At 35.2% G+C, this 72,089-nt stretch overlaps 3 protein-coding genes and 1 non-coding gene across 4 annotated transcripts; all 4 read left to right on the top strand.

Moving 5' to 3' along the window:
• Positions 1 to 22,878: 22,878 nt before the first annotated feature.
• LOC105804444 (uncharacterized) lies at positions 22,879 to 28,074 on the top strand. Its single transcript, XR_008190831.1, has 4 exons — positions 22,879 to 23,209; positions 23,359 to 23,465; positions 23,824 to 27,007; positions 27,283 to 28,074. It is a non-coding gene; the product is annotated as an uncharacterized LOC105804444 (transcript).
• An 8,479-nt stretch (positions 28,075 to 36,553) lies between these two features.
• On the top strand, positions 36,554 to 37,618 carry LOC128034753 (uncharacterized). Its single transcript, XM_052623591.1, has one exon. It carries the CDS (start codon positions 36,554 to 36,556, stop codon positions 37,616 to 37,618), a length of 1,065 nt encoding a protein of 354 aa, XP_052479551.1.
• A 1,229-nt stretch (positions 37,619 to 38,847) lies between these two features.
• On the top strand, positions 38,848 to 45,234 carry LOC105800867 (uncharacterized). The gene is given in 5 exon segments (XM_052623590.1): positions 38,848 to 39,212; positions 39,390 to 39,975; positions 40,080 to 42,436; positions 42,703 to 44,627; positions 44,630 to 45,234. Coding segments are annotated over 5 exon segments (5,838 nt in total).
• Positions 45,235 to 57,296: 12,062 nt separating this feature from the next.
• Positions 57,297 to 60,707, top strand: LOC128031848 (FT-interacting protein 7). Its single transcript, XM_012637070.2, has one exon. The coding sequence runs from the start codon at positions 57,451 to 57,453 to the stop codon at positions 60,544 to 60,546; it is 3,096 nt and encodes a 1,031-aa protein (XP_012492524.1). The 5' UTR covers positions 57,297 to 57,450; the 3' UTR covers positions 60,547 to 60,707.
• Positions 60,708 to 72,089: the final 11,382 nt, after the last annotated feature.

The raw sequence follows: 72,089 nt of genomic DNA, 5'->3' as shown, positions 1-72,089 counted from the left end.
TTATCATTCTATGATATGCATAGGCTTATTTAATTTTAATTTTTGATACCCTAACTTTTTATTTTATTCAATTTAGCCCTAAAATCAAAATAACTATATCTTTCAATTTTGAGTTTCGATTTTAAAATCGATCTCAATCAAATCCTTTAGGACCCTCTACTATCTATTATTATAGAATTTTCACATCAATTATACAATTTATACACTTTAGTCCTTTTGTACAAAACTAACAATTAAACTTTACAATCTAGTCCTTTTCATATATTAAAATTTCTCAATTTAACTCTAATTTATTCAATAAATAAGGTCATTTCAGACTTCAGCTCTTGAATTACACATTCATCTTCATTTAGACTTTTGAAACTTCGATTAACATTCCTCAGTTCACCGTTCTCTTTGTTTCATAAATAAGATATTTTTCCATTTTTGTTAGTTGCTCGTCGTGCCATCTAAAAAATATTGTAGTCGACTACTTTATAATTTGAGCAACTATAAAACCTTCTCCCAATATTCAATTTCTTTCATGTTGTCCACAATGGACAGTTCATTCCACATCTACATCATATTTTCAAGAAACACAATAGCAAACATTACTTTGGTTTGGTTTAGATGATAGGGAAGATGAACTCATTTCTCAGACCTAAACATTAAAACAAAAACAAAAACATAATTTTAGAACTTCTAAACAAATTTCAAATAATATAAGTTGTACACAATTTTAACGCAAAAGCAAAATCTAAAATCCCACTAAGAATACGGGATTCTAGTGAAATGAGTAAGATTTCTATTGAAAATCAAACATAATAATATTCAAACCAAATTAAAATATCTTAAAACTCAAAATAACAAAAATAAAAAAATTATGTAAATTTTATTTTTTGAATTTTTATACCTTTTTCAATCAACATTATTCCACGCACTACACCAAATCTGGTTTTTAGTGGCGGTTGTAGCGGCGTTTATACAAAAAACATCGGTAAAAGTTGAGCATCAGCGGCACTTAAAGGAAATCACCGATAAAGACTGAGCATTAGTGGCGTTTTTTAAAAAACACCGCAAAAAATAAGCATTGGCGGCGTTTCCAAGAAAAATGCCGCAAAAAATAAAACACAACGGCATCGTTTAGTGGCCTTTGGTGGCCTTACTGGCGTTTTTGGTCTAGCGCCGCTAATGGTCTGCGTTTTTAGCAAAATACAATGGCGTCGTTTAGTGGCCTTCGGTGGCCTTAGTGGCGTTTTTTGTCTAGCGCCGCTAATGGTCTATGTTTTTAGCAAAATACAACGGCGTCGTTTAGTGGCCTTCGGTGGCCTTAGTGGCGTTTTTGGTCTAGCACCGCTAATGGTCTGTGTTTTTAGCAAAATACAACGGCGTCGTTTAGTGGCCTTTGGTGGCCTTAGTGGCGTTTTTTGTCTAGCGCGGCTAATGGTCTGTGTTTTTAGCAAAATACAACGGCGTCGTTTAGTGGCCTCCGGTGGCCTTAGTGGCATTTTTAGTCTAGCGTCGCTAATGGTCTGTGTTTTTAGCAAAATACAACGGCGTCGTTTAGTGGCCTTCAGTAGCCTTAGGGGCATATTTGGTCGAGCGCCGCTAATGGTATGTGTTTTTAGCAGCATTTTTAAAAAAACGCCGCAAAAAATAAAATACAACGGCATTGTTTAGTGGCCTTCGGTGGCCTTAGTGGCGTTTTTGGTCTAGCGCCGCTAATGGTCTATGTTTTTAGCAAAATACAACGGCTTCGTTTAGTGGCCTTCGGTGGCCTTAGTGGCATTTTTGGTCTAGCGCCACTAATGGTCTGTGTTTTTAACGGCGTTTTCATAAAAAACGCCGCAAAAAATAAAATACAACGGCGTCGTTTAGTGGCCTTCGGTGCCCTTAGTGGCGTTTTTGGTCTAACGCCGCTAATGGTCTGTGTTTTTAGCAAAATACAACGGCGTCGTTTAGTGGCCTTCGGTGGCCTTAGTGGCGTTTTTGGTCTAGCGCCGCTAATGGTCTGTATTTTTAGCGGCGTTTTCAGAAAAAACGCTGCAAAAAATAAAATACAACGTCGTCGTTTAGTGGCCTTCGGTGGCCTTAGTGGCGTTTTTGGTCTAGCGCCGCTAATGGTCTGTGTTTTTAGCGGCGTTTTTAGGAATAACGCCGCAAAAAATAAAATACAACGTCGTCGTTTAGTGGCTACGGTGGCGTTAGTGGCATTTTTGGTCTGGCGCCGCTAATTGTCTGTGTTTTTAGTGCGTTTTCAGGATAAACGCCGCGAAAAATAAAATACAACAGCGTCGTTTAGTGGCCTTCGGTGGCCCTAGTGGCGTTTTCTGGAAAAACATCGCAAAAAATAAAATACGTCGTTTAGTGGCCTTCGATGGCCTTTTACCTTAATTGGGTTATTATTTATAATAATTATTTAAAATTGAACTTATTTCTAATTGATTATTTAAATTCTTCCAAAAAAATAACACGTACAAATAATTTGAAATAAAACACTTGGAAAAATGAAAAGACTATTATTTAAAATAATTTTAAAATTATTTGGGTACATGATTAGTAAGTGTTTTTTAATTTATATTTAAAAATTTTATTATATATTCGTAAAAGAGATATTCTTAATTTTAAAATGTTGAATTAATTATCACTATAGTTTAGGGTTTTCAGTTTAGGGTATATGAGTTAGGGGTTATATATGAGTTAGGGATTTAAATGAGTTTACGAATTGTGGGTCGGGTTAGGGTAGTTTTGGGTTTAGATTATTAATTTTTATTTATATTTTAAATATGTTATTATGTAGTTGTAAAAGATAATAATAAAATTGTTTACAGTTTTTAATTACTTTATGATATATGAGAAATTTAAGAATTAAGGTCGGTTTAGGAGTTCATATAATTTTAAGGTTTAGGGAGTACTATATATATATAGATTTATATATGGATTATAGATTAGGGGTTTTGCTTAATTAAGGGTTGGTCGAGATTTAAGGTTTAGGGGTTAGGGGTTAAGGGTTAGATGTTAGTGGTTAAGACTTAGGGATTTTGTGTTTAGGGTTTCAAGGGTCGGGTTACGATTTTGGTTTAGATTAATTTTTTTATTTATATTTTAAATATGTTCTTATGTAATTGTAAAATATGTATAATTTAGGGTTTAATTAATTATGCCTTGAGAGAGATATATATAATAGATAGAGTACTTAAATATTTATATCCCTTCAATGGTTAATTTAGGTGGGTTTAATAAGATTAAGGTTTAACTGAGCTTTTGAATTTTATACAATTAATTAATGCTTTTTAATGTTTAGGGAGTACTCTATATATAAATGGATTTAGGGATTATAGATTATGGATTATGCTTAACTAAGGGTTGGCCGGGATTTAAGGTTTAGGGGTTAGATGTTAGTTGTTAAGACTTAGGGATTTAAGGTTTAGGGTTTCAGAGGTCTGGTTACAATTTTGGATTTAGATTAATTTTTTTATTTATATTTTAAATATGTTCTTATGTAATTGTAAAAGATGTATAAATTAGGGTTTAAATTATGCCTTGAGAGAGATATATATAATAGATAGAATACTTAAATATTTATATCCCTTCAATGGTTAATTTAGGCAGGTTTAATAAGATTAAGGTTTAAGCGAGATTTTGAATTTTATACAATTAATTAATGTTTTTTAATGTTTAGGGAGTGCTATATATATATGGATTTAGGGATTATAGATTATGGATTATGCTTAATTAAGGGTTGGCTGAGATTTAAGATTTAGGGGTTAGGGGTTTAGGGGTTAGATGTTAGTGGTTAAGACTTAGGAATTTAGGGTTTAGGAGAGGACCAAATTAATAAAAGGAATTAAATTAAAATAAAAAATAAAAATGAAATAAAAACGCTAAAATTTATAATTTTATGTAAAATTTATAAATTATAGTTAAAACACTAAAAATTATAAGTTTTAGTACTATATTATAAGTATTACTTAACGAAACCATGGAATAGAAAAACGGAGCCGTTTCAGTAGAAAATTTGATGTAATAGTGGCGTTTTCACTAAAAACGCCGCAATAAACGAGTCATTGGTGGCGTTTTTGTTCCAAACGTCGGAAAAAATTCTTAAATTTTTGACAAAACGGCGTAGCTTTGTGCGATTTTAATGGCTTTAGCGGCGCTAGATGAAAACGCCGCTAAAGGTGGGTGCGCATTAGCGGCGCATTGAACCAACCGACAAACACACAAAGAAATAAAAGATCAAATGATGAAGCTGATGATGACTCCGATGAAGAGGATGATCCATATGAGGCGGACTTGTGGAAACAAAGAAGTATTTTTTTTGAGTTGCCTTATTGGGAGCACCACCTATTACGACACATTCTTGATGTTATGCATATTGAGAAAAATGTCAGCGAGAACATTGTCGGTACAATTTTGAATGTAGACGGAAAATTAAAAGACAATCTTCAGAGTCGACTTGATTTAGTTCAGATGGGAATTCGACCTGATCTTCATCCGAATCCACTTCCGAATGGGAAATATCGATTGCCGCCTTCTATTTTTTCAATGTCCAAGACGGAGAAAGAACTGTTTTGCATGGTGTTGAAGGATATAAAGGTTCCAGATGCGTATGCATTAAACATATCTCGATGTGTTAGTGTTAAAGATTGAAGATTATATTCGCTAAAATCACATGACTATCACATCTTGATGCAAGATTTACTGCCGGTCGCTCTACGATGTTGTATGTCTAAGAAGGTGACGTCTTGTATAATTGAACTATCCAATATAATGAAAGCCATTTGTGGCAAAGTTTTGGATGTTCAAGAACTTCAGAAGGTACAGGATCGAGCCGCTTTGACTTTATGCAACATGGAGAAAATCTTCCCACCTTCCTTCTTCACCATTATGGTTCACTTGATAATCCATCTCCCGCACGAAGCAATTCTTGGCGGACCCATTTTCTATCGATGGATGTATCCCATAGAAAGGTGTTAATTAAAATTTTTAAAATTTTCCTTCATTCACCTCTATGCCCTTTAGGTACAACTTTTGATAATGTTGTATAACGTGTTTAGGTTCCTATCCAAATTAAAGTCTTACTGTCGCAACAAGCGATATCCAGAAGGATCGATTGCTGAAGGCTACTTGGCAGAGGAATGTATGACCTTCTACTCAAGATATTTGGAAGATGTTGAAACAAGGTTGAACAGACCAAATAGGAATGCTGGACTCACGGACCATAACTTAGCCGATACTTATTTGTTCTAAAGTTTTGGAGAACCAATCGGCAAAGTTGAAATTACAGAATTAGATCATTTATCATGGGTACAAGCACATCGATATGTTCTGTTTCACCACGAATCAATGGAACCTTTACGGAAGTAAGTTCTACAAATTTGATAAATATTTATCAAACTAAAAATTGTTTATCTTCTAACAAAGTGAACATTTTTTTAACATAGTAAGTATAAACAAATATTGAGATCTCGTTCAGCTCCCAAGAACACAACATCGAGATATCAATAAGTTGTTTACGTAATTTTTATGAATGGTTAAGCCAAGCGGTATGCGCTTGGAGCTTCCGCTACAAATAATAATGTTTTCTCATAACATTTTTAATTACTCAGTTTACTTTCCATTCAATAGGTTTGGAGTGGGAAGAACGTAAACGACGAAGTTAAATGGCTCTCCCAAGGTCCAAATCGAGTGGTTAAAAGATATAGTGCGTTCCTCATCAACAGATTCAGATTTCATACAAAATATCGCGAGAGGTTGAGGAGAACGCAAAATTGTGGAATAGTTGTTAATTCTGCAATTACAAGTTATGCTAGTGCTAGGGACAATAATCCTGTCGAGGGAAATGTGGAATATTTCGGACATCTTACTGACATAATTGAGTTGGATTACTACGGAAAATGGAAAGTTGTCTTATTTCGAGGTGATTGGGCCGATGTTAATATAGCTCGTGGAATTAAGCAAGATCAATTTGGTTTTACAATGGTGAACTTTGACCGATTGATTCACACAGGATAACAACTGATAGATGAGCCGTATGTATTCTCATCTCAAGTCAAACAAGTTTTTTACTCAAAAGATCCAACTGATGAGGGTTGGTACGTTGTACTCCGTAACATCCCTAGAGACTTGTTTGACATGGGCAGTGGAAGTAGAGATAACATCGACAACAGATCAGAAACTTCGCCCTTTCCAGAACAAAACTTAAACGATAATATCCCTAGTACTAGTGCACAATTTCAATGGGTTCGTCAGGATACAGATAAAGATATTTACGAATAATGATGTAGTAAGATTTTACGATTGTTTAATTATATGTAATATCATAATTTAAATCTTGGTCTTATTATATATTTCAACTATTTTATACGTGTTGTTGTTGTTGTTGTTGTAATTAGTTATTAAGTTTTCAACTATTTTGTGTGTATTGCAGCTAAAATGCCTAGAAGAAAAATTCTAAGGGGAAGCATTGTTCAAAATGATCCAAACTCGATGAAACAAATAATCTTGAACAATGACATGACAATTGGATCTTGAATGTTCGATTACAACCGAGGATCCTCTGAAGTTCAAAGTAATTTTACATTTAATTTACATGCGTGTTGACTTATAATTGATTTATTTTTCAAATTCTTATATTATAATATACCATTTGTAGCTGAAAATGGTGGGACGCGCAGAGGTCGAGGACGTACGCTACTTAGAGAGTTATACGAGTTAGATCCGGTCGAGCGTGTTAAAGTTGGACGAAACAGTTTTGGTCAGCCTGTTGGATCAGAAGCTCGACTTTTAGTAGGATACATGGGCATTTTAGCACGAAATGCGAATATGTTGCCTATCAACTATGAGTCATGGCATCAAATGCCCGATAGCAACAAAAACCAAGCCCTCGATAATATTAAGGTAACGCGCTACTTAATATCATCTGTAATGCTTGGGAAATAGTTTCATTTATATTTACTTTATTAACTTGTGTTGTTTGTAGGCGAGGTTTGTTTTAGAGGTCTCAGATGCTTATGTAAAGAAGGCATTGGGAAAAAGATGGAGAGACAATAAAAGTACTTTGAAGAAAATTTATTATAAGACAAAAACAACCCTTGATGAGAAATTGCAAAATGTCCCGCCAGGTATGCTGAGGTACTAATGGGAAGATGCGGTTAGATTTTGGCATTAGAAGAAAGGCGATGTATGACGTACTTCCAAACTATTGTAATTATTTTGGTTTATAGTATTTACTATTTACGTACTAAAATTTTCATAACATAGGATCGTGAACAAGTTGGAAAAAACAGCAGGTAGAAACAAAAATTCACTCACACAGCCGGGTCGAGAAGTTTTGCATATGTAGCTGAGGCGGAGGTATTTTTAATTTTTTTAATATTGTCAAACATGTATAACTTTCCATTAAATAATATTTTTACTACTATATTGTAGGAACTGTCATCCGGTCAAAAAGTTGGACGCCTTCAACTTTTTGAAATTACACATAGGAAGAAAGATGGATCTCCCATGACTCCTGAAGCTGATGAAATAATGGTACGTTTACTTAATACGATTTGACTTGTTTTAGTTATTTATAGTGTTTATTTTCTAATGGTTTAATTCATTGCTTGTAATGCGACTATTGTTATGTTGCATATGTTTTTAATATATATTATGCTCCTAACTATGTGATTTATTTATTAGGAAAAACTAAAGGATAAAAAGCGAGTCTGAAGCGATTGCTTCTAGTGATAGTTCTGTTCATCTTGAAGACATTGATAACCGGATTATTCTGAAGTTCGGGTCCTGAAAGGTATGGTCGGGTTCGATTTCAAGGATCTTTGTTAGCCCAACCCAATATTTTGGATCCATTTCAACAATACATGGCTTGGGAGTCGACTCAAGTCAAGTTCGAAGTTAAAAGACCAGATGGCTCAGATGCAAGCGACCACAGTTGAAGTTCAAAGGAAATATGAAGAACTCCAGCTACAACTTAAAGCAGAGGCGGCAGCGAGGGAAGCAGCGGCTACAGTGAGGGAAGCAGAGGCTGCAACGAGAGAAGCAGAGCAGAGCAAAAAGTACGACGAACTCCAGCAGCAGCTTCAGACTATGATGAAGATGTTTCAGTCGCAACTTCCGCCGTCATAGTGTATTGCATAAATATTTATATCATTTTAACATTTAACATTTTTGCAAAAATAATATGAATTCACTTTTATTTATTGATATTAATATTATTTTATTCGTTTAATTTGAAATATTATATAAATTTATTGCTTTTGGTTGGTTTAGATCTGGTTGCTTTTGATTTGTTGCTACAGGAGGGCTGAAAAAATGAAAAATTTAATATAAAAAAATCTCAAAAATAGTGGCATTTTTGTATAAAAGCGCCGCTAAAGAACATGGTCTTTAGCGGCGTTTTTGTTTGTAAACGCTGCAAACGTTTGCGACGTTTTCGTTAGCGGCCTTTTTTGCGGCGCTTGTGGAAGCGCCGCAAATACCTTTAGTGGAGTTAAAAAGCGCCGCTAAAAGCCTAAAAGAACGCCGCTAAAGACCTGTTTTGGTGTAGTGACGTGACATAATCACATAGCTTCTATTGATCACATCAGTTGAGTTTAACGATTAATTTAGTATTTTTATTGTGGGAGACATATTTTTCTTAATTTTTCTTAAAGTAATTTTAAATTTATAAGCCAAAATATTATATAAATAAAAAATTTAAATTCTTTTTATCTCTTTACATTGTCAGTCACACGCAAAAACATAAATATAAAAAATGATTTACTAATTACCAAGGAAATGAGTGGAGGTATCATGCGTTCCCTTTTTCTTGCTATCGAGAGAGATACCTTCTTTGTTTATTTAATATATAATAATACCTTTCTTTTGCCTTGCAAGGCACCTCTACTTTACCATATTCTTTTATCATTTATTTTCCTCCTCCGTAAATGTTTGCATCAATTAATTAATTATTATTTTATATAAATATCAATAAAAGTACTCTCATTTTCCTTTTTTCTTTTTTCAAAATAAAAAAAGTAAGGTTGAATCCTGTTCCCATATACACAATATATATTACAATAAACCATAAAATTTGATGCCTGAGGGTTAATATATGGAATTCCAATTGTAATGGAGGCCCACTATTTGTGTCACCTCTGAGTTTCCCATGGCCTTTGATCTCCCATAAAGAGAAGCCTTAGAAGAAGACAACACCATACTTCCAACAACCAGCAGCCTTTTTCATTATTTTAAGCTTATAGTGACCTGTCTATCATGTGCCTTTTCCACATTTATGTTTTTTTTTTCTTTCTCTTTTCAAATTGCTTTTAACTTCTTCTCTTCCTTTCCTTGTCTCTCCCCATCTTGGCTATAACTATCATTCATTCATTTACTTCATTTGTTTCTTTGAGCAAGAGGGAAAGAAAAAGAAAGAGAGAGATCATCATCACATATAGGCAAAGAACTTGAGTGTTTTTGCAGCCTTGTTGTGATTGCTTGAATCATGAGAAATCAAAAAGAGAGAGAGAGAGAGCTAGTTAGGGTCATTGAAAGAAGGAACAAAAGAAAAAGGGTGTTTAGAATGAAGTTCAAAATCCAAGATACTTCTCTCTATGTCTCTCCTTTATGTTCCTTCTGTCATGTGATATATTTAGTGACGCTTATCTCGTCGCTAATTAATTCATATATGTTGGAAGGAAAAAACTGAGAAAGTAGTGTTTTGTTGAAGAAGAAAAGAGGGTGTATGGAATGAAGTTTGATCCAAGATCCATCAATCATCTCTCTTTTTTAAGTCATGAATTATGATGATACTAATGGATCTCGGACCAGGCTTCATTCCTCACACCATGCTTTTCCATTGCTCCATCACTTAACCCAAACCCTCATCTCTAACCCAGGTTTGAATATATATACACACACATACACATAAGAACTTTATTCATATTTTTGTCATTTTCTCATAGAATTGATTTTGCATATTTAACTTCTTTGATGTTTTATAGAACTAATAATAACCATGTGTTTTTTTTTTTTTGGTGGTGTTGTTGATAAGGTAGTAGATTTTTAATTTCAATTATCAGGATGAGCAATACAAATGTTTCTATCTTATACATACATGTAATATATATGTATAATGTTTCCATTAAGACTAATTATTGGATTTCTTTCATACATATTTCAGTCTTCCATTTTCCTCCTTTAGAATATTCCAAGACAAATGATATAGGACAATTATCTATATCAAGACAAGAAAATGATGTTGCATATATATGTGCATATATGTTTATATCAGACACTGTCTTAATTCGCATTAATTTATGGATTCATGAATTATTTGTCTTCCTATATTCATTTATTTCAGGACATATATATTAGAAATAATGTTTCTTTTGTATTCTTATTGTAGACACTTGCACATGCATGTTAGATAGAGAAAATTATATAAACCCTAACGGTATTATTCAAGTTTTATAGTATAAGGTATAGAAGAATAGTTTAAGAGCATAAATACAATTATGCTAGTACATATAAGTACATGTCACGTAATACCATACTTTCACGTACGCAGTGTGTTAGCAATTAATATTTAGGATTAAACATAATCGAAAATAACATTTCTAAAAACACTTACAAGGAAAGAAAATTCTTGTTTAATTACCTATGGATTATCATTACTTGTTGTTACCAATATCACATAGTTTATTTGGCTTTCAAGTGAAGAAATTAGTTCACCTATAACCCCCATCCCCCACCTTTGTTTTTTCATCTTTAACTCACTAGGTAGCAAATCCATTGCAGTTGTACTCGTACTAAATTTCTACTGTCAAAAAATAAAAAAACTCTTTTAAATATTGTGTCCGACGATGGTTGTTTGAATTAAATTGGATTGGTTGGATCAAGAGTCACTTGGGATATTAGTACGAAGAAGGGCATTAAATTTTTTAATAATTTATTTAATCGAACTGGATGGACTGATGAACCGATGACTTTGGTTTTATGTTAATAAAGGTTAGTTTCGACCCATGATACCTAGCTGTTATATCTTGTGGAGAGGGCTTTATAATAATATGTACCAACAAAGATTTAAGCAAAGTCATTTTGCACTGCAGTAGTTGAATGTGATCACTTTTCTCCACGATGTTACTTTTGTTCTCTTATTAAGTATAGTGTTGACAAGGCTTTATCCAGGGCATTGCAATTTGCAATTACAGGTAATGGTTTCGCTGCAGTCAGACATGAGTCTGAAAGGTTCTCCTCCCCAACAACGTTACTTTCAGCCATTTAAAATCGAGTTTAAACCAGTTTTTGAACTACATTACAAATTATTCATATATATTATATAATTTAATCCTATAAATATTATATATTTATAATATTATAGTATAGCATTAAAATATACCAAAGTTGTCAATGTTTAAAATCGACTTATTGATTAGTTGAATTTTCTGTCCAAATCCAAATGCATGTCCTATGAAAGAATTTAGATATAAATATTAGGTTAAAATTTGAGTCTGGAAAAAATTAAACCCCTTATTCTATGATCGAGTTTGGGCTCCAATCATCATGGTTAAAGCTTAACCCAATTCATTTTTCAATTTTATAATGCGTTATTTTTATATATATTATGTAATATATATGATATAAAAATAAATATAATAATTTAATATAAATATTAAAAATATATTAATTATTTATGTTTAAAACTTTAATAAAATATATCATATTCGAATCTCATTATACATGGAATTTATCTAAATATGTTTCAAATTTTAATTTGATTGTGTTCCATATTATTTTCATTTTAGTTGTAATGATTCTGGCATGTATTATCTTGTGATTGTACCTATAGCAGTGCGGTTCACCTGAATAGGAATCTTATTCAGGTCTCATTCCATTCTGTACAGTAAAACTTAAGTTTGACTTTGTTATTTACAAATTTTAAGATTTATGTTTTGGATTGGACTAAACTTGGGTGATTATGTATAATATTAATAGCTTGTACGGGATTATATATACACACAATGTTTACTTCTACTCATAATCTTTATTCTTAAAATAAAGGAAGAAATATGCTTAAATACGCATCCTAATAACAACAATACTAATTGTGAACTAAAATTCTATCAACAATTAACTATAAACCTAAATTTATTAAAGATTAAATAAAAGCATGCTTTTATAATCTTCAAAAATTACTGAGTATTCAGACAAATTTTAATATCTATATTTTAATAGGAATGGATTTGATATATATATATATATATACACACTATATTTGTGGTCACCACATTTTTTTATATCTATTACAATCTTTTTTTTCACATCACCACCAAGTGATTATATTTTTAATTTTAAATTGTTGTAGTGAATTTAATAAAAGATTTTAGCGATATTACTATTTTAATTAAATTTTAAAATTTTAAAAATAAAAAAATTAAATTATAATATTCAAAGAATACATAAATTTAAAGAATTATAATCTTTAAAATTTTACTCTATATTTTATCCAAAACAACAATTAATCCGAGTTGAAGCATGGTAGGAAACCATGCAAGTGAAACATCGTAAGCACATGAAACAAATCAACTGATCCATGACATAGAGGAAGGTGATGAAATGTAAGTCGAGACAACTTTGCTTACTTCACGATGGAGGGACACTTTCATTTTAATAGAATTCAAATTTAGATATTTGAGTTTAATTTTAATATTCAATTTAGTACTTGAATTTTTTCAATTTAGTACTTAAGTTTTTTCTTTGTCTCATTTAAGCACTTGAGTTTAGCTTTAATATTTGTAAGAGTTGTGACCCAAATTCTTATTAAAATAAAATATAAGTGGCAAGATAGGAGGATCCACGAGGACGAAGGCCGAGAGCACAGGCTGTACAAGAAGAATCCGTATAGAATTTACTTCCTCTATTTGATATTGACTTGAATAAGGTGTTTCAACCTTACTGCATTACTTCCATTAGATATTGATTAGAATAATATTTTCTAAGCCTATAAATAGACGCAGTTTATACTCCTTGTAATCATTCGAATTCAACATAGTAAATTTCTTTTTCTCTGCCCTTGGTTTTTTTCCGAAAGGATTTTCACGTAAAATCTATGTGTTATATCTTTCTTTTCTTTTTCTTTACAATACATTGTCATTATTGACATTATATTTATATTCAATTTGATACATGAGTTTTTTTCCCAATCAAGTACCTATGTTTTCTTTACTAGAGCACATATGTCAAATTTTGTTAGGTAACATTATGTCATTTGATTTAGGTATCAAATTGAACATTGAGACCAAACTCAAATACCAAATGATTCCCAAAAATTATTGGCAACTTCAATTCAACAAAAAAAACATATGGAGCTAGTTTCAACTTTTAGCATATTTAAAGCTCAAGTAAAATAACAAAATTTATCCAAATGGTAAAAATATATAATTTAATATAAAATGCCCACTAGAATATTCTTTTATTTTTCTATACTAGAAATATTTATGAGTATGAAATGGCAAGATTTTGGATCACATTTTCTTACATTCTCCAGATTATGGTACAAACTGATTGTTTAATGCTCTCTATTTTTGGTGACTAGATTTGTCTAAGTTTGAAGTCTTAAATGATGATTGTGGATTTTCGAAATCTCAATTTCAGAATTTATCTTTCATTAAATTTGTTAAAGTATGAATAAAATGGATCATCAATTTTCGTGAGTAACCTTATTATATACAAACCCTCACATTTTGTTTCCTTAGTCCTTTAATGTTAGACTCTTTAATCAGTACAAAAAGGGTTTTAGGATAAGTGTTGGGTCGGATTTAAATTTTACTCCTTTCTTAATGACATTATGTCCTTTTGCTATTCTCTTCTCTTTTCATAAAATAAAACAAATAACACTGAAAATTTTATTTTCAAAATATGATTATTTTATAAATATTATCTTTTAAAAGTTTTTTATCACCCACGAAGTGAGTGTGATGAATACAAGTATAAATTTTCAGAGTTATTATTTTTCTTTATTTATAAACGATGAGATTAGAATCTTTAATTTTGTCTTATATTAAAATTCCACCATTAAATCAAACAGGTAAGTCGAATAATTTTTAGGGCCAAATAAAATTTTAATATTTTATAGTCTATATCTTTATATTTTTAAAGGATTAAATTAAATTTTTATAATTTTAGGGAGCCAAATGTAATTTTATCTTTACTAATTTAAAATTTTAAAATTTTAAAGGACTTAAATAACAATTTTTATTTTAAAGGGCCGGCTCCTAGATTCGCCTCTGAAATCAAAAGCATGTTTTATTGATCGAAATTAAACCAAAATTGAATAAAACATCATAGCTCAAATCAATTTCCAATCTTCGAAAAAAATATCTTAAACCTAGAAAGAAATAAAACCTTTCCACAGTAAATTACATAATTATTTTACTTTTATTGCCCAAAAGTTAACATGTCATCAGTAAAGGGAAAAAAAAGGGAATTCAAATGCTTAGACACCAAGGAAAAAAACTTGTGATTTATATAAAACCCCCCCATTTGAGTTACATTTCATGCTTTTCAGGTATGAATATTTTTCCATCTTTATCAACAACTCACTTTTTGTTTTTGAAGATGTATATGCCTAATAAAAATTATTTAGAAAATTTACCCTACATTTCAAATTATTTAAAAGATTAGATTATTGTTTTAGAAAGTGAACTCGTCACACCAGACAGTGAATTTACTGGAGTTATAATATGGGACAGTCCTTTTATAGTTAAAAATAATAGTGAAATTTTTTAAAACAAAATTCTAAACCTACCGCGTTAAATGGTGGATTCAGCAAGATGGCTTCACTTGATTTATTATTAGAAATCTCTATTTATGGAGGTAAAGATAGTTACATAAAAATTTAAATCATTAACTCAAAAATAAGATTGAAAAATAATTTAAAAATAATTTAAAATTAGGATAATGATAATAACTAATTTATTTGAATGTTTCAAATCTAAGACTACATTATTACCCTCACACAAGATTGATGGTTGGTAGAGAAACAATCTTGGATTGATGATGACAAAAAAATGCAAACAATTGACAGGAAAAAAGATGCATTTTTGTCACCCCCGGATATCTCTAAGGACCCAATTTGGAAGGAAATTTGGGACCTAATTGAAAGTATGGTAAGTTGACAGACTCTACTAGAAAATTAGGGAAAAATTGTGAACTAGCGAACAAATAGTTGAGTTTTAATTCTGGTTTGGTTAGGATCGAATCGATTGGTTCCATAGTGGGAGACATAATGATTGAAGGCGATTGGCTAGGAGGGTTTGGTAGACCATGTATAGAAGTTATATATATAGGTGAAAGAGGACGTTTCGGAAGAGGGGAAAAGTCCTCCTTAATTCAAGTTGTAAATCCCTTTCTTTTATTTGTTTTGTCTTCTTTGGTTGCTCTAGAGAATAAGAAAATTTAGTGGAGCTCTGCATGGAGCTGTAATCATGAGAATTGGAACTTGAAAGTAGAAAAATCAAGTAACAGGTAAGATTTTTTTTATCCTCCTGTACTCGAGGATTCAAGGAAGGGGAAAGTAAGGGCTCCTAATAAGTTTTTCTAAATTTGATTATGGGTTTTAAGGTTGAAAAACTTTGATTTAATCGATTTATGCGGTTGTCATGCTTAGCAGCCAGGATAAAAGAGGCTCTAGCGTTAGGACAAGCTAAGCTGACAAGGAGAAATGATCTAATGTGAGATTCTGCACTCTGACTTAGGAGGGTGGTTAATGAGGTTTAAATGTTAAATGAATTGTGTTGTGATTATCCTGGGTTAGTTGAGTATGTCATTGTGTGCAAAGGTGGTGATTGAGCATGATATGAATGTATGACCATTGAATGTTAAATGAATACTTGTGGTGTTAGAAATATGGCGTACTTTGTATTATGTATTAAGTACCTTATTTGCATGAAGTGTATGCATATCTTGTATGTGAAGTAAAGAGGTATTTATTTAGATGGGATAGGTGGAGTAGAAGTGGCGAAATGGAAGAATGGGCGGATGGATAGGGAAATGGAGTCCCGTTAGATTCAACAATCAGGTGTTGTTGGGTGCAACCCGTGATATGTGAAGTTCCGGACCTTGCGGAAGAGACACTGTGGTGTTCGAGCATCAATGTCAGATGTGTTATGGAATGATGTCGACTGGCTTACTAGAATGAAACTGTGATGACGATTATCGACTTGTCCTTCGGAGTGGCACCGTGATGACGATTTATAGGTTCCATAAAGCAACATTGTGACGATAGTCTGCAAGTTCTATAGGGCGACACCTCAAAAGAGGTCATAAGATGTAAGACCATAGCTTGGCTATGACAACTAATGGAGTCCTCTAGGACATTAAACATGGGGTTAAATATGTAAGACAATAGCTCAGCTATGGCAACATAGGTGGTTTGTCGGGACAGTAAACATGAGATAATCCGCAGGGACAATAAACATAGAGTAGTCTGCCAGGTCAATAAATAATATGTAGTCTGTCAGAACATCAAGCCAGGGCTACATGTATAAGACCATATCTTGAAAATGGTAGAATGTGAAGTCTGTAGATTAGTAAACTAGAAGATCCACCAAATTATAATGAAGAAGTTGTAGAAAAACTTGCATGACAAGTCATAGGACATAATGGAGCTTAGGAAATGTCTAACTTGGTTATGTGTAAAAGGAATGAGATATTTCTCGGTCTAGACGGTAAATGGTGGTGTTGCCAAGAAGAGTCCGTCGGAGGAGTTGCGGATCCCCTATAGTTAAGTAGATGCAAATTAGTTCATTATAGGATATAGTCTTAATTGGAAATCGACAAAAGGTTTAGCTGAATGGATGAGTAGACGCCAAGAATACTCATGTGAAGAAATGTAGCTCAATGATGAATGATCAATAAAGTTTCTCAGATAATAGTAAGAGGTGGAAATTCGTCAGGGTCATGAAGCATTGGTAAGATCAGGTAGGTCTACCAGGGGTGGAAATCGTCAAGAGATATCAGAATGAGAGATAGGTCATTGGGAACTACCTATCTATTGGAAGTATTTAATAGTAATGGACTGAAAAAATAGGTACCATGGGCACGAGTTTGAGACCTTATTCAAGTTAAGGAATTAGGTTATGAAACCACAATTAGGGTGATTAATTGTATAACCACCTTTAAACATCATTTGATTACACTGGTGAATAAGGGAGAGTGTTGAGATACATTAGAAAGGGTATAATGGAAGTGGGATCAATGAATAGCAGGGTAAGACCTCGAAGAGATTATGGTTGTAATCAGGCTGGGAATTATACCACCAACTTTTGGCTTAGAGGAATGGGAACAATGGCTTCGCCAATAAAGTCCTCAAAAAATTTCCCTACAAAATCTAAAGAGTTTAACTTCTTTGCACAACACCTCTTTTTCTTAGAGTCAAAATAATCTTTAAAAATTATGAATGAGCATATCTCACTAAGTTCTCCCGAACTTATAAAATGTCTACTTGAATGCAGGTTAGATAAAGACATGAAAATCAAGAGAGACCAAGCTAGACCCCACCTGAATTGGTGGTGCGAGGTAGTTGTTCCTGTACATATAGAGGGGCACCCACAAGGGCCATACCTCAGGGTTGAAGTTAATTGAGTTCGTAATTATGAGACCGAATTGTAAACTTTCAAACAATTGTTGGATCATTAAAGAAGTCTAGTTGTACGCGATTAGAACTAGCAACATGAATATTAATAGTAGCAAGGAAAATGAAGTTTAAGTTGTCTTAGAATAAAAATTAAATTAGAATAGAAAGCTTGATGAGTTATGTGGGTTGAAGTGACATCCAATACCCAAACTAGGTGATTGGGTTGGTTATAAGGTGTTAGAAATTTCTGATTAAGGACGTTGTAATGATGGGCTCTTGTTGTGATTGGCTAGTAATAAAGAAAATCAATTGGTTGGCTTTGGTGAATAAGAGTAGGCTTTGTTTCAACAAAAAAAGGTAAATAATTGGAGCTATACGAAGATCAAAGAATAGGCTCGTTTGAGCGAAAGGTAAAAAAAAATACAAGCCAAGATCGAAAGTTGTGTCATTAGACAAAAGGCTCTAATATCATATTGAAGTGATGGGAGGCTTATGAAATAGCTCCACTTGATTTATTGATAAAAACCTCTATTTATAGAGATAAAGACAATTACATAAAAAATTCAAATTACTAAATAAAAAATAAGATAAAATAATAATTCAAAACAATTTAAAATTAGGATAATGATAAAAACTTATTTATTTGAATATTTCAAATTTAAGACTACACTATTATGCCCCCACAAGATTAATGGTCGCTAGAGAAGTAACCTTAGATTGACGATGACGAAAAAAGAGCGAAAAGTTAATGGTAAAAAAAATTGGATTTTCCAACTAAGAACGTTGTAATGGTAACTCTTGTTGTGAATTACAGCAACATAAAACTAAATTTAAGAAGCAATTCGACATCCATTAGGCAAGGGTAAAAAAAGCCTAAGCGAAAGGGTAAAAAAAGCGTATAGACCAAAATAAAAAAAATCATGTCGTTAAACAAAAGGCTCTAATACCATATTGAAGTAAGGGATGCTTATGAAATAACTCCACTTTATTTATTGATAGAAATCTTTATTTATAGAGGTTAAGATAATTATATAAAAATTCAATTGACTAATTCAAAAATAAGTTAAATTAATAATTCAAAAACAATTTAAAACTGGGATAATAATAACTAATTTGTTTGAATATTTCAAATTTAAGAATACACTATTACTTCTTCTTTTTTTTACTTTAAAAGCATTTTGTTTAATTGTTTAAAAAAAATCTCTAAGCAAGTCACATCAAATGACGAATTCAACATGGTGGCGACACATGACATTTCGAGACTGGAAAGAAAAACATTAGAATATTTGGATAGAACATGCCCTAAAGTCCCAAGCGCCCTCCCTGCAAAAAAAGAAAGCTTAAAATTATCCAGACAATGGGAAAAAAATTCCAAAAAAAAAATATTTTCTCTCCAATTTTATTTACTTAAAATAAGTATTCATCCCTCAAATTTACTTTCAAACTCTTCATTCACTCTCTTATAGAAGTAAGGATTTTTATTTTGAAATTTATAGTTTAAATTTTATTTATGCAAGAAATAATATTTTGTTTGTAAAATTTTTCTTTTAATATAATTTATAATATAATAATTAAATTTAGTTGTTTTTATAAAATAATTTGTATTCAAGCTTAAAGATCAAGGAGGTTAGTATCAAATCTTTTATCATTCACATAATTTTGTATTTAGAGCTCAAAATTTTATAGGTGTAAGTACAAAATGAAGCAAAGCTTATGAGCATATCATAAATGCACATCAATTAAAAGATAAAAATAGGATGAAACTATTAATTTTAATTTCAATATCAATCTTATTAACTGTCTTCACAGTATCTTCATTTTCTCACTTTTGGTGGTGAGAAGAATTATTATGAGTACCCATTTTTACTATGTCTTTCGATTTATTATGTATTGTTGCATTCACTTTAGGGAATAAAATAAATCTAGTAGGATGTATTATACAGCTTTTCATTTAATAGCTCGCTATTTTATTCAACCACAAGTAAAATATGATATTAATTTAGAAGATATTTAAAAAAATTCACAATATTACTACTGCAGGAGCACATTTGAAGCATGATATGTTGAAAAATAGTTTCTTTAACAAGGTCTCATTAGTAATATTCTCCCAATAATTTTAATTGAGTACTTATCCTAAACATTGTAGAGTTATACTTACTCACAATTTTAAAGTTTTGCAATTTGTGCATTCGATCATAATGAGCTTTAGATAGGAGATCTTGCAACTTCATGTGCATCTAATCATAAAATTATCATATTTCGGTGCTATATTTTTCTTTTAAATTATTCCACAATTTAAGTGAATTTTTCACATCAAATATTCTGCTTTCAACGCTTCATGGGAATGATGGCGAAGGAAGACGATGGAGATAATCACAGTTAATTTAACAATCAATCAAATCTTTAAGAATAAGAATCAAGTCAATCAAGTCTTTTTAGGAAGAGCTGGATTTGAGGGACTCAAGTTTGACTCCCCCAGGAACAACATATTTTTTTTCCCTCCCAAATTTTAATGAAATTCATATTTTGATGAAAAACTTGACAAAATTTAGATTTTAACGAAAATCTCAAATGACAAATGCTTAAAGAAGTTGGAATTTTTTTTCTCGTGGGTGGGTTTTTAAATGGTATTTTTTGTAGGAAAAAAGGGTTTGGAAAATGCAACGAAAATTAAATTTAGGGAAAAATTAGAATTTAAAAAAAATTTCAAAACAATATCTTCGTTGTGATATCTAAAGTAATAAACACTTAATCAAAATTGTACCTTTTTTATTCATATAAGATGAGCGCTTCGAGTAGTCTTCTCCGCTATTCTCAAGCTCACGTTTGCCGAGTGTGGGCTCGCTTTGAATTAGAAATTTTTTCACAAAAATTACCAGTGGGGTAATTTTGCAATCTCTCTAAACTTTTGGGTCAAATTGTAAACTAGAAAAATATCTCTAGAAATTTTCTAGAATAATTTCTTCAGAGAATTTTCTCTCTACAACTTTCTCTTGAATTCAAGTATATGTAAATAATGACCTAATGCTCTTTTTATATAGGGAGAGTTTAGAGAATTCAATTATGATTAAACTTAATCACTTTAATATTAAATTAATGTAATATTTATCAAGATAAATATTATATTAAATTTAATATTAAATTATTAAAATATTATTATTTTTGGAATAATTAATCAGAAATCAAATTCTCTGGTAGAATCCTAGTAGGAGTGTAACTCTTCCACTAACAACCAACTGCCACCGGCCATTGGGACACCGCCGTTGTAACCACCGGCACTGTCGTGTTCGGTGATGCAGGTGCGACACCCTTACGACACCTTGAGCTAGTTCGGCTGTTGTCGATTTGGTCCGGGTCAATGACGACTTGATCAGTCTGATCTAGCCACCAGTTGGACTGTCGGCCTGGTTTTACATACTAGGCTTGGTTCGACCAGCTTTTTGGGTCTTGGTCTCAATTTTTGGTTGTTGGTCCCAATTTACGATCTTAGGTCCAATTTTCAAGTTCAATTACCGATTAGGCCAATTGTCTGACTTGAAAATTAGTTTTCAAAAATATCATATTAATTTTAGTTAATTTGATTAACTTAATTTTACTTGATAAAAATTAGTTTTTTCCAAAAATCACTTAGATTTTCCAAATTAATTTTTTAAGAAAATTATTTAATCAAATTCTCTAGTTGAACAATTCTCACGACTACCTAATTTAATTCCACATCAAATAAATCGACTCAATTAAATTTTCCAAAGTCATTGAATTTACTTTGGATTCAAATGTAGTCCGATCAAGCTTTTGTTGAGCTAGCGAAGGGACCAATCAGACATATACAATTAGGCTCTAGTGATTGCAGTTATGTCCAGAAGCACCGTTCCAATAATTCGCAATTACTTAATCATGGAGTCAATTCACAATAAGTACCATGATTGAAAACTCTTTATTGCATACTCTTTACGAAAGATATTCATCCAACTGCTTTGTCCAAAGACCCTGTCATGTGTATGTTACCCTCATATGATATCCTTGATTCTTTTGAGTTAAATTCGTTTACTCAATACAATCCTATTTTATCTCATTGTCACCATTGTGTATTCTTAATGATTAATATGATCAATGTCAACAAATGATTGTGATAAATTGCTCGTTTGAGAACAAGCAACCCGTTGCCACATTCCATATTTATCAATCCACACAATGTCAATGAGAGGATATAACTCTTTAATTGAGTTATGAATTCCACTGTTGCTAGTAAAGTCATGCTATACACAAATCATGTACTCAACATACTGGCTATGGGGTCGATCATCTTTAGAGCATAAGCCGCTACTTATATCAAAGCACATGAGTTGCATACCCATGGTCAGTGACTAACTCAGGATTTAGGTAAATCACACTATGAACATTACAAGTGAATTAATTCACAAACGAATTCAGAATTAATTCATCTTGGGTCCAGTCTGATGTATCATTCTACTAATGAACATCTATGTGTCTACTTGTAGAGTCAACTACTCCGATAACCAAGACTAGCCATCTCCCCAATTGGAATTGTAGACGACATAATAATCCTTCTCAGTATTTGAATCAAATGCTCATTTCGATTCTTTTACTGGATTACGGACTTATTTGATTATCTACTGAAGTAAGTTGTCTTTCTCGCAATGTATACATTCTTTACAATGACACTTATCTTCAGTTTGAACTTTAGACAATCAATGAGCTAATATTTTCTTGTTACAATTTCGCTATGCATGCAAAATATAAAAAACAGAAAATACAAAAGACATAATAGTGAAATGTGTAATTAACTTTATTTATTTATTCATCATTCAAATAAATAGAAAACAGTTATATATTTACTACAATATGGTCACATTTCCTACATTTTTTATAAAGTATCGTGTTGATAAAATGTTATGAAATAAAAATACATAAAGTAAAAAAAAAGTCAAATAGGAGAGCAAAAGAGAAGTGTGCATTTTATTGATCAATAGAATTGTATTACAATGCTTCTTTAAAGTCTATACTTATAGACATAAGAAGTATATATGATATAAAATCTACTTCTAATGAACATTAAAATCCTAATGTATATCAAATTTATCTTGATCTTGATGGACATCCATTTAAAGATAAAATATTCATAACATATTTTTTAAAAAAGAAATTAGTTAGCATTAAAATAAATAGGGGAAACAAAGTAAACTTGTCCCATCCACACCTACATCGGGATTCAACAACCATAATGACAAAGCATACCATAATAAATGTATAGCAACCAAAACAAGGAAAAGGAAAATAAAACAAAACAACAAAGAAAGCTGAACGTCAGAAACAAATGTCCCCCAAAAACATACCAAGAACCAGTTACAACCCTCCATTCTCCGAAAATCAGAAATTTAAGGAGCCATCAACAATACCCAGAGGAGAGCGAAGCTTTAGTGATAACATCGGAGCAAAAGAGTTAAAGATTTTTGATGAACTAAAGCCAAAGAAGACTAATGCAAAGAGAAGCAATTTGATCTGTCAATCGCCGCCACCTGTTCCACTTCCTCTAGTGCATCCTCAATCCAAAATTTTCCTTCAGAAAATTGGCCTCCCTTTTTAGCCAAGGTATGAGCTGCGTTGTTTGCTTCTCTCCTAATATGATGAAAAGTGATTTGTTTAAAGAACCCCAACTTATGTTTGATATCTGCTAAGTCAGGATGAGGACTGATCTATCATTTGTATTTGCATGCAAATTTTTTATCATCGTCAATAAGTTTCCCTAAATCTGGACGCGATAAAAGCCAATCTCCTGAGCAAACCAAATCGCCTACTTGCATGCTCGGGCTTCTGCAACAAAAGTGTCGACAATATTAAAATGAAGGTAAGTCCACACCCTCGTGATTAGTCTATTTTCATTTCTACTAATAACACCTAAGATACATTTATTTTCTTGTAAATTAAAAGCTGAGTCAAAATTAATTTTGATAAAGCCCGGATCTGGTGGACTCCATTTAGACTATGTAGGGGACCGTTTAGATGGTTCTTTGATTCTAAGCCTTCTATTTCAACCAAGTAGCCTAGAATAAACACCATTATTTCTTACATTGTTTGTCTCATACCCTCATGAAAGAACTTGTTCCTTGCAAACCAAATAGTCCAAACAAATATGGTCATGAGTTTTTTACTTCTTCCATCTTCTATTGGGAAAAACTCAACTAACCAAGTCTTGTATTATGAAGCTTCGACATAGGGGGCATAGAGAGTCATAAAGAAGTCCAAGTTTGGCTTATTACTCGGCAAAATCGCAGCAGTTGGTCAACAGATTCTAGATCTATATGGTACAACGGGCAAAGAGTATGAGAAAAAATATGGCTTTTATTTAGGTTAGAATACGCAAACATAAAGTTGTTGTAAAACTTCCACATTGTAATTTTGATCTTCTCTGAAAGTTGTAGTGCCCATAATTCTGAGAAGAAATCTTTTTCAGAGAGAGCCATAGGATTAGACAAAGCTTGTTGTAAATCTGACTTTCCTTGTACTAGTAGCTTATAGCACTCTTCATAATTTACATACCAGATCCTTCCAGTCTTCAGATCTTAGTATCAGGAGTTGGTGACTTGGCCAGAGGTATAGACAGAATGGCTTGCACTTGATTCTCCATTGCAATCTCCCAGATGACTGTATCATCCCAAGTACCATTTTCATGATAAATTAGTTGTGATATTGTCATATACTTTATATCAATTCCTTGACATCAAATCTATCCATCGCTAGGTCCTAGGATCCACATATCTTTCCAGATATTCACAGACTCTCCATCACCAATACGCCAAACCATGCCTTTCTCCAACAAGCCTCGTGCACTCATTATGTTTCTCTAGGTAACAGAAGGGTAAGAACCTAAACCCATAGATAAGAAATTTGTATGAGAAAAATATCGTGCTTTTAAAACTCTAGCTAACAAACAGTCTGGTTGGGACCAAATCCGCCAGCATTGTTTAGCTAATAAGGATAAATTAAACAAGGCTAAACCACAAAAACCTGTGCCCCCAACGGACTTAGGCAGGCATAAAAATTTCTAAAAACTCCAATGAATGCCTTTTAACGTTTTCAAATTTCTCCACTGAAAGTTATTAAGCACATTTTCTAATTTAGAATAAAAAATTTTCGGGAATAGAAAACACTACATTGCATAGAGTGGTAGAGCTTGCAAAACAACCTTAATAAAAATTTCTTTCCCACCCATAGATAGGAAACGCAGATTCCAATTGTCCAATCTACTACGAATTCTATCCACATAATACACGAAAGTCCTCTTTTTGCTCCTCCCCACCATCATAGGCAAGCCAAGATATTTTTCAGGGTTCAAAGACTCTCAAACTCTCAAAGTACTACTTACGATGCTTCTATCCCCTTCTGCCACATTAGCCTCGAAGTATATCAACGACTTATCATAGTTAACCAGTTGACCAAAAGCTCTCTCATATTTTGATATCACCTGATAAATATTATTTGCTCCTCTCGTAGCTTCCCTAAAAAGGATGCTATCATCAGCAAAAAAAAAAAGTGATTAATGGTCATATGCCCTCTCCCTATTTCAACCCTCTGTATCAAATTGTTCTCTTGAGCATCTATCAGAATTGCTAATAATCCTTCAACACATAGCAGAAAGAGATAAGGACTAAGTGGGTCTCCCTCTTGTAATCCTTTTGATGGCACAAAAATATCACTACAGCCACCATTGATGCCCACTGTGTATGTTACAAAAGTAACACATCTTATGATCAAAGTCATCTAGTTTGCATGAAAGCCCAGCTTTAACATCATCCCTATTGACACCATTTTTTTGACAAAACGGGGTCGACTTGGATTTTGAAAACGAAAACGAATATGGGAGTCGCCACCAATCTTTTTTGATAAGGTGTGATCGGATCACCTTAAAAAGTGGTTATTTTTAATAAATGATTTAATTTTATTAAAACAACGACTTTGGTCCACGGAATTCAAAAAAATGGGTTCGGGAGTCGGTTACGTACGGGGAAAGATTAGCACCCTCATAACGCCCAAAAATTGGTACCTAGTTGATTAGTTAATGTCTTAATGTCAAAAATTGAAAATTTTGAAGAATTTTAAAAATACGATCCTAAAAACTTTCGAACAATATGGGTTGGAATTTAAGGTTCTCTTGTTCCAAAAGAATATCACATCCAGCACATTAGGATACGATATTTTAAATTCTCAAAACCAATATCACCTTATGGTTTCCAAAACCCATACTTTGAAACTTTACGAGGGTATTTGGCTATTTGGCTAAACGAGAAATCAAAACCCATCACATTAGGGCACGCTTTTTTGAATTTCCAAATGTAAAATACTGCCTTTATTATTTTTTAGAAAAATTCTTATCTCGAGAAATCAACGTGTCATATCCAATGCATTAGGACACAACATATTGAATTCCCGATAATGAGCTTTTTATTTATGTTTTGATTAAAGAGTATTCTCGATTATTTAGATTCAACGAAGAAAATTAGAATCCAATACGTTAGGGCTCAATCCTCTCGAAGATCCTAAATACCGAGCATTACCTTTATTTTCAAAATTTTCTTTTTTTGAATTTGGGTAAAAATTGATGACGGAATAACAATTATGATAATGCAAGTGAAAATATAATAATAATAATAATAATAATAATAATAAGGTAAGTAATAATAATAAATGCAATAATAATAATAAAACTAATTAGTTTACTAATAATAATAATAACAAGAACGGGACTAAGTTGAAAATAAAACAAAATCCCAGGGGAGAAATCACAAATAAAATAAGGCAAAGGATTAATTTGTGATGCGCGCGAAAGGAGGGGGACCAAAAAGGAAATATCCCACCCTTCAAAAAGCATCACTTTACGTGGGACTAAAATGAAACAAAAATAAAATTATGCAGCTAAATTGAAATAAAAGGAAAGAAATAAAAATGGGCAAATTGCAACGCGTTGCAAAGGCAAAGGGACCGCATGCGCAAATATCCCTTATTAAGAAAACATGCAGATCCTCTCCCTAGGGTCGGGTCACTGTTTTGGCCCTGACCCTTAATAAAAAAATGATGCCATTTGATAACCTTTATTTAAAATAATTTTTTCTTAAAAAAATCATTTTTTAGGGTTTTAGAAAAAAAACTACAGAGGAAGAAACTCTCCTCTCAACTCTCCTGTTGTCGGCCGAATGGGCCACCATCTGCCCCACTATGGGCGGTGGTAGAAGGCCAAAAGTCAATTTTTTTAAACCCTGCTTCAAGAGCCATCTGAAGACTGAGTTTTCATGACCCTAGAGCCGTAGGAAGAAACCCTAAACTCTGCCTTCCCTGTCTACTTTCGGTGACCCGAAGAAGGACTTCGGCGATGACACTTACACGACGATTCAGGTATGTTTTCCTTTCTCTTTTATTTCTATTTATTTTGTATGTAAAAAAAATGAAGAAATGGACCGAGAGAAAAAGCCAATCGGAAAATGTAAAAGGAATCACCTTTAAAATTGTTTTTTTTTAATTTCTTGAATGTTTGTGGAAAAAAGAAAAAAAAAAAGAAAGCCCCCTTACAGATGTAAAGATCAGTTTTTAAACCGATTCTCCCCCCTAAAAAATACAAAAAGTATTCTTTTTTTTCTATTCTTTCTATCACTGCTTTGGTTGCTTTATAGGTACTTGATGGTGGCAAGTGGCGGTGGGTAGGTGACAAAGGGTAGGGAGTAGGTGCAGATGGGACGTGATGAATACCAGTAGCAGAAGCAAGTGGGGGTGCGGCGCTAGGGCGGTGGCAGAGACTAGGGTTCTAAAACCCTAGTTTTCATTGGGTTTGGGCCATGTTTGGGCCTATTTTTGTAAATGGGTTTTGGGTTTTATTTTGGGTATTGGGTTTTGCTGGGCTAAGTTTGTAATTGGACTGAGTTTAGTTTGTTAGGTTGGAGTATTTTGGGTTAATATTTTTGGCACTAGGCCCAGGTAAAATTGGGTCTATACAGCTACCCCTCTTTACTAGTTGTCGTGTAATGAGAACAAAATAAATACTAAGAAAGACCAATTTTTCCCGGTCTCGCCAAATCTTGACTTCTTTGGGTTCTTCTTTTCTTCAAGTAGCTTCATTCCAGTCCACTGTGTCTTGTTACTTCAATCTGCTTCACTGCACTTCAGAGAGATCTGACTTGTAGCTTCAATCTTCTTCGCAGCTACTTCAAAGGGATAAGGTTCGTGGTTTTAGCCTGTTCTACTGTAACTTCAGGGAAATAAGATTTTGTTATGGTGTGACTTGCTCTCCTGCAACTTCAAAGAAATAAGGCTTGATATCTTCAGTCTACTCCACTGCAACTTCGGGGAGATAAGATCTGCTATCTTCAGTATGCTACACTACAACTTTAAGAAAATAAAGTCTGATGCGATCCGTTCTACTGCAACTTTAGAGAGATAAGATCCATCATTTTAATCTGCTCCACTATAACTTCAAGGAAATAAGACTCGTAATTTCAACCTGCCCTACTGCAACTTCAGGGAAATGAGGTTTATGGCTTCCATCTGCTCCACTGTAACTTCAAGGAGATAAGATTTGTAACCCGTCTTCAATATACTCCACTGCAACTTCAGGGAGACATGACCATTTTTCGATCTGCTTCACTGCCAGTAAAGGAAGATAAAATCTACAATCTTCAACCTACTCCACTGCTGCTCAGGGAGATAGGACTAATGGCTTAAATCTGCTTCCCTACTACCTTGAAAAGATAAGATTCGCCGTCTTTGATCTGCTCCACTACTGCTTAGGGAGACAGGATCTACAATCTTTAACCTACTCCACTGCTGCTCGGGGAGATAGGATTAGTGGCTTAAATCTGCTTCCTTACTACCTTGGGAAGATAAGATTCGCCGTCTTCGATCTGCTTTACTACTGCTTAGGGTGACAGGATCTACAATCTTTAACCTACTCTACTGCAAACTCAGGAGGCAAGGCTGGTGTTTTCGATCTGCTTCACTGCCAGTACAGGAAGACAAGATCTGTTATTTTTAGTCTGCTCCATTGCAAACTCAGGGAGGCGAAGCTGGTGTCTTCGATCTGCTTCGCTGCCAACACAAGAAGACAAGATCTGCTATATTCAGTCTGCTCTAATCTAAACTTAGAGAGGCGAGGCTGGTGTCTTCGATCTACTTCGCTACCAGTACAAGAAGATAAGATCTGCTATCTTCAGTCTGTTCCACTGCAAACTCAGGGAGGCGATGCTGGTGTCTTCGATCTGTTTCGCTGCCAGTACAGGAGGACAAGATCTGGTATCTTTAGTCTGCTCTGCTGCAAACTCAGGGAGGCGACGCTGGTGTCTTCGATCTGCTTTGCTGCCGGTTCAGAAAGACAAGATCTGCTATCTTCTTTAATCCATTCCACCGCAACTTTAGTGGTATAGGATTTGTGGCTTCACGAATCTGTTCTAGGGAACATAACCTGTAGAATCTATTTCATGGGCCTATTTATGCCTAGTGATTAGAATTTATGATCAGAATGAATCAAAATTTCTTAGCCAGGTATGTATGCATGAATGCGAAATGTCATGAAAATGATATCTTAATGTTTGAGTTGTTACTGCTCGTTGTTCATTAAGGCCTCATTACCCATATGTCAGAATGCTATCTTGTTCGGCTGGTAATGCTCATATCTTACTTAATCGGATTGCCCCCACTATAATCTTCAAGGTTCAATCCTCTGTAATCTTCAAGGTTCAATCCATTATACCTTTGGGACATAAAATTTGAACCATCTTCTTCCCACTGAGTATAAGATCTGGCTCTTTCTCAACCCTCTCCCACTACAAATCAAGGATATAGGATCTGAATCTCTTTGGTCTTGCACCATTCCTGAGGTATCGTACCAAATGTTTATGCACAATTGTAAAATTTTCTTCTCCGAGAAAACCTTTTCTTATCACTTCGGTGATCATTGCTTGTTTGTTCATTGGAGCTTTGTCACCAACACGACATCTTGTCATTTTGTTCAATCCATGTTTAGACAACAAAATCCGAAAGGATAGTCTTAATTTAGACTTTTCCTCTTTAGACATTTCGACCTTTAAACTTGGTGTGTTCCAAACAATAGTCTTGTTTCAGGTTCCTGTATTATTTAGAAGCTTTCAGAGTAATATGCAAAACTCATTTTGCTTAAATATTAACAGCTCATTAATCTTTATTTCAACGGAAAATGCTTGAAAAAGATTATCACAGTGGACAAGATGAAATTTTATTGAGAGCAAAGCTCCTAACAAATAAATTAATCAGGATAACAAATTTTGCTAAGATTAAAAAATTATCACAATGGACAAGATGAAATTTTATTAAGAGCAAAGTTCGAAATGAATAAATTATCAAGGATAGTAAGAATAAAAGAGAAATTGATTGGGAATACGTATCTTGAAAAAGAATGAAGTATTCCAAGACATCAAATTCAATATAAATAGTATGAAGATTAGGTACCCTAGATATCGTAGCTTAAACTTCTCTATACTAACTATTTGAAAGACCATTCTGAGTTTGACATGTGTTTAAGAGATCTACAAGACTTTGTCAATGCCTCAAGACGTCACCTACACTTTCCTGTTGATTCAGGAAGAACAAGATCACGACATGCCCCAATCTGATCAAAATTTAAGCTGCTCTAATCACCTTATATCCCATTCTAGTCAAAATTTGAGCCGCCCTTTTCAGGTTTTCACCTTGGCCTCTCTATTTTACTTCTTTTTTTTACTCAAAGCGCCTTTTGCAGATTTTCACCTTAGTCTTCTCTCTCTTTTTTTTAGGACTTAATGTGCCCTTTGTGGGTTTTCACTTTGGTTTATTCCTTTTCAGGTAAAATACTTTTTGACTGAATTTGAATTCACCAGATTAGGCAAGTCTTTGGCATCCATCTCGGTCAATATCAGTGCTCCTCCAAAATAGACCTTCTTTACAACATAAGGTCCTTCCCAATTTGGCATCCACTTTCCTTTAAAATCCTTTTGTATAAGAAGGATCTTTTTCAACATTAGGTCCCCCTCGTGGAATTCTCTAGGTTGAACCTCTTTGGCGTAAGCTCGCATCATCTGACCATGATAGATAGCTTTTAACATTCCATAAACCAATGTATCAGTGTTGCCCCAACAAAGGTCCTGGCCGACATTTGATAATCATAGAGGGTAAATAGTAACTTTTTTATACCAATCTTTACAAGTCTCGATCATCTTTCCCACAATCCTTGTTTTATTTTTTCTTTTTTGGCTGGCTATGGCGTCTGATCTTTGAACAGACTACAAACTTTTGACATTGTCCTTTTTGGCATTATTTATCGGCGCCTAATCTTCTTCTTTTTTAATTGGAATTTAATGACTTCGACCTTATAACATTCGTATATGAAGCTATTTCCACCCTCTTAGTGAAGTAGTCGGAGACCACAAAGATGAATTGATATTGGCTAAACGCTTTTGACGAGATTGACCCCATCACATCCATGCCCCACATATGGAAAATTTGTGAAGAAATGGAGGGGGCACATAGGTTTTATCTTCCTCAAATTGGTATTTACGGCGTAACTGGTGTAATTTCCTTCCGTGGTGGACCAGCAGTACTGAAACCTCGTGATTAACTTGGCTATCATAAAACTATTAGTATATGTCCTTCTAACACACTTATGGACCTTTTAGCCTTAACAGCATCCACAGGTCTTAGTAAGCCAGACATATCTTGATATAATCATGCGAAAACATCTTTGAATTCTTAGAATGACGTTTCGCTTTGTTTCGATAGTAAGTTAAGCTCCAATCTTTGTCTCTTCTCCTAGACTCACTGTTCCTTGATAGGATCTATTTTTTCATCTTGTTCTATCATCCTTAACAAATAAAGAGATAGGTTACAATCTATGTCATCTTTAAAGTCATGAGATCTCTCTAAACACATGTCTCGCTCAAAAGAAGATTCTGAGTTTGTAGCAGCGTTACTCATGTCGTTGATATTCAGGGACCTATTGTAGGTACAAAAGAATATACGAAGAATGTATGAATTTATGAATAATTATTTGTACAATATGGTTATGAATAAAAGAATGATTTGGAAGAAAATCCAAAAGAATGAAAAAATAAAAAATGATTACTTATAAAGAATGAAAGAATATTGGCTAAAAAATGATTACGAAGATGCATTAAAAATAATGATTCAAATATGAGCCTATTTCACAAAGAAGTTCTTATTTCCTCTAGGCTGAAAGCAACAAGTGTGTTCTGAACATTACTCTAAGTAAGCTCTAAATACTACAGGGATTTCTTCTGCAGTTCGATTATTTAGAACACTCCCAAGTTTATAAGGGTAGATATCTAATAAGGTCCATTTTTTTGTTGTATGGCATTGATGTGAACGTTTCCTTTTTTTTTAAAAAAAAACTTCTTCACAGAGCTTCATCTCTTTATTTTCCACCATATTTAGTTGGATCTTGGTTAACCGCTCTTGCATTTGCAGCTGTAGTAGGTCTTGCATCCCCCTTTGGAGTTGTTCAAGTTTTTCCAATCTTTGGTCCACGTTTCTTGACTTTGCTCGGGTACCATAAGGATGTTTGGTTGGTTGACTCTTGTTGGTTTCCAGATTAACCGAAACAACCTCATTTAATTAGGGTCTTTTTGTGAAGTTTAATGCATATGATGCAATGAAATATAATACAGATGAATGCAAAAAAGAGACGTTGGTTCTTGGTTCAATTCTATTAGAACAACTTTACTAGAAAACAAATCTCTTTACACAAAGTGGATATATATACGATTTTGCCCTCATAAGCGGAGACATTCAATCCTCATCTTCATCCGAGTGTTAAGATAAATCTCACGACTCTTCAAAAGGGCGTATCTTCTATCTCCTTTTTGCTTGATCCGGGCCGCGACTCGTTGCTCACTAATCCTTGTAATGCTCGTTGGCTTCTCTTTAAGAAAGTTCAGCGGCTCTCGAATAATCTTTGCCATCTTAAATCTTCAGGCAACGAAGCGAAGTCGTGTACTCATTCATCAGACTATCACCCTTCCCTCGTTACGTTTTCTCAGACCATATTCAGACGACTGTATTGTCACCTACTTTATCAAGAAACTCATTTTCCATGATAAGCTCTCTATTTAGTAACTGAACGTGAATCAACACCTCTTTTCCATGATGAAAATACAATGCAATCATAACCAAAACAAAACGAAACGGTTAGTACAAAGTAAAAGTAAGCAAGAAAGAAATAAATAGAGCACCTATTCAGGTGATTACTGGGGGTTTGGAGTGGCTCTACCTAGGGGGCTCCTAAGGTCTTTTACATATGGCTTGGTTCTAAAGCAAAGGTACCCGAACCAGCAGATTCCTCGATCCTCACCCATTATAGGCTCATATGGACCGAGTTCAGTTCAGGAAAATGCATTTCCTTATGGCTGCACGGAGATGAAAATCTCACGAAAATATAGGTACGGATGTATCCCGAAAGTGATCCACTATCCTGCAAAGAGGTGAAAACCTCACGAATGACTAGTTTCTCACTCCCACTTAAAAGGGTAAGATCGAACTGTCATCACTGAATTTTGCCCGATTAGGGTTTTGGGTCGGGTTGATCTCGTATGGGCCCAATGATCGGGCCCATTAAGATTTAATTTTGGAATTGTTTTAGCCCATTTTAAATTTTTGTTTTAAATATTAATAAAATAGTCATAATGAAATTTTGAAAAAATACAAAAAATATAAATTACATTTTGGCCCCAAAACTTTTCTAAATTACATTTCAACCCTTAAACTTTTCAAAATTACATTTCAACCCCTAAACTTTCTCAAAATTTCACTTCGACCCCTAAATTTTCTAGAAATTACATTTTGGCCCTATATTTTCCTAAAATTATATTTTTACCCCAAATGTTTTATGCCTTCTACATTTTGGTCCTTCGGGCATGTCGACCCCAATCGCCAATGAAGGCGTGCTTCCCTCACCTCCAGCTACTCCAAAGCAGATGGCCTAGGCCATGATGCCCTCCTTGCCACCAAGACAAAAAGAAAGAGGATAAAAAATGAAGAGTTTAAAAAAGGAAAATCAAAAGAGAGGGGGCATTCTGGCAATCAAAGAAAAAAGAAAAGTGCAGAGAAAACTAAAAAATCCAAACAACAAGAAATTTCAAATGCCATCGCCACCGTCGCACACCACCCCGCCATCATCGCATGCGCCTTTTTTCTTCCTCCATCACAACGCCTTCAACATAAATCAATCAACCACAAGCAAGAAAAGGAAAAAACAACACAACAATCAAAAGAAAAAGAAGGGAAGAAGGAGAAGAGGAGGTGCAACACTATGGCCGTCGCACTGTCGGGCAACAAGGCGTAGTCGACGGCAACAGCAGGCAGTGGCTGCAGCTAGCGGCGGTGCAGTAGCGTGGGGCTAGGGGGAGACCCAAAGAAGAAGGAAAAAAAGAAAGAAAAAAGAAGAAAAAGAGAGAAAAAAGAAGAAGAAAAAAAGAAAAAAGAATTTTTTTTAAATCGGGCCGACCCGACCCGAATCCAGCCCGACCAACCCGCGCCCGACCCACCAGCCCAGCAGGCCCAACAGTAGCAAAGAGAAGCCCCAAAAAAAACCAAAGAGCAGCCAAAAAATAATCAAAGCAGAAAAAAATAGAAGCAGGCCATAGCCAGCCTCATCCAAGAAGCCCACTCCCACCACCAAAGCCTGTGCCCCATGCAGAAAAGAGAGGCCCAAGAGCGCCACCCCAAGAGATCGTCCGGCAAAGCCCAGCCCACCGCCCAAAGAAAAAAAAAAGAGAAAAAGAAAAAAAGAAAAAGGGAAAAAGGCCCACAACTTTGGGCTTTGGTAATTTCTTTAATTCTTTTTAATTTAGTTTATTTTTTTAAATATTGTTTCATTTAAATTAAATCAGCATTTTTGAAATCGTTTTTTAGAAATATTAGTATAATTTTATTTGCATGTTTAGAATAAAATAAAAAACTATTTTAATGCATAAGGCAACGAACCGATTTAGCATCAAGCCGTTGAATTCATCGCTATGTTGGGTGAATATCGGGGGCTCGTGTTAAATACGGGACGCCCTTTTTTAAAAAAAATGAAAATATTCAAAAATCCTCGTTTTTAAAGAAAATTCTCGTGTTTTAATAGGATCACGATTAAATATTAATTTGAATCGTTTGACACTAATTCGTCGATTTTATTGCCATGTCGGGGTGAATATCGTCGATTCGTGTTAAATATGGTACATTTTAAAAAAAAAATTTTGCCGCTCAAAAATTTCGAGTTTAAAAAAAAATCGAGTTTTCAGAAAAATTTTCATGTTTCAAAAATTTTTTGTATTTTCAAAAATTTCCGTGTTTTTAAAAATCTTCGTGTTTTCAAAAATCCTCGTGTTTTCAAAATTTCGGTATTTAAAAAATTTTCGTGTTTTCAGAAATTCCCGTGTTTTAAAACAAAACTTCTGTGTTTTCAAAATTTTCGTGTTTTTAAGAATTTTCGTGTCTCTAAAATTCTCGTGTTCTTAAGAATTTTTCGTGTTTTCAAAAAAAATAATTGTTTCAAAAATCTTCGTGTCAAAAAAAAATTCTCATGTTTCAATCGGATCACGAGCAAATATTAAATTGAACTCGTATTTTTGAAAATTAAGACAACGCGCGTTTAACGATATACCAATTTTGGGCGTCGCGAGGTGCTAATACCTTCCTATGCAGAATCGACTCCGAACCCTAATTTTCTCTCGGATTTTCACTCGGACCTAAAATTACCTCTTTTTTAGGAAAATTTAAAAATAAATTTTTCTTCTAAAAAGAGAATTTATTAGGTGTCCGATCACACCTAAAAAAAAAAGATCGGTGGCGACTCCTTTTGCAAATAAAATCGAAACACCGTTTTTCAAATTTTCAATAATTACTTCGAGTAGTGCCCGTACCCCAAATTTTTAGGTCGCTACAGCTGGCGACTCCGCTGGGGACTTTTGAGAGTCGAGTTTGGTGTTAAACGCGTGTTGTTAAAATTTTTAAAACTTCTTGTTCAATTTAATTTTTAATCGTGATCCTTGAATTTTGTTTTGAAAAATCATGCATCCGCATCTGGTTTTGAAATTAATATTTTTCTAACCTATTTTATTTTCGCGTTTTTTTCAGCTTTAAGTTTTATGGTTTTAGTTTTTTTTTTAGTAAAAATAAAAATAAAAAGGTTTGTGAGTTTCTCCCCACACACCGTGCACTTGCATTCTTGCATAACATGAGCTCTCTACCCGGGCTCCGTCCGTTTAAGTGGAAGTAAACGCTACGCCTTCGTGAGTTAACTCGTCCCTCCGCACAGGCTAGTGAAATACTTCCGGGTTACATATGACTTATGCTTTCGTGAGTTAACTCGTCCCTCCGCATAGGCATAAGTAAATGTAATCCCTCGAATTGAACTCGCAAGCCCATGACGGGCGATAACCGAGGCTCCGTACTTACCTTAGTAGGTGACAGTATGGACAATTCGAGTACCTTTCTAGAACCAGAACCACATGTAGTGAACCGTACGAGCCATCCAATTAGAGCCATGCCGAACCTCTGTCCGTTGAATAGTCACCAAAATAAGTACACAGGAGAAACGCCTCTTACCTTTTATTTCTTTCACATTTACACTTATTTGCAAATGAATTGAGTTTATTTAATAAATTGGGTCGGGTAGATTGTCTGATAGTATGTGGGGTAGGTTTTTGTAAAGCATGCTGGGGCAAAAAAAGAAAATGTGGGTCTGTTCCTCCAAATCGCATGATTGAATAGCTTAATTCGTTAAATTTTCCATAGTATTTATTTTTTCTTCTTTCTTCTGTTTACATCTGTTGTGATCTTTAACCAAGGTTATTTGTTTTTCATCTTATTTTTCATCATGCATCGTAGACATCTCATTAGGAAGGTGTTGGTTAAATATTGGTTGCCAAAAACGGGTTTCTGATGGAGGAGTCAATTACACGAGTAACCGAGAAAAATGCTGTAGTCCGAGATTGGTCTTTGAGAACTCAAAAAGTGAAAGGGGACAGTTTGAAAGAAGGATACACCTCTGATCTTCCTGAGCGTGTGACTTTGAATGCTCGTCAGAATGATCTCGAAGACTTGACTAGGATTTGGAAGCAGTGGGACTCAGATACTAGAAGCATATTCACTGAAAAGTATGGGGATATAGCTCACTTGATAGCAATCGATGTGAACGAGCAGTTGATCCAAGCCATGGTTCGATTCTGGGACCCAGCCTATCAATGTTTCACTTTCAATCAGGAAGATATGACTCCGACCATAGAAGAGTATGCCGCTTTGCTTCGCATCGATAATGTGCAACTCAACAAGATATATGTGAAGGAGCCTAAACCAATGACCTTCAAGAAAAAGCTAATGAAGTTGACGGGGATGACTGATACATGGGCTGAAAAACAAATAAAGAAAAAGAATGAAGTCAGTTGTGTCCCATGGTTTTCTCTGTGGGAGTTAGTTCAGAATCATCCAGATGTGTCAAAAAGAGTGGATTTATTTGCCTTGGCCGTTTACGGACTGGTCGTCTTCCCGAAGGTTCTTGGGCATATTGAAGTTGCGGTTGTGGATTTCTTCGAAAAGTTGTGGCAAAGAGTCAACCCGGTCCCAACCATCTTGGCTGAGACTTTTAGATCTCTAAATGCTTGTAGGAGAAAAGGGGAAGGACGTTTTATCGGATGCGCTCAGTTACTGAATGTTTGGATCTTTAGCCATTTTTGGAAGGTGGAGCGCACGCCTTTCCACATGATTTCAAAGACATTCGCCGCGTTGGAAGCACACCTTGAAAAAGATTGGCCGAAGGATGTCACTGAAAAACATTGGGTCTCGGTTTTTCAGAACCTCCGTGTCGAAGATATAACTTGGAGAGCACCTTGGATTCGTCCCTCTGTCTTATTATACAAGTGTGGAAACCAAGACTGGATGCCTTTACTAGGATTATGGGGAGGAGTTGGATATGCTCCATTGTTGGTTCAAAGACAATTAAACCCATGACGGTTTGTACAGCGATTCTGATGGATTGGCACAATCGGAGTTTGCCTTTATGGGTGAGGGTTACATGAAAAAGGTTTGAGATACTGTGAATTCTTGGAGGTAAATCTACCTAATGGAATTAGCTCTCTATGCTGATACTATCACTGTAGACTATGACCTATGGAGGCAATGACGAGTGAAGAGTCAAGTAACCCCATCGATTGATGAAGCTTGCAAGAATCCGTTCTTAGAGAAAATTCCATCCGAGCTAGAAATTGCAAAACATGAATTTGAACGTGAAAAAGCCAAACTGTTGCGAGATATTAGTTCTCTCCAGGAGGAGAACTACCAGCTGAAGATTGATGTCGAAATTGAAACATCCAGAACCGAAAAAGTCCAAAAAGAGGTTGAAGTTACGAGAAAGGATTTAAGGGACCTTCATTTGGAAAACAAGAAATTAAGGGGCACTATAAGAAATAGTGGATTGGGCAAAGCATCAGCAGAATGGAAGGAGGAATTAAGCAATATCAAAGGTGGGATGGAATTCTGGAAAGCCAAGGTGAAGAAAGAAGAAGAAAAAGCTGCACGTACTATGATAGAGTTGAGGAAGAAGAACGTTGAATACGAAACTGTGACTACAGAACTAACGGCTAGTCAGTCTGAGCATCAAGAGCTAAAAGGAAAAATTCAAAGTCTAGAAAGTACACTGCAAGCTCATCAGCAACATTTGGATGACCTCTTGAGAGCTTAAGAAGAGAAGAATGGTCAGCATGACAGAGATGTTCGCGCCTATGAAAGAGCCCTCCAAGAAAAGGATATGCATATCGGCAGCTTGATCAATGAAATTGTAGGTAATTGCGCATGTAGTACATTTGTCAGATGAAGCGGAAGTTCTCAGTTGCCAATACCCTCCAAGCCAAAGATCAAGCATATCGGAGTTCCTGGAACGTATAAAGAAGCAAGGCGATGTGGCTAAGAAGTTTGTGTAACTGTAAAACTAATATGGCAAAACTTTTTGTAATGGACTCTTTTCATAAATGAAACGCCCAAGTATGGGGCCATTTTTGAATCAACACCTATTTTTGCATATTTACGCATGATTAACATTCATTAATTATTTATTCATTCATTCATTACATGCTCATATCTCCCTAATCATTCGCTAAGGTTAAAACCATCTAATCCACAGCTACCACACTACGAGTCTGGAATCACGTCACTCCTATAGGACGCGCTTAAGAGCTAGAACTATGGATGCCGAACTCAATGAAAGGATGGAAAGGATGGAAAGAACCCAAAGAGAGTTGCAGGAGCAACTGGCCAAGTCGCAGCAAGAGGCAAGAGATTTGATGGTGAGATCTCGAGAGGAATCGCTAGAGCAAAGGGATCAAATGGCCAAAATGATGGAAATGATGACGGCCTTGGTCAAAGGAAAGGGACCTATGCAGAGCCCTGATGTCGTAGAGCCGCCTCAGTCAAGAGTTAATCAAGACCCACTTTATCTCCCGGGATTTACTCCACCTCATGTCCACGCAATGCGAAGAGGATACCCCCAAAGGGAACCTACAGGCCTGGAACAACATCCTGCTCCATCTGCTCATTTAGGACAAGGAATGTTTGTATCGAACCACAGGGCTAATCCTTGAGATCCAATTGTTCCGCACCTAGATGATCTGTAGAAGTAGCAAGGCCGAGAATTGATGACAATAACGCCAGATAAGTATAGGATCCGGAAGAGAGGATCAAAGCGAGAAGGCTGAAGTTTTCTCGCTTTGAGTGCCAAAGAGCTCAGTTTGGTACCTGATTTGGTCCTACCCCCAAAAATTAAGGCACCTGATTTTGAGAAGTATGACGGAACAAGATGTCCAAAGGCGCATCTGATCATGTTTTGCCGAAAGATGACTGGTTATGTAAACGATAATAAATTGTTGGTGCATTGCTTTCAAGATAGTTTGGTTGGCTCAGCCCTTCGATGGTATAATCAACTCAGTAGAGAGAGAATCTGATCATGGAAGGATTTGGCTTCAGCATTCTGTGAGCAATATAGGCATGTATCGGATATGGTGCCTGATCGACTAACTTTACAAATGATGGAAAAGAAGCCGACAGAGACTTTTCGGCAATATGCACAAAGATGGAGGGATATCTCGGCTCAGGTAGAGCCTCCGTTAACTAAGACAGAGATAACAGTCCTCTTCATTAATACTCTCAAAGCGCCATTTTACGATAAATTGGTAGGAAGCGCCACAAAGGACTTTGCGGATATTGTAATATCTGGGGAACTTATCGAAAACGCCGTCAAGAGTGAGAGAATGGAAAGCCCCGAGAGTTCGAAGAGGGCGGTACCTGTAAAGAAAAATGAGGCAGAGGCCCATATGGTTGGAACCGAGAGCCATTTGACTCCCATTTCAGACTACCAATCACGACCTCATTACGCCCACCTTCAAACTTCTACTTTCCTCCTCAAGGTCCTTACTACCAGGCACCTCCGTCTTACCCTGTTTATGCTGTGAATAACCAAAGGCCATTCACCGTGTTCCCGCCAAACACCATGCCTGCACAAAGCCAACCCAAAAATGAACAAAGACCAGCAAGACCCAATCCTGAAAGACCTCAGTTTACTCCAATTCCTGTATCATATGGAGAGTTATACCCAAAGCTGTTGGAAAAACAATTAATTTCCCCGCATTACATGGCACCCCTGAAGCCTCCATTTTCGAAGTGGTATGATCCTAACGCTAATTGCATGTATCACGCTGGAAATCAAGGGCATTCTACAGAAAACTACCTTGCCTTTAAAAGGAGGGTTCAAGGTCTCATCGATGCTGGTGTTCTGCGATTCGATGGTGTTAGCAATGTGACGGGAAATCCTCTTCCTAACCATACTAGTGGCAATGTAAATGCGGTGACAAATGAAGACAATTGGCGAGCCAAAGTTCATGTTGCCGAAGTAAGGACACCTTTGCGGAAGGTGTGGGAGATGATGATTGAAAATGGCTTGCTCTGCCCGCCTAGTAGGATTCTCAAGGAGGAAAGTAAAAAAGATCAGAGTTCCTGTGATTTTCATGGCATCGAAGGGCATGATATCCAATCTTGCAAGGAATTTAGAAAATTACTTCAGGACATGATGGATAACAAAGAGATCAAGGTCCTTGATAGTGTGGAAAGGGCCGAAGAAGGAGAAATATGTGCCTCTGATAATCAATCGATGGTTCTCCCTTATAGCGTCGACAGACCTTTGGTGATTTATTACGAGGTGAAGAAGGAAGAGGTTAGTCGAGAAGTGAAACCAAGTTTGATAATCGAAGTACCTGCTCCTTTCTCTTACAAGGACAACAAGGCAGTGCCGTGGAAGTACGATGTCAATATCGTTGTGCCTGAAGGTGAAAAGTCAAAAGTGATGAATGAAGATGTTAGCGGAGTAGGACATTTTACTCGCAGCGGAAGGTGTTATTCTCCCGAGACAGTTGAATCAAAGAAGAAGGTTGCTGGCCCGAGCCAAAAAGGAAAAGCACCAATGTATGAGGTTGAGGATGATGTTGAAACACAACTTGGGCAAGAAGTTAAAAAGGCTGTGAATGAGGAGGAAGCACATGAGTTCTTAAAGTTTATCAAGCACAGTGAATATAGCATTGTAGAACAATTAAACAAGCAGCCAGCTCGAATCTCGGTACTGTCTCTATTGTTAAACTCGGTGCCACATCGAAATGCCTTGCTAAAAGTGTTAAATCAAGCTTATGTGGTGAACAATGTATCTGTGGAAAAACTTGATAGGTGGGCAAACAATCTGAATGCAGATAATTTCATCTCTTTTAGTGATGACGAAATACCACCAAATGGTAGGGGCTCCGTAAAAGCATTGTACATCACAACCAATTACAAAGGTTACATATTACCAAATGTGCTCATCGACAATGGATCTGCACTCAATGTTATGCCTTTGACCACGCTTTCTAGGATGCCGGTTGATATGTCCTATCTGAGGCCTTGTCATTCTGTAGTAAGGGCATTTGATGGGACACAGTGAGAAGTCATGGGAAAGATCGAAATTCCTTTAAAAGTGGGGCTATGTGTATATGATATCGAGTTCCAGGTCATGGACATCACGCCTTCATACAATTGCCTCTTAGGAAGACCTTGGATCCAGTCTGCTGGGGCGGTTCCATCGTCTCTCCATCAAAAAGAAAAGTTCATCATGGATAGCCGCTTGATTATTATTGATGGTGAAGAAGACATCGTTGCATCGATCTCTGCTGATACACCCTACATCGAAGTAAGCGAAGATGCTATAGAATGTTCTTTTCGCTCCTTGGAATTTATTAATGCGGCATTTGTTGCTGAAGGGAATAAGATCCCCATTCCCAAACTGTCAAGGAATACCAAGATGGGAATTAAGCTGACTGTGGGAAAAAGAGCTCGGGCGAGGAAAGGTTTGGGAAAATATCAACAAGGGATGGTTAGAGCTTTGAAACCAACACACCACAAGGGTCGATACGGTTTGGGGTCTAAGCCAGATATACATCAAAGAAGAAAAAAATTGCAGAAAGATCGAGAAAAAAGAATCGCAAGAGCTTCAGGCCAGGATTTGGAATGGGAGCCGTTGGCGTATCCTCCTTTGTCAAGGACATTTACATCAGCAGGAGTGATGTACCCAGGGCAGGACAATCCGCAAGTCACATTATTGATTGAAATGGGTCTTCAGAATATCAGCCTAAATGCTATTGACAATGAGAGTGATGAAATTAAGAATGCTTCAATGATACGCCCTTGTCCTCCAGGATATGTTTTGAACAACTGGACTGCTGAGGACCTCCTTGTAGTTTTTAAGTCCCCTTCAGAGTAATACTCAATGTTAACCCTTCATTTTGTGTGTCCTTAAATAGTAGGGTTCCTTTTGTAAGAGCTTATGTTTGCTCTTTATCATTTCAATGAACATTAATGAAGATGCATTTTGTTTTATATTGTCATATTCTTTGCATTAACTTTGCGACTACTCCTTCTGTTCATATCTTCTTCTGGCATATGTCTCATATCATCTCATATCATTGTGTGTTGATTACAATACCTCAATACTCTTCTATAGCCTTTTTCCATTCACCTTTCAGGTGTTCAGATATCAATGGCATGAATAATCCCGTTATGAATCCTGAAATCAATTTTGAGAAGGTTGTTTGTTTAGGAGAATTCGAAGCTGGCGAAAATGTTGAAGATTGTGTCTCGTCTCCTGACTTACTGAGAATGGTGGAACAAGAAGAGAAACAAATCCTACCCCATCAAGAATCTGTTGAGGTAGTGAACTTGGGGAGTGAAGAAGAGAAACAAGAAGTGAAGATTGGGACTTCCATTTCAGAAAACACAAGGCAAGATTTGATCGCCTTGCTCCATGAATACAAGGATGTGTTTGCCTGGTCTTTTCAGGATATGCCAGGATTGAACACGGATATTGTGGTTCACAAGCTCCCACTGAAACCAGAATGCAAGCCCGTTCAGCAGAAATTAAGAAGGATGAGACCCGAAATGCTGTTAAAGATAAAAGAAGAAGTCAAGAAACAATTTGATGCTGGCTTCCTACAAGTCTCAAAGTATCCAGAATGGGTAGCTAATATAGTCCCAGTGCCGAAGAAAGATGGCAAGGTGCGAATGTGCGTGGATTATCGTGATCTGAATCAAGCAAGCCCTAAGGATAACTTTCCTTTACCGCACATCGACACTTTGGTGGATAATACGGCAAAGCATTCTTTGTTTTCTTTCATGGATGGTTTCTCAGGATATAATCAGATAAAGATGGCTCCCAAAGACATGGAGAAAACTACATTCATAACAATGTGGGGAACCTTCTGCTACAAGGTAATGCCGTTCGGATTAAAGAATGCTGAGGCAACATATCAGAGAGCCATGGTGACGTTATTCCATGATATGATGCACAAAGAAATAGAAGTTTATGTCGATGATATGATTGCCAAATCTCGGGAAGAAAGAGAGCATGTTGGGAGTCTTAGGAAGCTGTTTGAAAGATTAAGAAAGTTCCAGTTGAAGCTTAACCCGGCCAAATGTACATTTGGGGCTACCTCAGGAAAACTGCTAGGTTTCATTGTAAGTGAAAGAGGTATCGAGGTTGATCCAGATAAGATAAAAGCTATACAAGAATTGCCTCCCCCGCGTACACAAAAGGAAGTCAGAGGTTTTTTAGGAAAATTAAATTACATTGCTCGATTCATTGCTCAACTTACCAATCAGTGTGACCCAATTTTTCGACTCCTTCGAAAACGTAATCCGGGAGAATTGAACGAGGAGTGCCAAGTGGCCTTCGACAAGATAAAACAGTATCTATCTAATCCTCCTGTGCTAATACCGCCGACCCCTGGAAAACCCTTAATATTGTACCTGACCGTGTTTGAAAACTCAATGGGTTGCGTACTGGGACAACATGATGAGTCGGGGAAAAGAGAGAAGGCAATTTACTACCTCAGCAAGAAGTTCACAGAATATGAGGCAAAGTACCCTTCAATTGAGAAGTTTTGTTGTGCATTGATTTGGACATTTCGAAGGCTCAGGCAATACATGCTGTATCATACGACATGGTTAATTTTAAAACTGGACCCAATAAAGTACATGATGGAGTCACCTGCACTCTCAGGGAGAATGGCCAGATGGCAGATCCTATTGACTGAGTATGACATTGTATATGTGAGCCAAAAGTCGATAAAAGGAAGCGCAATAGCTGACTTCTTGGCAAGTCGAGCAATGGAGGAATACGAGCCTTTGAGATTTGAGTTCCCAGATGAAGATTTGATGTGCATTTCAGAAAAAGATGGCGAGTCATCAAAAGGAAAGTCATGGAAGATGAGCTTTGATGGTGCATCAAATGCATTGGGGGATGGGATAGGAGCAGTCTTAGTGTCACCTGAAGGGGACCATTACCCGCTTACTGCTAGATTGAATTTCTTCTGTACAAATAATATAGCGGAATATGAGGCTTGCATCATGGGACTTCGTGCAGCTATCAAGAGAAAAATCAAAATTTTAGAGGTACGGGGACTCAAAGATTAGTCATTTATCAAATTCGTGGAGATTGGGAAGTGAGAGATCCAAAATTAGTCAAATATCATGATCTCGTTGCAGAGCTGATCAAGGAGTTCTATAAAGTGACTTTTAACTACTTTCCACGAGAGGAGAACCAACTGGCTGATGCCCTAGCCACCTTGGCTTCGATGTTCAAGGCAAACAGAGAAACTGAGATAATGCCCATCCAAATGAGTATATATGAGACACCCGCACACTACTTTAGTATTGAGGAGGAGTCAGATGGACGACCATGGTTCCATGACATCTTGGAGAATGACAAAAGAATGGCGATTGGATTTGTTCTTGACGGGGATATTCCATACAAAAGAGGAAAAGATCAAGTGCTCCTGAGGTGCGTGGACGCTGTTGAAGCTAGAAAGATACTTGAAGAGGTTCATGAAGGAATTTGTGGAACTCATGCCAGTGGTTTCACCATGGCCAGGCAGATTATGAGACTTGGTTATTATTGGCTGACGATGGAAAGGGATTGCATTGCTTACGCACGAAAGTGCCACAAATGTCAAATTTATGGCGACAAAATTCATGCACTTCGTCCGCCCTTCATGTCATGACTTCTCCGTGGCCTTTTTCTATGTGGGGCATGGATGTTATAGGGCCAATTTCCCCGAAAGCTTCCAATGGGCATCGATTCATCTTTGTGGTTATAGACTACTTCACAAAATGGGTAGAAGCCACTTCGTTTGCTAATGTGACAAAGGCTGCAATCAGAGGTTCTTAAAAAGGAGATTATATGTCGATATGGTCTGCCTGAAAGAATCATTTCAGATAATGCTTTAAATTTGAACAACAAGATGATGAAAGAAGTATGTGAGCAATTCCAGATAAAACACCATAATTCTTCGCCCTATCGCCCAAAGATGAACGGAGCAGTAGAAGCCGCTAATAAGAACATTAAGAGGATTATTGGGAAGATGACTGAGACATATAAAGACTGGCACGATAAACTACCATTCGCTTTGTACGCATATCGCACCTCGGTACGGACGTCTACGGGGGTAACTCATTTTTCTCTGGTCTATGGAATGGAAGCCGTTCTGCCTATCGAAGTAGAGATCTCATCCCTGCGCGTCTTGATGGAGACAAGGTTAGAGAAATCAGAGTGGGTTTGAGCTCGATATGATCAGGTAAACCTTATTGAAGGGAAACGCTTGAAGGCAATTTGTCATGGACAGATGTACCAGAAGAGAATGATTACGGCCCATGATAAAAAGGTGCGGCCAAGAGAATTTCGCGAATGAGAGCTCGTACTGAGAAAGATTCTCCCGATACAGAAGGACTTTCAAGGAAAATGGTCACCAAATTGGGAAGGACCATACGTTCTAAAGAGGGCATTCTCAGGAGGGGCTCTGATTCTCACTGAGATGGACGGGAAAGAATTACCTAATCCAGTGAACTCAGATGCTGTGAAAGAAATATTATGCCTAAAAAAAGAAAAAAAATAAAAAAACAACAAAAAAACAAAAAACAAAAAAAAAACAAAAAAACAAAAAAAAGCAAAAAAGTAAAAAAAAAAGAAGAAAAATCAAGATGAAAACCCGAAAAAGGGCGTCTTGATAAACAAAAAGGATTAGGATGAAAACCCGAAAGGGCGTCCTAATGAAATGAGCTCGAACTTAAGGTGCAAGATGACTTGAGCAGTGAGTTGAATGACGGTTGCAATATTTGAAGCATTCTCGAAGCTCAAACCTTCTACACAAGAAACCGTGCTTGAATGGATCCGGGACAAAGAAACGTGGAGAAGTTCATGCATTGGATATCTAGAGCATTTCGCCATTGAATTCGCTTTCTTTTCTTTATGACGTTTTATTTGTTAAACTTTCTTTGTCAATTTCCTTTGTTTGTTGCTTTCTTTTAAAAATGAAATGAATGTGAGGTTTTTCTTTCATGCCTACTTTGCCATTTTTTCCATGCATCTCGTGTTTGATTCATTTAAATGATAAATAGTAAGATGACATACTCTAAACAAAAGAAATGTTGAACATTACCTGGATGAGAATTTGACAAGTACAAGGGCCCGAAAGCAGGAACAATGTTCAGCAGGGGGCAAGAGAGTGATATGTGCAGAAATGTGAATTACTCACAGAACTTGAGGATGAGTACAAAACTGGAGAGAAAAGTCAGGAATTGAGGAAATGAATACGGAACCTCACGAAAATCAAAAGTGGGGCATGTGACAAACAGCCTAGGGTGCATGGATTGATCATGTAGACACGAAAGCATTTAGGACAAACATGTGCATATCATAATAACATCATACATGACATATACAGGTATCTTAGTAGAGCAGGGAATACTGAGAGAAAGTTGCACAGAATCAACGAAGAAGAAGGCTTTAGTTTCACCTGATGTTTTTGAAACCCTGTTTCTTTCAAGAATCATATTTTTCAATTTTTGTTTTTCAAAAATCAACTCATAATACGAGAGGTGAGTTGAGCCTCAGGTCACGCTGAGGTATTTTAAATTTCTGTTTTTCAAAAAAAATCAACTCATATTGCGAGAGGTGAGTTGAGCCTCGGGTCACGCCGAGGTATTTCTTTTAAATTTTCTCTTTTTTTCAAAAATCAACTCAGAATACGAGAGGTGAGTTGAGCCTCGGGTCATCCTGAGGTATTTTCAATTTCTGTTTTTCAAAAATCAACTCATATTGCGAGAGGTGGGTTGAGCCTCGGGTCGCACGCTGAGGTATTTTAAATTTCTGTTTTTCAAAAATCAACTCATATTGCGAGAGGTGAGTTGAGCCTCGGGTCATCCTGAGGTATTTTCAATTTCTGTTTTCAAAATCAACTCATATTATGAGAGGTGAGTTGAGCCCTGGTCGCATGCCGAGGTATTTTAAATTTTGTTTTTCAAAAATCAACTCATATTGCGAGAGGTGAGTTGAGCCTCGGGTCATCCTGAGGTATTTTCAATTTGCTTTTCAAAATCAACTCATATTGCGAGAGGTGAGTTGAGCCTCGGGTCGCACGCTGAGGTATTTTAAATTTCTGTTTTTCAAAAATCAACTCATATTGCGAGAGGTGAGTTGAGCCTCGGGTCATCCTGAGGTATTTTCAATTTCTGTTTTTCAAAAATCAACTCATATTGCGAAAGGTGAGTTGAGCCTCGGGTCGCACGCTGAGGTATTTTAAATTTCTGTTTTTCAAAAATCAACTCATATTGCGAGATGTGAGTTGAGCCTCGAGTCATGTCGAGGTATTTTTCAATTTTTGGTTTTCACAAAAATCAACTCATATTGCAAGAGGTGAGTTGAGCCTTAGGTCATATGCCGAGGTATTCTTCAATTTCTATTTTTCAAAGCTCAACTCATAATTTGAGAAGTGAGTTGAATTTTGGATCGCACACCAAGCTATTTTCAGTTTCAGGTTTTCAAAAAAATAAAAAAATATAATAATTTTGGACAATCGAACAAAATTCAGTGCTTTTAAGTCTTTGCTCTATCCTCGCTTTCACAATGATGAGCAAAGAGGGCAATATCATCACCGAATTTTTCCGATCGGGGTTTTGGGTCAAGTTGATCTCGTATGGGCCCAATAATCAGCCCATTAAGATTTAATTTTGGAATTGTTTTAGCCCATTTTAAATTTTTGTTTTAAATATTAATAAAATAGTCATAATGAAATTTTGAAAAATACAAAAATATAAATTACATTTTGGCCCCAAAACTTTTCTAAATTACATTTCAAACCCTGAACTTTTCAAAATTACATTTCAACTCTTAAACTTTCTCAAAATTTCACTTCGACCCCTAAATTTTCTAGAAATTACATTTTGGCCCTATATTTTTCTAAAATTATATTTTTACCCCAAATGTTTTGCGTCTTCTACATTTTGGTCCTTCTGGGCATGTCAGGCCCCCCAATCAGCAGCCGAGCGTGCTTCCCCTCACCTCCAGCTACTCCAGCAGATGGCCTAGGCCATGATGCCCTTCTCTGCCACATGAAGACAAGAAGAAAGAGGACAAAAAATGAAGAGTTTAAAAAAGGAAAATCAAAAGAGAGGGGGCATTCGGCAATCAAACAAAAAAGAAAAAGTGCAGAGAAAACTCAAAAAATCCAAACAACAGCAGCCTAAACGCCATCGCCACCGTCGCGCCACCACCCCGCCATCGTCACCGCCGCGCCTTTGTTCTTCCTCCATCGTCAACGCCTTTAACACAAATCAATCAACCACAAGCAAGAAAAGGAAAAAACAACACAACAATCAAAAGAAAAAGAAGGGAAGAAAGAGAAGAGGAGATGCAACACCATGACCGTCGCACCGTCGGGCAGCAAGGTGTAGTCGATGGCAACAGCAGCTAGCGGCGGCACAGTAGCGTGGGGCTAGGGGAGACCCAAAGAAGAAGGAAAAAAAGAAAGAAAAAAGAAGAAAAAGAGAGAAAAAAGAAGAAGGAAAAAAGAAAAAATTTTTAAATCGGGCCGACCGACCGAATCCGGCCCGACCAACCCGCTACCGACCCACCAAACCAAAGAAGTCTAATAAAGAGTAAAAGAGCACCAAAAAAAAACCAAAGAGCAGCCAAAAAATAATCAAAGCAGAAAAAAATAGAAGTAGGCCACCACCAGTTCACATCCAAAGAGCCCACTCCCAACCAAACCAATGAGCCCAGCCCAACAAGAAGAAGAAGAAGGCCCGATGGCGCCAAACCCAAGAGATCATCAAAGAAGGCCAGCCCAATGCCCAAGAGAGCCAAAAAAGAAAAAAAGAAAAAAAGGAAAAAGGGAAAAAGGCCCACAACTTTGGGCTTTGGTAATTTCTTTAATTCTTTTTAATTTAGTTTATTTTTTTAAATATTGTTTCATTTAAATTAAATCAGCATTTTTGAAATCGTTTTTTAGAAATATTAGTATAATTTTATTTGCATGTTTAGAATAAAATAAAAAACTATTTTAATGCATAAGGCAACGAACCGATTTAGCATCAAGCCGTTGAATTCATCGTTATGTTGGGTGAATATCGGGGGCTCGTGTTAAATACGGGACGCCCTTTTTAAAAAAAATGAAAATATTCAAAAATCCTCGCGTTTTAAAGAAAATTCCCGTGTTTTAATAGGATCACGATTAAATATTAATTTGAATCGTTTGACACTAATTCGTCGATTTCATTGCCATGTCGGGGTGAATATCGTCGATTCGTGTTAAATATGGTACATTTTAAAAAAAAATTTGCCGTTTTTCAAAAATTTCGAGTTTAAAAAAAATCGAGTTTTCAGAAAAATTTTCATGTTTCAAAAATTTTCTGTATTTTCAAAAATTTACGTGTTTTCAAAAATCTTCGTGTTTTCAAAAATCCTCGTGTTTTCAAAATTTCGGTATTTAAAAAATTTTCGTGTTTTCAGAAATTCCCGTGTTTAAAAAAAAAACTTCTGTGTTTTCAAAATTTTCGTGTTTTTAAGAATTTTCGTGTCTCTAAAATTCTCGTGTTCTTAAGAATTTTTCGTGTTTTCAAAAAAAATAATTGTTTCAAAAATCTTCGTGTCAAAAAAAAATTTCTCATGTTTCAATCGGATCACGAGCAAATATTAAATTGAACTCGTATTTTTGAAAATTAAGACAACGCGCGTTTAACGAGATACCAATTTTGGGAGTCACGAGGGTGCTAATACCTTCCTCGCGCGTAACCGACTCCCGAACCCTAATTTTCTCTGGATTTTCACGCAGACCTAAAATTACCTCTTTTTTAGGAAAATTTAAAAATAAATTTTTCTTCTAAAAAGAGAATTTATTAGGTGTCCGATCACACCTAAAAAAAAAGATCGGTGGCGACTCCTTTTGCAATAAAATCGAAACACCGTTTTTCAAATTTTCAATAATTACTTCGAGTAGCGCCCGTACCCCAAATTTTTAGGTCGCTACACGAACGATCATGTAAATGCAATATCCAAAAACTATATCGAGACTTAAACAAATAAAGCAGATAAAATAAAACGATGCAGACTATGTGCAACAAAAGGATCGTAAATTTGAACCAAATTTTCCATTTTCGACAAAAAGACAAGAAATAATCAACTTGTGGCTTGACTCTCTTATTTTTTCCCTAGCGGAGTCGCCAAGCTATTGACACCATTTTTTTGACAAAACGGGGTCGACTTGGATTTTGAAAACGAATACGGGAGTCGCCGCCAATCTTTTTTGATCAAGTGTGATCGGATCACCTTGAAAAGTGGTTATTTTTAATAAATGATTTAATTTTATTAAAACAACGACTTTGGTCCATGGAATTCAAAAAAAATGGGTTCGGGAGTCGGTTACGTACGATAAAGGATTAGCACCCTCGTAACTCCCAAAAATTGGTACCTAGTTGATTAGTTAATGTCTTAATATCGAAAATTGAAAACTTTGAAGAATTTTAAAAATACGATCCTAAAAACTTTCGAACAATATGGGTTGGAATTTAAGGTTCTCTTGTTCCGAAAGAATATCACATCCATCACATTAGGATATGATATTTTAAATTCTCAAAACCAATATCACCTTATGGTTTCCAAAACCCATACTTTGAAACTTTATGATGGTATTTGGCTATTTGGCTAAACGAGAAATCAAAACCCATCACATTAGGACACGCTTTTTCGAATTTCCAAATGTAAAATACTGCCTTTATTATTTTTTAGAAAAATGCTTATCTCGAGAAATCAACGTGTCATATCCAATGCATTAGGACACAACATATTGAATTCCCGATAATGAGCTTTTTATTTATGTTTTGATTAAAGAGTATTCTCGATTATTTAGATTCAACGAAGAAAATTAGAATCCAATACGTTAGGGCTCAATCCTCTCGAAGATCCTAAATACCGAGCATTACCTTTATTTTCAAAATTTTCTTTTTTTGAATTTGGGTAAAAATTGATGACGGAATAACAATTATGATAATGCAAGTAAAAATAATACGAGCAGACAAAAAAGATAAATAAATAAGATGACAAATATATAAAAAAAATCAATAATGTATACACAATAACAAGTAAATAAACAAATAAAAACTAAAGCACTTAAATAATAATAATAATGGACATGTAAATAAATGAATAAATAAATGTCAAGTAAAACAATAATACCAATAATGAAAATAAATAAAAGTATAAAAATATATGTGTATAAATACAACAAAGTTTAAAATATATATAAACAAGTAAATAATGATAATGTATATATATGTTTAAAATATATTAAAAATATGTATGTATATATGTATATATAAATTATAAAGTATATAAAAAAGTATAAGTACGTACATATATAAAAATTAAAAATATGTAAGTATGTATATATATGTATAACAAAATCTAAAAACGGTATAAATGGGTAAATAATAATAATAAGGTAAGTAATAATAATAAATGCAATAATAATAACAATAAAACTAATTAGTTTACTAATAATAATAAAAACAAGAACGGGACTAAATTGAAAATAAAACAAAATCCCAGGGGAGAAATCACAAATAAAATAAGGCAAAGGATTAATTTATGATGCGCACGAAAGGAGGGGGACCAAAAAGGAAATATCCCACCCTTCAAAACGCATCACTTTACGTGGGACTAAAATGAAACAAAAATAAAATTATGTGGCTAAATTAAAATAAAAAAAGAAAGAAAATGGGCAAATTGCAACACGTTGCAAAAGTAGAGGGACCGCGCGCGCAAATATCCCTTATTAAGAAAACATGCGTATCCTCCCCCAGGGTTGGGTCACCGCGCAGGTCAGGGCCAAAGCGGCATCGTTTTGACACCTGACCCTTAATAACAAAATGGCGCCGTTTGATAACCTTTATTTAAAACAAATTTTTCTTAAAAAAAATCATTTTTTAGGGTTTTAGAAAAAAACTGGAGAGGAAGAAAGTCTCCTTTCAACTCTCTTGTTGTCGGCCGAATGGGCGACCATCGGCCCCGCCGTGGGAGGTGGTTAGAAGGCCAAAAGTCGATTTTTTAAACCCTGCTTCAAGGGCCATCTAAAGATCGAGTTTTTATGACCCTAGGGTCGCGGGAAGAAACCCCAAACGCCGCCTTCCCTATCCGCTTTCGATGAACCGAAGAAGGACTCCGGCGACGGCACTTACACGGCGATTTAGGTATGTTTTCCTTTCTCTTTTATTTCTATTTATTTCGTATGTAAAAAAAATGAAGAAATGGACCGAGAGAAAAAGCCAATCGGAAAATGTAAAAGGAATCACCTGTAAAATTGTTTTTTTTTATTTCTTGAATGTTTGTGGAAAAAAGAAAAAAAAGAGCCCCCTTACAGATGTAGAGATCGGTTTTTAAACTGATTCTCCCCTAAAAAATACAAAAAAGTATTCTTTTTTATTTCTTTCTATTCTTTCTGTCACTGCTTTGGTTTCTTTGCAGGTACTTGATGGTGGCAAGTGGCGGTGGGTAGGTGACAGAGGGCAGAGAGTAGGTACGAATGGAACGTGACGAACGGCGGTAGCAGAAGCAAGTGGGGGTGCGGCACTAGGGCGGTGGCAGAGACTAAGGTTCTGAAACCCTAGTTTTCATTGGGTTTGGGCTATGTTTGGGCCTATTTTTGTAAATGGTTTTTGGGTTTTATTTTGGGTATTGGGTTTTGCTAAGCTAAGTTTGTAATTGGACTGAGTTTAGTTTGTTGGGCTGGGGTATTTTGGGTTAATATTTTTGGCACTAGGCCCAGGTAAAATTGGGTCTGTACAATCCCTACCAAGAAATCTCACTCGATTCTGTCATAAGTCTTGCTCATGTCGAGCTTGAGAGCAAAGTTACCTTTCTTGCCCCATTTCTTACTTTTCAAAATGTGTAGGATCTCATACGCAACCAAAATATTGTCAGAAATTTTTCGTCTCGGTATGAAATCCCTTTGTGTCTCATGAACACAAAGATTTAAAAAAACCACTCATTCTGCTTACAATGACCTTAGCAATAATCTTGTATATAACATTACAAAGGCTAATTGTCTAAATTGCATAATAGTACATGGTTTACAAACCTTGGGAATCAAAACAATATGTGTAGCATTAATATCCTCGATGGCGGCATCACCTCAAAGTACATCAAGCAGTAAGAGGTAACCTCCAAGCCCAAGATACGTCAATATTTCCGAAAGAACAAGGCTGTAAAGTCGTCAACCTCTAGAGCCTTAAGTGGCCCTATATCTTTGACTGCACCCTAAGTCTCCTCTTCAGAAAATGGTTTGAATAGTTGTGCATTCATTTCATCCGAAATCTTGCGTTGTACCTTGTCAAATATGTGTAAAGCGTCTTCATCTTTGGAAGCCGTGAATAACTTATGAAAATACCTGAAAGTTATTTTCAAAATACCATTTTGATCAGAAACCCATCTTCCATTATCATGTTCAAGCCATTTGATTGTGTTTTGTTTTCTCCTCCCCGTGGCTACCTTATGAAAGAAAGTACTGTTTTAATCTCCATGAGAGAGCCAATTGGCTTGAACCCTTTATTCTGAAAAGATCTCCTCCTTGTCACCTCTAGATTCAAACTAATCTGAATCTCAATCAATTCAGCAAGAGTGGCATCAATAGGTTTTCGATTTCTCTTTACAATTAAATTCCTTCATTCTATCAACTAACTCTTTCTTGTGTGCTTTTTGATTTCTCTTTACAGTTAAATTCCACGCAGAAAGTTGTTTTCCTAAACCCAGAAGTTTCGTAGCTAACTTGTCTGACGTAGACTCCCAATAAGTCCTGATTACTTCATTACAGTCCCATTCTAAACACCAGTCTGCATTAAACCTAAATTGTTGTCTACTATTTTCATGAGAATAATGGTTTCACCTCCTTGTTTTCACCAAGATGGGACAATGATTAGAGAGTGAATGCCATAAATGTTTTACCAAAAATTCAGAGAACTGAACCCACCATGTTTGATTTGCAATCCCTCGATCTAGTCTATCTTGAATATTTGTCCCTACAAATCTTCCTCTCTCCTGAGTATACCACCTTCTAGAAAAACCTAGGTCATTAATATCACAATCGGATAGTGCTGAACGAAAAGTTGACATAGTTTTCTTTGCCTGGAAACGACCTCTCTTTTTTCGAAATAGAAAGCAATTTCGTTAAACTCTCCCACAACCAACCATGGGAGGCTTTGATCACCACTCAACCGATGAAGAAGATCCCAAGAATATCTTTGCAACCGTTCATCTGGGTTTCCATAGATCTCAGTAAAGCACCAACACAATCTATCCCGCTCTTCTTGAATTTCCATGTTGATATGATGATGTGAAGAACTCCTAGGAATTGACTACATCATGTTTCTTCCAACCTAAACACAATCCCCCTTTCGAACCCTCAGCACTAACCTCTATACCATTTGGATAACCATATTTTCATCTAATGCCTTCCATTTTCCTTGCACTTATTTTTGTTTCCACCAAAACAAAATTTGAGGACAAATTTCTCTTAGGTGATTCCTGAGGTGGTGAACTACATGTAATTCCCCAGCCTATGGACATTCCAATTGAAGTTTTTCATAATTCTCAGTTGCGTTGCCTAGTAGAGATAGCCGATAAATCATCTTTCTCGTGTGGCACAGTTGAATCTCTTAAAGTCATAGAAACGCTGACCAAAGTCCTTTGTTAGTTTTTCCCGTCATCAGTATGAATGGGGCTACTTTCACCATCAGACCCCAATTCTATGAGCCTATTAATAGTATCTTTAAGACCACTTGGCCCAATTCTAACTTTAATACCCGTATTAATAATAGGTGATATCCCTATACTATTGGCAGTAAATCTCTTATTAAAGTGATGCCCCATATCATGCTGAAAATCCCCTAAATTAAACATGACTGAACCTCTTTCCTTTTTTAGAGACCAGCTGCTCGTTTCGTCCGGCTACCACAGCCATCGGCTGATCTTTGCTGACCCTCCCCTTGTTGATGTCCTTAACGTGATATCCCACTCGAAAACAATTTTCTCTGGATCTACACGAGCTCTTATCGAACAGAAACTTCCCCATGGCCAAGCTTACCACAAATGAAACAAAATAGGATAAGCTTTTCATACTGAAACCTGGTATGGTACATTTTTCTCCCAATTGAACCTTTTTTTTTTATTTAAGGGCTAAGCTTACATCCAATCGCACCCTTATTCTCATGTACCGTTGAATCCCCAAGGATGGGATCTTGGTATCATATTTTAGAAACTCAACCAGAAAAGACCCGAACGCCTTGCCATTGTTTCCGACATCAACCCCGAAGGCAGATCATGTATTTGGACCCAAAACACAACATGGTTTAGAATAATTACTAAGGGGTCATCATTCAGTCTTAATTCATGAAGTAATAGAAGATGATTGTTGAAAAACCACGACATTCCATCTAGAACCCTTTTTATGTCAACCGCATAAAAGAATTTAAATAGATATCTTTTCTCACCCAAATTTGTGATGGTGATACCTCGAATCGGGTGCTAGAGGTTAGCCATTGTGTTTTGAAGGGATGGAAAGTGAACAACACTATTCATTAAGTAAGCTTCGACGAGGCAGAATTGGAGATCAAGAGCAGTTGTTTTAGGATTTTCCTGAAACGCATCTTCCTCTTCATCAGCGAGACACAGATTTGCAATCTCGTCTTCCATGATGCCCTAGAAGAAAAACTGCACAAAACTAAACCAGATCCGCTAAAAAGGTGAAAAGAAACGTGTCAACGAGGACAGACGAAAAATTTGTGCCAAAAAGAGGCAAATGAAAAACAATTTTTTAATTTTTTAATTTTTTTTCAACAAAGTCTAATTGAATAACATTTTTAAATCACATATTCATAACATTTTTTTTTATTTTCTAATATCATATTTAAAACATTTTAACTTTCAACAATAAACTTTTTTTACAATAATATCAAATACTTAATATTAACCGAACACATTTCCTCAATAGTAACTTTTGAAAAGCAACTTTAGACAAACAGAAATGCCAAACTGATTCTCATGTATATATTTCCTTGAAAACCCCCACTTTTTCTTTACGAAATCATCAATTTCTTCGTATACATAGTTTTAACAGCTGCTCACTTCTATATTATGAAACTAAATAAAAGCAGAAACGACTCTTTTGTCAAAGATATAGATACAATTTTCACATATAAGCAAAGGGCTTTAATTTGGTTTTCAAGAATCCCATGATTTTGTTTGAAACATAAATTTTGCTCCACTACTCGGTTTCAAAAAAGTGAGGAAAAAGTAGTAATGGTAGATCCCCACTGGCATGGGGCTACAAACTAGAATTGCCCTACATGTTCCAATCAGGGTTTCATTGGATTGCGAGAAAGGCCAAAAAGAAGGGGGCGGTGTTGTTGCTGACTACTTCAGTACTGGTAATCGCCATTTGCTACATCATTGTAAAATTACCCCCTCTCATAAAACAAAGATTGGCACCGACTTCTAAAAAGAAAAGAGCCTCATCTTTGACAAAAGCTTCCTTGATTCCATCACCCTTTGCCTTCTTTATGCTGCTCAGCTCATCATCTACTCCACATGATGCTTTGTTTAAACATATATGCTGCTAAAGCCTAAAGGATGGTCAAAAGCAAAAGCTTTAAAAAGAACCCTAAGAATCTTTAACTGCCATGGTATTTCTAAAAGAAAAGGTTTTGTATCTCCTTGTAGGTTAAGCTATTATGCACCTTTAAATCTCTTTACCTTTCACACTATATAACATCTCTCTATAAACCCAGAAAAAAACCCTTTTCCTCTCTCACTCAAAATTATAATGTAATGTAATATATTTGAAAATTAAGAAGGAAAAAAGAAGAAGAGATTTTGATTGTTTCTTTGTTTTGTCATGGCGACGACTCAGAAACTTGTGGTAGAAGTGGTTGATGCACGTAATTTAGTACCCAAAGATGGTCACGGGACGTCGAGTCCTTACGTTGTGGTCGACTACTACGGACAGAGGAAGCGGACAAGGACGGTTACCAGGGACATAAACCCTACATGGAACGAGGTTCTTCAGTTCAATGTCGAAAAACCCTCTGATGTTTTCAGTGACATGCTTGAACTTGATGTTTATCATGATAAGAATCATGGGCCAACCAGTAGGCAAAATTCCCTGGGAAGGCTGAAGTTGAGTTCGGGACAGTTCGTTAAGAAGGGTGAAGAAGCTTTGATTTATTATCCTTTGGAGAAGAAATATTTGCTTAGTTGGATTCGTGGTGAGATTGGTTTGAAGATTTATTATGTTAATGATGTGCCGCCACCTCCTCCTCCGCCTGTTGAGGAGGCGAAAGCGGAGGAGGGAAAGGTGGAGCCGCCTTCAGATAATGCAGCGGCCCCTGTACCGTCTAACCAACAACCACCACCAGCTGAGGTGAAGCCTGATGACAATGCTGCAAGTCCGCCTGCGGACGGTGAGTCCGTGAAGGCTGTTGAAGCTGCGCCAGTGGGAGAAGAAAAGGGTGAAGCTGAAGGCGAGAAGCCAGCAGAAGGATATGATCAGGTGGAGCCAGAAGCAGATTCGAAATCCGTACAAGCTGATGATCATGATGATGATATTGTACTTGATCCTACATCAGCCAATTGGGTCCCGCCGCCACAGTCGGGTATCATGGCATCAGCTACATCCGGGTCTATTCCGGAAATCAGAGTTACACGAACCACCTCTGCTCCGCCGCCACTCACACGGCCAGCAACCCCTGCCAGTTATGTTTCCTCCGTGGACCCACCTGATCACACTCGGATCGAACGGTCCTCGTTTGATCTTGTTGAAAAAATGCATTACGTTTTCGTCAAAGTAGTGAAAGCAGGCAGCCTACCCACCAATGGAAACCCCACCGTTAAGATCGCCATCGCGGGTTGCCACGTGACATCAAAACCAGCTCGAAAAGCCAAGTATTTTGAGTGGGACCAAACATTTGCCTTCGCCCGCGACACACCGGAAACTTCCTCGTTTCTAGAAGTGTCTGTTTGGGCCGATGCGGGTGGCGCCAATTTCTTAGGCGGGGTTTGTTTCGACGCGACGGAGATTCCTTTACGAGACCCACCGGACAGCCCCTTGGCGCCGCAATGGTATAGGTTGGAAGGAGGTGGAGCTCATAGAGGTGATCTAATGCTTGCTACTTGGATCGGAACCCAGGCTGACGAAGCATTTCCTGATTCGTGGAAATCGGACGCCGCCGGTAACCTTGTGAATTCTCGCGCCAAAATATATCTCTCTCCTAAGCTTTGGTACCTTCGAGCTTCCGTCCTCGAAGCGCAAGATATTTTGCCATTGACGGCGTTGAAAGAAGGCTCATTTCAAATGAAAGCGCAATTGGGATTCCAAGTGCAGAAAACTAAAGCTTCTGTTTCTCGTAACGGAAATCCATCATGGAATGAAGATCTCATGTTCGTAGCCGCCGAGCCATTTGCCGAACATTTAATATTCTATCTCGAGTACCGCCAACAGAAAGGACCGGTGACACTAGGAGTCGTCGGAATCCCGCTGACCTCCATTGAACGTCGTGTCGATGATCGGAAAGTGATATCTCGATGGTTCAATCTCGAGGATCCAAAAAGTGATAAGAAAGGCTACAAAGGCAGAGTACATTTGAGCCTATGTTTTGACGGCGGATATCACGTGATGGATGAGGCGGCGCACGTCTGCAGCGATTACCGGCCGACTGCAAGACAGTTGTGGAAACCGCCGGTCGGGACACTTGAGCTTGGGATCATTGGTTGTAAGAATTTGCTGCCGATGAAAACTATAAACAGTAAAGGGTCCACGGATGCATACACCGTGGCAAAATACGGGGCGAAATGGGTCCGAACTCGTACAGTGTCCGATTCTTTAGATCCGAAATGGAATGAGCAGTACACGTGGAAGGTATATGATCCATGTACGGTGTTGACAATAGGTATGTTCGATAGTTGGGGAGCATTGGACACCGACAGTGGAAAAGAAGCCACGCGTCCTGACTTCCGTATGGGAAAGGTACGAATACGCGTATCTACTTTGGAAACCGGTAAGGTGTACAAAAATACATATCCGTTGGTGATGCTGGGTAATACCGGGGTACAAAAAATGGGTGAGCTGGAGGTGGCTGTAAGGTTTGTCCGTGCAGCTCCAACCCTAGATTTCTTACACGTGTACTCTCAGCCTTTGTTACCGTTGATGCACCATATAAAGCCTTTAGGAATGCCCCAACAAGAGATGTTGAGGAGCACATCCGTGAAAATCTTGGCCGCACACTTGTCGCGATCAGAGCCACCACTGAGGAGTGAAGTGGTACGTTACATGCTCGATGCCGACTCACACACGTTCAGCATGCGAAAAGTACGTGCGAATTGGTCAAGGATAGTCAATGTGCTATCGTGTTTGATCGATATGGTACGGTGGATAGAGGATACACGTATGTGGAAGAATCCAACGGCTACGATACTTGTGCATGCATTGCTAGTGATGCTGGTGTGGTTCCCTGATTTGATCATTCCCACGTTGGCATTTTATGTGTTTGCGATTGGAGTATGGAACTATAGGTTTAGATCAAAGGAGAAATTACCCCACTTTTGTCCTAAGATGTCATTGGCGGACAGCGTGGATCGTGATGAACTCGACGAAGAGTTCGATACAATGCCAAGCACCCGATCGCCGGACATTATACGCACGAGGTATGATAAGTTACGCGCGATCGGTGCACGTGTGCAAAACATATTAGGTGATGTCGCCACGCAAGGCGAACGTGTACAAGCATTGGTGACATGGCGAGACCCACGTGCGACGGCCATTTTTGTTGGATTATGTTTGATGGTGGCATTCGTGTTATATTTGGTACCACCAAAGATGATAGCAATGGCATTCGGGTTCTACTATTTCCGGCATCCCTTGTTCCGGGATCGCATGCCGTCACCGGCACTGAACTTCTTCCGAAGGCTTCCATCTTTATCCGACAAAATAATGTAGGGTTGTTATCGTTTTTCCTTCAATCTTTTTGTTAGTTTGACGTGCAACTTATATACATATAATCTTTTTCTGGGTAAGCAAAAAAATGGTGTTATGAAATAAGTTAGAATTGTATGATAAAAGTGAAGAGCATAGTTTTATTTATTTATTTTGATTATCAACATTAAGGTCTGTGTTTATTATCGGGTTACAGCAACCATTGAGAAGCCTGAATATTTGGAAGTTGTATTACGATGCAGAAAGGTTTTCTTTATCTCAGGTGTCTTTTGATTTTATCTATCATAATAAAAGAAGGGAAAAGCAAGCGGCAAATAATCAATAGCAATAGCTGTTTTGAAACTAGAGTTGGTAAATTCAATTGATTGACTTCCAACAGTTGACTTTAAAATCCAACTCAAAACGGGTTTAACTTCGTATCTACACCACTATACTAGCCAACTCCTATAGTTGTGGTTCATATTCCTAATACCCAAATTCTATCCCACTCCCTTCTTGTGAGACATCATCCAACATTTTCATGAAAGCTTGGGCTGGCTTATTAAATCATTTTCCTATAAATAAATAAATAATGTCCAAACTGAGACAGTTCAGTTTAATGTTTATTATTTAAGAAAGTATGTGGAAATGTCAAATGATAAGAGTCAATATTTTATTCAAGAGAAATATAACTTGAATTTTCTCTGATAATGTATATATAAACTGTGATTTTAATTAGCAAATTGCAACCACATATGATAAGGAGTTGATTGATTTAAGAAGATAAGATTTAAATGAAAAGTTTGTGGTTGAATAAATCATACAAATAATTTAGGGAAAAAATGCTTTTCTCTAATATTTAAATATTCGTGTATTGAGCAGATGGTCAAGGTGTTTATCGCTCCAGGTGTAACTTGGATTCGAGTCGCACTAACTGCGTTACTGTTAGGGTTTTACTCTCCTTTTATATAATTCATCAATAGATATTTAGACGCTTGCATTCCGGTTTATATATCACTATTTCAAAATTTTTAAAAATGGTATTTTAAATTTAATTGTTTAGTTGATGGAAGATAGATTTAAAATTTTTAAGGTAAATTGAGATTTGACTTAAAAATGGGTGAAAATGATTCAAACATTTTAAACAATGAAGATTAGGATTACAGCTACTAATATATCAAACAAGGAGTGGTGTCCACGTAGAAAACATGTTCAGATCCAAAGATATGGAGGGAGGTTACAGATTTATTGGATACAACCGTTTTTAAGATGGTTCGAAATTATCATAATACACATTAGCAGGGTTTGGAATTAAAATACAAGTAAAGGATGAAACGCTTTGCCTATCTAAGTTACAATATAAGTCACCTTATTAACATCTCCTTGTGTCCAAAGAGGATGGGGTAGAAACAGAGGTATGAGGAATGGGGTTATTTATTTATTTATTTATTTAATATTTATATAAAATTTAAATTTATTTTATATTTTTTTGAAAATATTTATTTGTTTGATATATTTTTAATTTTATTATTATATTTTAAAAATATTTATGTATTTACATATTTTTAATTTTTTAGAATTAGGAACATATTAAGATCATTTGTAAATTTTAAGTGTTAATTTTCTAAAATTATGACTAAATTGATATAATATGTAAAAGTTGAGGGCTAAATTTGTTATTATACCTAGGGGTGAAAAAAACTTGATTCAATTCGAAAATTGAAAAAAATTCGAATTTCGAGTTATTTGAATCGAGTTATTCAAGTAAACTCGAATAAGTAATTCAAGTTTCAAGTTCGAGTCAAGTTTAATTTTATAATTCAAATAACTCGAATAATGACTAGTGTAAATACCCTTTTGGTCATTGTCAATTTTAAAATGAACAAATTTGTCACTCTGTCAACAAAAATACAAAAAATCAAAATAATTTTTAAAATTAAAAATATTTTAAAATTCTAAAACTTATCTTTTAAAAAATTATAAATTTTTTAAAAATATAAAAATATATCAAGTTAAAATTTTTAAAATTTTATAAAATCATAACTTTGGGAACTAAATAATTTAATTAATGATTTAAGTTTATCATACTAAAATATTTAATTAATGATTTAAGTTTATCATACTAAAATATCTTTTTTTTTATTTTCCTTTGAAAAAGTTTTCAAGAATTAGTTATACTGTAATAAGATTTTAATTTGACATGTTTAATTTTTACGATTCAACTCGAGTTGAATTCCATTTCACTCAACTCAATTCGAAAAAATTTCAAATCGAATTAGGATGATAAAAGAGAACTCATCAACTCGATTAGCTGAAAAAGTTTTCATTCGATTCGAACGAATGCTCACCCCTAATTATACTGATTCTTTTAACTACCACTTTATCTTGTTGTTTGTAATTTTAACGAGAGTGACCAAAATGACCGAACTATGTAACGTGAGTGCTTAAATTACAAACTTTTTTTTATTTTAGGTGCCTAATTATATCAATTCTTTTAACTGTCACTTTATCTTGTTGTTTGTAATTTTAACGAGAGTGACAACAATTATCGAACTATATAACGTTAGTGCTTAAATTACAAATTTTTTATTTTAAGTGCCTATAATAAAAAGAATTATAGTTAAGTGACTATTTGTATAGTTTACCCATAATAAAAGTAGTACATGATTAACAAGAATATTGATTTAATTTAATTATATGTTATTTAATTTAAAATTAAAAAATCAAATATTCAAATTACATTAATAAAAAATATATATAAAATCAATATTTTCTGTACAGAAAATTCTTCAATGAGTAAAATTTCAACTCTTTTATGATAAGAATGCTTCACAATCATCATTATCATCTCTTCTCGGAGTTTTACCCTCGAAAGATTTGAAATTTCCTTGTGTTGACTGTATAATGTACCAAAGTCATAAAATTTTCAGATAATTGAAAATTCTCTTTCTGTTTGTAATAAAAAAAAGAAAGAAAAGAATAAGTTGAGTCATGAACCAAAGCTCTTTTAACAACATTTGACAGAATTGCGTTTACCAATTTAAAGATAAAGTTAATTGTTTGGTTGTTTTTGTGGTTGAATTTCACGCACTATGTTATTGTTAAAATTTTCTATTTTAGAATAAAAGTATTGGTTTTTCTATTTTGATAATATTTAGGCGAGTTAAAACTCAAAACATGAAAACCAATTGAATTGAAATTAAAGACTTGAAGATTAGTTTTTTTTTTTATGAATTAAGCTTGGTTACTTGTGGAACAAGTAAAGTTACTTTTGACTGATGACTTTGGATTGCATTGAGACTCTTGTGGAATTATTATCCTATGTTAATTTTTAGCTTTACTTTATAGAAAAGTGATTAGATTATAACTCTTACGTATGCAAAAGTTAAGTAGTGTATAAACTTAAGTTTTGTCTAGGTTAAATTGATTACCGAGAATAACCGAGAGACCTAGAGATTGAGAGAGCACAAATTTGTTCAAGTGATGAACATTTTATGTGTGCATTGTTTCTATAAGCAACAAGAGAACCTCTTAAGTTACAAAATTAAGCTTTTGAGGGGGAAGCTTAGTGAAAGAGTGATTTAGTCTTTGTACAGTGGTGAAGTCGCCAAAATGGTAAGTGTTAAACAAATGTTAGGACTTCAATCATTAATTGTACCGTGAGAAAGATAGTGGATCATTGCTTTAGGCAAGGCCCTGTAGACGCAGATTGAGGTTGAACTGCGTAAACGATCACGATGTTCATCTTTACATTTTCGCCCTTTTTGTGGGGTGTGCCTTGTATTTTCGGCCGAATAAACGACGACATCACAACGAAAAGCTTCCCGACATTGTGACAATGAACAACGTCATGGTGATGCGAATGGGGATGTTACGATGTGTTCCTCACATAAACTAGGTTTCTTTTCCCAGTTAAACTGTGCTATCTTTTCCCAGCTAAACTCTGATTACTCTAGGGATGTTTTAGTATGATTAGACCTCTAATCTTAGCCTATTTAAAAGGGCCTTGTATATTTGTTTTGAGAGGTCAATTAAAAGGCAATTAAAGATGTAATACTACATGACTTCTCTTTTGGGGGCAACAAGATGTAGTCGGATGAGTTTGAGAGAAAGTTTTTGGTGGTAAACAATGGAGAGAATTTTGTTCCTGAGTTAGGGTTTTGTTTTCGAGGTTTGGGTTTGTATGTTTAGTACATTTAGGCTTATTTTATCCATATTTTATTCTCGTTTTTTTACTCATTTAGTGAAAAACCAATGCCTCTTTTGTCTGTGGGTTTTATCCTTTTCAGAGTAGTTTTCCATGTAAAATTTGTGTTCTTGATCTCGGCCTCCTTTGCCCGTGGTTTTTATCCTCTTCTGAGTAATTTTCCACATAAAATTTATTTTCTTAATCTTCTCTATTTTTTTTTCATTATTTATTTAGGTTGATTCCCTGCAAACTGGTATCAAAGCTTGGTTCAGATTCTGCAATCGTCCTATTCAGGGATGGCGACAACGAATTTTGACATCAAGAAGTTCGATGGAATCACAGATTTTAGATTGTAGCAGTTTCGGATAAAGTAGAGTGTTCAAAGTAAGATTGGACGCAAAGGGTGACAGTCAAGTGGAGGGAGTTGATTTCCTAAATGTTTTCTCTCTAGTTGTGAAGCACATGGCTGTTCGTGATCAGTGGCCCTGGTTGCATTATACAACATTCATTTGAAGACTAGGAGTCTTTCGGTTTCCAAGTTCGAAAATGGTTTGGGCTTGGTGAACATTCTGCAAATATAAAGTTTAGCCTGTGACAAAGTTTGGAGAGTCAAGGTGGAGATTTGTGATGTTTGCCTCGTGTTTTCGACCGAACATACAACAACACCAAGACGAGAAGCTTCCTGACATTGCGACAACAGATGACGTTGTAACAACGCAAATGGGGATGTTGTGACGTGTTCCCCACATAAATCAGGTTTCTTCTCCCAGTTAAACTTTGCTATCTTTTCCCATTTAAACTTTCAGTACTCCAGGGATATTTTAGTATGATTAGACCTCTAATCTTATCCGTTTTAAAGGGGCCTTGTATCCTTATTTTGAGAGGCCAATTAAAAGGCAATTAAAGATGTAGTACTACAAGGCTTTTCTTTTCATGACGACAATATGTAGCCGTATATGAGTTTGAGAGAGAGTTTTTGGTAAGCTATGGAGAGAATTTTGTTCCCGAGTTAGGGTTTTATTTTTGGGGTTTGGGTTTATACGTTCAATACATTTAAGTTTATTTTCTCCATATTATACTCTCGTTTGGTTACTTATTTAATGAAAAGTCAATGTTTTCTTTGCCTATGGTTTTTATCCTTTTTGGAGACGTTTTCCATGTAAAATTTATGTTCTTGATATTCTCTATTTTTTTCTATTTCGTTACTTATACAGGTCGATCCCTAACAAACTGGTATCAAAGCTTAGTTTGGATTTCGCAATCGACCAAGTAAAATAGAGAAGATCAAACACACAAATATTTACGTGAAAAATCTTCCAAAGATGATAAAAACCACAGGCAAAGGAGGCATCGACTTTTCACTAAATGAGTAAACAAATGAAAGTACAATATGGAGAAATAAACCTAAATGTACTAAATATACAACTTCAAAACCCGAATACAAATTTGTAACTCAGGAACAACATTCTCTCCATAGTTACCACGAAAACTCTTGTCAAAACTCATCTGCGACTACATCTTATAACCCTCAAAGAAAAGCCCTTGTTGATTGGCATGTCTAAATTAGGGTTATAAAAGCCCTTTAAATAGGCTCAGTACCAAAGGCTAAAATGACTAAAATAACCTTGAAGTAATCAGAGTCCAACTAGGAGAAGAAGTCTTGTTGAGCTGTACAAAACGTGGATGTATAACATCAGGAATCGTAGTGATGTCATGACATCCTAACTCTTCTCGTCACAACATCGTCGCCATGTCCATTGCCAAAAACTGCCACATCATCCTGACGTCGGGCCTATTTTGGCCCTCATTCAGCTGCTCGTCGATTCTCATCTAAATGTGAGGCACGCCTTAAAAATCTCCACCTTTACTCATATTTATCATGCCTCCTTTTCCATGCCCCGTCATAGGCCTAACTAGAATTTTGCAGAACTTTAACCAAGTCTAAGTCATGCTTGAACTTGAAAACTGAAACACTTCCAGTCTTCAAATCAAAGTTGTATAATGCAACAAGGGCCAATAATACCTGAATAGGAGAGAAAACATCAATTCTCTCAACCTGACTGTAACCTTCTGCGACCAACATTGCCTGAAACATTCTACGAACCATTCGAGTCCTAAAGACCAAAAGGGGATGAGATTCTTCTCTAAATCAAGCACATGCCTAACATCCGAAACGAATCCACCTTCAACCGGATTATATGTGGAGAACAACAAATCATCACTCTCGTTCCCAGCCACATCAACTACCTCCGTAATTAACCAAAACTATCAGAAACTAAAATTTGTGATCCCATCGAATTTCTCGATATCTAAATTCTTTGTTGTGTCACCAAACGAGTTAGTTGAATTTCTATATATATAACATTTAAAAATTCCTAAAATTTATGGATAAAAAATTCCTAAAATTTAAAATAAAAATAAAAATTATTAAAAGCTATAAAAGAATTTTAAAATGGTAACTACTTACTATCTTGGAAGTGAAAATTTTAACTCTACAAACGAGTTGAGATTTTTCATATGTTCTATTTATTTATTTAAATACAACTTGCACATGGTAAACTCATAACCTTAAAGTTAAAATTTTCCACCATATGTATACTAAATAATTATCCATTACAAAATAATAAAATTTACAAACTCCCCAAAAAAAATCTTATGGAAAATTCTAAAAGGTTCTCAAGAATTAAAGAATTATTAGGAATTCATTTTTTTTGAAACTATGACATTTGTATTATTCATTTTATTTTAAATATTTTAGAAATTTTAATAATTTAATTTTCAAAATTTTAGATTTTTTGTTAATTTATTAATTTTATATTTTTTGAATTTATGATTCTTTAGAATTTTCTTAGATTTTTGGATAAATGATATCTAAGATCATTAAACTATTCTTAAGTTTACATTTTCGTCATTCAACTTACAATCACACATATATGTCATGGGCCGTAGATCAAACCCCGTGACTAATGCATAAAGAGCATCTCGTGAAAGTCAATTGATTAAATAAGACTCATTCAACTCACTTGAACTGGCCCGATTTGTGGAATATGTAAAGAAGCGCATCTACTTGAAGCCTTCTTGAATCCTTCATGGCCAAGTGAAGCACTTAAGGAAAAATAGGGTTGCCATGGTAAATATGGAAATTAATCTTAGAAGATGTGAAATCTTAAAATATTTGATTTTGTAATTTTAGAAGATTGTGTAAATCCCTTTAGAATCTCAATTATAGATTGGCTTTAATCTCAATTGTTGATGGAAAGTAAATTGTACTGTTGGATCTAGGGGAGCTCAACTATAAATAAAGGCCTCTCCTCATATGTAATCATCTCATTATATCCCATTGATAGTAATTGAATACTATTGAGAGCATTTACTCAAACATCTTGTGAGGTTGCTTTCTTATGGTTTTTTCTATTCTATCGTTGATTCTTTGTCTTTGAATTGCTTCCACTTTATTTTTGGTGCATTGGAGAATTTCACTTGAGAATTCTCATCTTTAAAAAATAAGGCTAACTTAGGCAGATTCGAATATAAAGAATCACCTAAGGTCGCACGGATTACGAGAATAAAGTTCTAGCCCCGTGACATATACATATGGGTATATTTTTGGATTTCTCAACATTGTTTCTTCTTCAAAATTGATTGCAGGATTCTTTATACGTCACCACATTTTTAGCATATTTGGTCAACATTGACTCGGTCACTATGTAACCTACCGAGTTTTTTTTTATGTTATACTCCGTAATTACTTTAACAACATATTTTGATAGAAAGATTTCATCAATGCAAAGTTCAAAATCATACTATAATAAAGGCATATCCAAATCAAAGGGAAATTCCGGAGATTCATGCCCCTAAATTACGTAGTCTACGGTCTACATAAAAGATGAGGTTGATTTGTAGGAAGATTGGAGCTTTGTTGGTGGACAAATATTGCATTAGCCTCAACCTCATCATCATGTCAAGCTTTAACTTTGATTAGATCTTCTTACTTCTCCAACTTCATCACTAAGATAATCGAGATTTAGAAACATATGAAATGGTAACCCACTTTCATCTTCAACTTTATCATTATATGATCGAATTGATTCAATTTAGGCATAAATCCTACTACCATTTAATGATTAGAGTTCATAATGTCCTATTCTTCCACCTTTCGGTGTCTCTTACTAAGGTTGTAGGCATCTTTGTGTGATCTGATTGAATCAATTTATCTGAAAGTATTGATGACTGATATGGTGAATCGATCTTGTTGGTGTTGACAATGATAAATTCAACATCATTTGAAACACCTTGTACATCTCAAGCATTATCAATTCTTAAGTAGGAAAATATTGAAAGTTTGGGAGATTTTCCAATTGATTTTGGAAACAAATGAATGTTTATAAGAATGGATAATCATCAACTTTGTACCCATAGTCTACATCTTTGACCTCTACATATATCTCAATGGAGCAATTGCTTGTTTGCTAGTGTCAAAACACCATGGTCTCAACATAGACATCATCATCATCATCATTAAACATGCTTGCAACAAAATGAACACCACCTCTCATAGGCCCCTGTCATCTATACTTTAAACTAGATATCCTTTTCATACTTCCAAACCTAATTTTCCTATGAATCATTAGTTTCATTTCTTACAACGAGACATCCATCTTAAACATGATGTTACCAAATTGTCCAATTCAAAAATGAGCCTACTATATTAGTCATCGTAATTAATCCATTATAATAGATTTGTGCAATAAATTGATTCATCATCTTATCAATTGAAATATTGTTAACTTACTAATTAACATTAGGAAAAATTCTATTACAATGAGAAATTTTCAATAATACAATCTTAATCATGGTAACAAAATTCAACAATACAAAAATGGTATCCAATAAAACATAAAATTTTTAAAACTATTAATAATACCAAGTAACATAAAAATTCCAAAATACAAAAACTTGCTTGACAAAATTTGTAAACTTAAGAGTTTAAATTTTGAGGAGATAAATTTGATAATGAAAACTTTTTTAGAGTTGAAATTAATGGGTTTAAGGTTTTATTGTATAAATTTACATTGACTTCACCCGGATATAGTATATGTGAACCCTATAACGATGCAAGTACAAAATTCTTTAAGAGATCTCTGATAAATAAGATTGGCCTTGACATCCAAGTCAATGTTAGGTTTAGTCATATGTTATCATTTGGGAATCAAACTTCACATGTATGTGCACGAACAGTACTTTGACCTTGAGATCAAATCTAATCTATGTATATGCTTTTCAAGGAATCTTGGGCATAGGTTTTGTGGAGAATTAAATCCCACGGAAAACTCGACACCTATGAGTGTCGAGATTTACCTATAAAAAAGAGCATATATTGATAGATAATGAAAAAAAAGTTCTGAAAAAGAACTACAATGTTCTCCTCAAAATCTTTAAGAGATTTCTGATAAATAAGATTGGCCTTGACATCCAAGTCAATATTAGGTTTAGTTATATCCTATCATTTAGGAATCAAATTTCGCATGTATGTGCACGAACTGTACTTTAACCTTGAGATCAAGTTTAATCTTCGTATATGCTTTTCAAGAAATCTTGAATATAGATTTTGTGGAGAATTAAATCCCACAAAAAACTAAACACCTATGAGTATCGAGATTTACCAATAAAAAGAGCTACATCAGATAAATAATGAAAAAAAGTTTCGAAAAAGAACTATGTAACAACCCGATCTTAACCCTAATCAGACAAAGTGGTTTCGGGACCATAAATCCAAGTCAAAAAAATATTTTAAAATTATTTTTGATATTTGCAGTATGTGAATTACTATGTGTAAAAATTTTGTATAAAAATTTGATTGTTTGAGTGCACAATTTGATAAAAATGGCTTAATCGCGTAAAATAAAAAATTTAAGGGTTAAATTTAAAAGCACCCAATTGTTGTTGTCTTTTAAAAATAAGGGTTATAAATGGAAATTAGGCCATTTAATAGTTAGTGGGCTGGAATGATCTAAATTACCCTTAAGTTATATGTTTTATAATTAATTAAACTAAGGTTAAAGTAGTCATTAAGTAATTAAAATATATATTAGTTAAAATAACTTAAGAAAAGATGATTTTATCATCTTCTCCAAGCCGAATGTTAAGAAAAAAGAAGCTCAACTATGGCTTTCTAAAGTTCGGCCATATCCTTGCTTAATTAAAGGTTCGTTTTTGTTCGGTTTTTGAAAATTTTTACGTTTTTGAGATCGTTGCTTTGTGTACTACAAGACCCATGCTTTAATTTTAGAATTTGGTGTTGATTTTGTGATATGCCTTTGATGAATGCTTGAGCTTTGTGATAGTTGATGATGAAATATGAAAGATATGCGAAAGATTAACGTGTTTTGTCTTTGAATTTTTGGTGAAATTGAGTAATTAGGGCTAAATTGTGAAATTAAAATTTTGAGGGACTAAAATGTGAAATAAATGAAATTTGTGGACTTGTATGAGCACTACGGACATTCGGCCCTTGTATAGTATGGGTAAATTTTGTGTATTTTGTGTTTTATGTAATAGGGACTAAATTGTAAAAAAATGTAAATATCAGGGGTAAAATGGTAATTTTCCCATTGATTTGTTTTTGGACTAAATTGAATGTAATAATATTTAATTTATCTCATTTTGAATATATTTAGATCAAGAACCAAAGAAATCGGAGTTAGATCGAGGAAAAGTTAAAGTCGTCGACTAATCGTCCGGTTTCAATTTTACACTGTCCGAGGTAAGTCTATTAGCTATTTAATGTCATAAAAATCAGTATATAGGTATGTATATGTTTTGTATTTTGATGAATTATAATTTAAAATATGTTGGTTGAAATAATTAAAAGTATGAGTGAATTATATGCATTATTGTTACATGTTCGAATCATAGGTATATACTTATATGGTCATTTGAATTTAGTTAAAGTATGAAGGTATATAAGGATATACAATTATAAATGTTATCAAATTTAGTTGGAGTATAAAATTTTATATTTTTATATGTACAAGTTTTGAATTTATACATGTATATACAAGTATAAAGTATTGGTTTAATAAAAGGCATATATATATGTGTGTGTGTGTACTTAAGATTCGGAAATAAACATAGGTTTATATTGGTATAAAACTTTGTATTGGATCTATAATATGCAAATATACATGTATATGTCCTTGTATTGAATTCAGTATGCCATTTATACAAGTTTATATGAGGTTCAATTATGCAAATATGCATATATATATGTTCAGAATGAGTTTAAGTATGAAATTTATATATGTATAAGGGAGGTTCGATTATGTATGTATATTCATGTAAAAATTCTTGAATGGAATTGAAGATATGAAATTATTAG

This window comes from Gossypium raimondii, chromosome 11 (genome assembly GCF_025698545.1).
Source record: "Gossypium raimondii isolate GPD5lz chromosome 11, ASM2569854v1, whole genome shotgun sequence".
NCBI classification, from domain to species: Eukaryota; Viridiplantae; Streptophyta; class Magnoliopsida; order Malvales; family Malvaceae; genus Gossypium; species Gossypium raimondii.
The sequence above is the reverse complement of the archived record's forward strand: the minus strand, read 5'-3'. Positions and strand labels throughout refer to the sequence as shown.

Excerpts from the sequence above, each read along its gene's own strand:
- LOC128034753 (XM_052623591.1), top strand. The coding sequence starts at position 36,554 with ATGGAGGAGTCAATTACACGAGTAACCGAGAAAAATGCTGTAGTCCGA.
- LOC128031848 (XM_012637070.2), top strand. The coding sequence starts at position 57,451 with ATGGCGACGACTCAGAAACTTGTGGTAGAAGTGGTTGATGCACGTAAT.